The following is a 71,309-nucleotide window of genomic DNA, read 5'->3' on the forward strand; positions in this document are numbered from 1 at the left end:
TATCCATAATCGGACACTTCCCTTAACCTATATAGCTCAACAGAACCTACCGATCACATCCCCCAATAGAAAACTAAGAAACGAAAGCTTCCCTTACACCTACATACATCGGCACTTATGCAGTTTAGCAGGTACGGAAAAAATTTTTCATTTTTTTTCAAAATTTGATCATCATGTGTCGTTATGCGGTGGGGGGAGTCTGCAGTGCCCCCCCCCATCCCCCCACAGGCTTCATTAGTGTCAAATCAATATTTTCGAATCATAGGCGGCCGCTGCCGCGGCCGCATTCCAAAAAAAAACTCCCAACCTAACCTCAAGTGGGCTACGCTACAGATCAATATGTTCATCAAATTGCTTCATATTACGTATACATGTTCATTAGTGTCAAATCAATATTTTCGAATCATAGGCGGCCGCTGCCGCGGCCGCATTCCAAAAAAAAAACTCCCAACCTAACCTCAAGTGGGCTACGCTACAGATCAATATGTTCATCAAATTGCTTCATATTACGTATACATGTTCATTAGTGTCAAATCAATATTTTCGAATCATAGGCGGCGGCTGCCGCGGCCGCATTCCAAAAAAAAACTCCCAACCTAACCTCGTATTCAGGGCTACGCTACAGATCAATGTGTAGGTCCCTTACGTCACGGGTCAAAGCCGACGCGTGAGATTGGATGTTTCCAACCTATACCCAATACACAAAACATACATAAATAACCAAAAAAAAAACGGAACTTACCTCAAAAAAGTTCCAGCTCCACAAACTAGATTGGCCACCACAATCACACACAAATTCACACACGCACGCACGCACACACACACACACACACACACACACACATACAAAAACACACACACACCAACGAAAAAATACTGAACTAAAATAAAAACCCAACCCACCCAAACGTCAACCCCCTCCCCCACAACTCCAAAATACAACACACAAACACTATACAACAAAATAAACCAGCCACCCACCTACCCAGCCCACCCTAACTAACCACTTTCGGTCTATACATTTTACCCACAGCCCTTAAAAAAACCCGAAGAATGCAATAGCCCTCTGGGACACTCTTCCGCCAACAGTACTCATCTAAATGAGACTGAAGGTTGGAAGAGCGCCTCTTCCCCCTCCCAAGAACTGACTTAACCGCTCCCCACATCCCCTCAATTGTGTTAGTGCAAGCCCCAGTATCATAATTCTTAAACTCTAGACTGTGGTTCACTACTAAATGATTAAATCCCCTCTCACCCAACCCCCTATATGAAGAAAACGCATCTGAAACTACTGTGGACCCCGGCTCTACATACTCCTCAATTAACCCCACTAATTCAGGCTTCGACCTCCCCTCCACAACCCTAAAAACACATTCAGTACCCCCACCCCCCTGAACAACAGCCCCCCACACCCAAAGACCAGCCACAGACTTCCCCCTCCCATACTTCCTTTTACCAAACTGCGACTCATCCACCTCCACAAGCACCCCATGCCCACCCAACTTACCCCTGTACTTAATAAATTCGGAACACACCTCACGACAAAAGGAATACCAGTCTAAAACAGTCCTCTCACTCACACCAGTCTCAAACGCGCAAAAACTCTGCCCGCAACTATAACAAAAATAATACGTAATAAGCACAATCTCACGCATGGCCAATCTAGACTTCTCGAACCAGGTACCACGCCTTACAGAACGCCATACGCCATCTTTCCGGCAACACCACATGTATCCGTCCCTGGTCCGAGAGTCCGGAACTTTAACCAATTTCATAGGTTCACGGCACACACCGCACTTCACGACCTCGGCAATTAAGCCAAATAGCTGAAGAAATTTAATCAGCTCTAAAGCTGTCTCCCCCATCATCGCCCTCAACCGAACACTGTTAAGGCGGTCTTTCATATCCATTCCTGAACAAAAAACCACAACCAAATACACTCAATAACAAACTCACCCGACGTACAGCAATGAGCATTAAATTAACCATTAACTCACTAATAGAAATTCCGCTTCAAATCCAACACCTGAGCAACAGAAAACTGACCCCACCACACGAAACAAACGAAACAAACGAAAACCATGAACACACCACCAGAGAGCACGACAAACAAAAACAAGACATCTACAAACACGCCACAATCGCAAATCAAACTCCGCGCCGTAATGACGTCACACACCACAACACGCTTACGTCACGGGTCAAAGCCGACGGGTAAGATCGGACGCTTCTGTTGACCCGATTTGTCATATCCGGTTTTCATTACATATTCTTAGTTCTAGATAGAGCAATAGTTAAAGAGCAGTTTTGAGAGATATAAAGGATAGTAGAAGAGAAGGCAGCAGTGCAGAAAACTAAAGATGAAACAGCACTACTACAGCTCGGGGCCCCATGCACACTACGGCACATATTCATTAAAGCGTAATGAATCCCCTGAGGTCATTTACGCACTGCAAATAAATTTTAGCTTTTGCGTTGCAAGCAATAGCGGTAAAATTCCCAAAGTAAATCGCTGTATCCGTGCTAATTCAAATTTCTGCATTATAGGCAATGCTGATGAAAATACAATAGCAAATTGTCACATCAGGTTCAAAGCTCGTTTCTGCATTACAGGTGATAGCGGTGAAAGTACAAAAATAAATTGTCGTATACAGTGCAAATCGTGTATCTGTGTTCTGCCATTATTAAATTCCTTACATTTTCTGGCGGATAAAAATTGCTCGTAATCTACGTTCTCGTCATTGAATTTGAGAACACGTTCGGGTTTGTGTGAGAATTTGTTTGTCTGTGTCATTTCGTACTTCAAGTTACGTAGCTTTTCAGATTTTAAGTCGCGTGGCTTTTCGCACTTTAATTCGCGTAGTCTCTGTAAATTGTTCACATTATACACGCTGCGTGACCCTGACAAATGCTCGCAACGTGGCGGTTTCTGTGACGTATTGGTGACTGAAATAATTTTCAATTCTGTTGCTGTAATACTTCCGTCAATTTGGTTGTTGTGTCGTTCACTTTTATTAACAACTTCCGTATTCACAGTGTGTGAAACTTCCAGTGGCTTTAAATTAAACTCGTCGCGTATCTGTACTGTGTTTTTAGGGCATTGTTCAGTGACTGCATTAATTTCGTGTTTCTGTGTTTCGTTTGCTGAACATTGTTCAGTGACTGCATTAATCTCGTCTTTATGTGATTCTGTTGTGCCAACACGTGTGCTACTTAATTCTTGTGCAACAGTGCCAACTTCTTCATTACTGTTATTAGCACAAGCCTTAGTATCCTCACGTAATTGTTCTTTACTGTCCTGACATTGCACGGTAACAGCTGTAATCTGTTCCCTAACTTGTTTGTTCTGTTCGTTAAAGTTGTCGTGTTTTTCTTTCGGCTGTTTAATACTTTCACAAAATTGTTTGTTATCTTCACTCTGTTGTTTGAAAATTTCACTAAAATATTGTTTGAAATCTTCCCTCTGTTGTTTGAAATTGTTATCTAGTTTTTCATTAAATTGTTTAAAAAATCGCATAATTTGATCCAACCCAAAATTAGCATTTCTATTCTCTGTGCTGTTTGATGGTGGATCTGGAATTGTCTCGCTTTCTGTAACCATTTGGTTATTCTGTAATTTACAAAAACGTTTATCAGTCGGATGTACACTGTCAGACACTATTACGGAATTAAATAAATCCGTCGTACTTTGTGTATCCTGTTCATTTTCATTAGACAAATTTGTCTGTACGTTACTTGAATTTTCCAAACCGGGTGTGTTATGCTGGCCAGCGCTCATTACAACAGAACGCATCAATTGTCGTCAAATTAACAGAGGAGACAACTGAGTTCGTTTGTTCATCAGTAGGATAATAATCATCATTAGTGGTTGGAATGCACTGATTGTTATTGAACGCAGGATTGTCATCATTGCACTGCGTGTCACAAGTCCTATCGGTAAAGTTGTTTGAGTCGGTAATTTCATTCATAATACCTCGCGATACACTATTCACAGTCTTTCGCGGCATTTTTGCAATAGTCACAAAACAAATAAGCACAATGCAAAAACAACACACAAATACAACAGAGCAACGAATTGCCGTTGACCTGTAGAAAGAGAGACACAAGATTAGTAAAAGCGTTGCGCCAAATCCTAGTTATATCTAAGCAAATAAGAGCAGATATCTGACTGTTTTTCAAAAGATTCACAACGAAATACGATCCTGGACTGGGTGTCGCCAAGTGTAACCTCCCCACAATAATTTAAAAAGATATTATATTAATAGAAATGGGAGCCAAACGTAACCTCCCTGCAATGAAATGTACTGACAGAGGCAATAAAAATGTGAAATTCGCAATCTGACTCTGGTGTAAGCTCCCACAAAAAATATAATAAAAGATAATTCAGTGCTAATGAAACTTCAGTGACAATGAAAATTCAATTAAACCGAAATATCGGTCTATGACCCTGTGCAAAAAAAATCAGAATTAATTTCTTACCTCAGTATAACTGCATGTCAAATTTCTGCTCTTATTGTTGGCCACGGCTTGGAGGAAATGCATTGCAAATAATATTTTTTTTTTTTTTTTTTTGAAATTTAACTGAAACTTTTCTTTAAGGGAAATGGAAGGAAATCGTTGGTTCAATTAAAAGGTTTTTTTTTATATATAAAATTGGTTTGAAATCAAAATTATTATTGGGGCGATTATTGCACAAAATAGTTACAGTTAATTTACATTATTAGCTGAGCGCATTTAAAAATAATATACCTCGTCCTGTATCTTGACCAGAATGCCATGTCGACGCTCGCCGACTCCTCACACACAACTGCACTCGACTGCTACTACCGACATACTGCACTGCTCACAGACTGCCCACTGACAGACTGCTCGCAACTGTACTGCACGACTACTACCGACCGACTACTGGACGCAACTGAACTGAGCTACTGCTACCGACAGAGTGCTGCTCGCAACTCTCGCGCGGTCAAGCGCAGACTAACCACGATAAAAGGCTCTCTGGTCAAAGATTTTATCATGCCTCACCATCGCTGCTACGTTACATACGTGTTTCAACTTCCACTGCACTCACTGAACATTTCAGTGACCTGCTGCAAAATCACTGCACCAATGACACTGTCTGCTTACTCATAATTTAAGGTCCATAGACCTGACAGACAATAGTGAATTTCAATCAGCACTGTGCATTCAAAAGCTAATACCAACCACACTTGACACAGGGTGAGCTGGAATATGAGCCTCCATTTTCAACCACTGTTATGAAGCTACTCTGGGACCCCAGGAAGTACTATTAGCACATATATGACATCACACCATTACTCTATCATGTACATGCAATCACTTCATACAACATTTGTTTTACTAGCTGGAGAGGGAAGCTTACTCTACGGTCATACCTCATGTTGGTTCTCCACAATCAATTCATTGCCCGTTAAATTCCTGTGTACAGTGTTTGCAGACGTTTTGGAGAAAATGTGTTGGTGCTTCATCATGAATGAAACACACCTTCAAGTCATAATTGGAATTGTACCTCCAGGAAGACAGGCAAGTTGTTTTGTTGGAACTGAAGATATCTTGTTTGCACTAGTAAATTATTCATGCACAATAAACCAAACCTGATCCTCCTTGTATTGCAGTCAAAACTACAGGAGCACTAGCGCAAATGGATTAGAGTCTGTCAGCCCTCAAAATGCACATTAATACAAGTCTATTATTTCATTATTACCCCACATTTTTATATTCTTTCAACTATCTTACATTATCAAAATGTGTCTTGGTGTGTTTTCACCATATACCAATGACTTGAATTTAAATGGACTAAACATCTTGGTTATCTGTGCCCTGCTGCACTGAAGGTTCGCTTAAAACCTTGTGAAACCATGAAAGAGAAGTGGCAGTTCCAGGGTCTGTTATCTTGTCATCACGGTTGAAAATCTAAGTGACAGTAGCTTAGGTTTATGGCCAAAAGTGAGATAAAACCTAGTGAACTAAAAACTACAGGCAGTGAAGGATACTCCAATAAAGTTCATCAGTCAGTACTGCTAAAATGGGGTGAGAAAAAGAAGATTGTACAGATTAGACATTAAGTTATATTAAACTGTTAGATAATTAAAAATGTACATAAAAGTTTGAAAATGCATGCAGAGCAAGTAGAGAAAATAGATGGAGGCCACTTGAAGAAACACTGCATCAAGCATGCTCTGTAAGCAGCTCTTATAGTCACTAAGAGCTAAGAAATCTTTGGCAGAGAGGGGCTCACCCACCACCACCCACCACTGAACATTAAAGTACAGTAAATTTTATTATAAAATCAACCCCCCCTGCAGAAACCAATGACTGCCAGTTGCTATCCCATTGTCTTCAAGTATTTGGAGTAGGGTGCTCAACAGGCCGATGGCTGTCTTAGCCAGCAGGGCACACACTGTCAGAATATAGGCGATTGTGAGATATCTAACACAGCTGTATCGGGAAGGGGTGAGGTGGGGAAGAGATCCCTTATCGTTTCCTGAGAGGAAGTAAGTGTGACGTGTTAATTAAAAGGGCTTACCTTGATCAATAGTGTTGAAGGGGGACTTTCGTGTGAGCAGATGGTAAACTCCACCCTCTAAAGAATCTGCAAGTTAAGAGGGTGTTCAGAGACACAAAACTCGATGTAAATCACAAGGAAACTAGGGCTGAATTAAACTCTGAATAGTAAAGTTCAATGCCAGTTCACTTCTGACACTACTGACTAACTCATCTGTTCAATGAATGATACTACTGTATGCTGCTCATTCAGCTCTGACAACCAGATGCTTCCTACCTCGAAGTCCTGAGACTGTCTTCTCAGTACTGTCAGGTTGCTGAAATGGCTCTAAATAATCTCATCCTGGCAATGACTGGCATAAGTGTAGCATCCCAGATGATGCCCTGCTACGATCTCCTTTGGTTCGGGATGAGTCCTGTCTATATAGCGCTTGAAAAGTTGGTGGAACATTCCCTCTGATGAACATCGATGGAAAAGGAGTGTACTGTACCATATCTGGACCCACTCCTCATGCACTTGGGTCACTGTGACATGTTGCTGTATGGGATCTGGGTCATGCGCTGACTGACTGTAGTCCACGCCCATACGTGTATAGTGTATGAAACGTCCACCACCAGCCTGTCACTGTGTGAATAACTGACTGCGCCAACACTTCTGCCACCTTTGCTGGACAGCTCCTAGCTTCAGTTTCAATGTAACACTATATTTCCTCACTTAATATTGGAATCCACGATACCCTCTTGATGGAAAACAAGCTCCTGGGTAAATTTAGTGTGGGCAACAGTTGGCGTAGTGTGGTGTTATCTTTCCAAAAATCATGGAGTGAAGTACACCACACCCTCATGTCCCTTTGCTTGCTCTCAACTTGTTGAGGGCCAGTTAGTCTGCCATTCCATGTCACAAATCTTCAAAATTTGATGTAGTTGCAATCGTAGGTCTGTGACCAGTATTCTGAGTTTCGAGTTTGTCTTGTGTAATGACTTCTTTAGCTAACTTGTCAGAGTTCATTCCCTGGAAGACACACATGGCTTGTCCAGATAAATAATGTAGAGGCTCCAGAACTGCAGGTCTTGGATCTTAGCAACCAAAAGGTTTCTGGGATAGCACTGAGGCATGCCTTGTAAGTTGCTCATGAAGTCGCTTCAAACTAAGAAGTCCTTTGTGCAGAAAGTTTTTATGTACTGCAGAGCCCATGGTATGGCAAATCAACTACTGCAGCATATACACAGCATGCATCCAGCAGAGAATACTTATCTGCTTTGCTTGTGCAAAAGCATAAGCTACCCCTGTTGTTGACTTTCAATCCGTCTGTGTAGATGCATGTTGAGTTTTAACAGGCGTGGAGATTGAACCAAATAGTCATTTGAGAATGGTGGATCATCATGTTTCTTAGGACCACAGAACAGGTCCATCCAAATCAGGAGAGTGGGTACACACCACAGAAAGGGGGAAGACAGAGAGGGGGGGGGGGTTGGAGGGAACTCCATGTGCAGACATGAGGGGGCATTTGAAAGTCCTTGCACAGAGCCTCCAGTTGTATCCCACTCTTTGGCAACTGATCAAGTCTGAACTGCCACTTGTGAAGCAGAGAGCAGTAATATGGATGGGTACGCACCCGACAGAGTTGCTGTGGGACACGTGCTCCCACTAGAAGACTGTCTACAGGACTCATACAAAAGGTTCCTGTTGCCAGCTGCACACCACTGTGAAGGAAAGGGTTTAACAAGCTCAAAATTGACTGTGCTGCTGATCCTTAGGCAACATACCTGTAATCCAGTGGCAGTCAGGTGTTTGCTTTAGAGAACTCTAAACTATGCAGTCTACATCCCAAGATATGCTGCTGAGAAATAAGTGTATTAAACTTCATTCAATTTGCCTTAACTCGTATAACCACGTTATGAAAGACCTAAAAATTGGAAAGTTTCAGCAACTTCAAGTAACTTATTACCAAAGTGAGGTTCTGGACAGATGCACAGTCCAGAATCAACATTAGTTCACGACATCAGTTTTAATGGGAGGAAATTGACATCCAATACTCAGGACCCAATTATGTATTTTCTATATGGCCCCCTGAAGTTGGCATTCTGTTGTTTGCCACAATGCTGAGCTGCAATACAGGCAAAGATCATCCATATGCAGTGACGAACAATGGATCCTACTGCAATCATCACACCACTGACTGCAATGGCAAAGAGGGCTTCACTTGGAACCAATCCCTGAAAGATCCCAGTTCCCCATTTGTACTGGTTGCTAAGTGTCCCACTCATGCAGTGTAGACAGAATGTGATGGAACTAGGCCATATAATGTGCCTTCTGTAGATCAAAGAACAAAGTGGTCAAGTGTTGGCAATGTGAGAAAGTACTGTGCACTGCAAATTCCAGACAAATCAGTTGGTCTGTGGGACCAGAATGCCCAGCAGGCACTTAGAAATTGTGATGAATGACCTCTGACAGCCAGACATTAAGACAGTCACCAGTTGATCATTCTTTCAAATAATTTACACAGGTCATTCTTTAGAAATTGATTGAAAATGAAGTCGAAATTTGAGGGTCTTTTACCATTTCTCTATAGCAACACCTCATTTCTGCCCTTGACAAGGAAGCTCTCCTTCCCACCAAATATGACTGAAAAACCCAAAAACTGCATTTTGTCATTGCTAAGGTGTTAAATCATTTGACAGTCTTATCTGAATAAATTCAAATCCATGTGTATGGAAGGCATTTCTGGGTCAGGAAAGTAGGATGGTAGTTACTGCATACTTCTGCAAAGTGTACTGCAAAACGTTCAGCAATGACCAAGGGATTAGTACAGATGATGCCATTTATGATGACTCCAGGAATTATTGTGGGTGGTGTCTGAACGCTATTAATTGTTTTGAAGAAGGATAGCACTTGGGTCACTGAAGTACTCTCCAATAGCTGCAGCTACCTGTATTTCTTCAGAACAAGACTAGGGTGTCACTTCTGCAGCATGTATAATCATGTCAGTACTGCCTTGTACCACTTGAATATCTTTCTCTCAACTGGTTTTAAAAGTTGCTTTGGACAATATCATTCTCTTAACTGGTTTTAAAAGTTGCTTTGGACATGAAAGCTTGCCAGTTGGCTTTCTCAAGAGACCAACGTGATGCTCATTCCACTGGTTGATGGTATGAGAAAGACAGTGGTAGGGAAGTGCTCACTGTCACAGAGGTCATCGTAGACCGATCACTTAAGAGTGAGACACACCATGGCTGTAGACTGTTATATCTTTGGCTAAGTATGTTGCATGAGCTATACTGAACTTTGTCATAGCTCGTGTTAAGGAGACTGGGGTAAGCAGGTAGCAGGAAAGGAAATAAGTAAAAAGACTTGGTGTGTTGGTGGAATAGAGGGCTGTGTAGTGCTGGAATAGGAACAGGGAAGAGGCTAGATGGGTAAGGACAATGACTAACAAAGGTTGAGGCCAAGAGGGTCACGGAAGTGTAGGATATATTGCAAGGAGAGTTCCCACCTTCGCAATTCAGAAAAGTTGGTTTTGGTGGGAAGGATCCTGATGGCACAGGCTGTGAAGTAGTCATTGCAATGACGAACATCATGTTGGGTAGCGTGCTCAGTGACAGGATTTTGGCCATGTTTGTCAGTGGCGATTCATGCAGACAGATAGCTTGTTGGTTATCAAGCCCATGTAGAAAGCAACACATTGATTGCAGCTTAGCTTGAAGATCACATGACTTGTTTCACACTTAGCCCTGCCTTTGATGGAACTGGTGATGGTGACTGGACTGGAGTAGGTGGCGATGGGAGAAGTGTAGGACAGGTCTTGCATCTACACTCCTGGAAATTGAAATAAGAACACCGTGAACTCATTGTCCCAGGAAGGGGAAACTTTATTGACACATTCCTGGGGTCAGATACATCACATGATCACACTGACAGAACCACAGGCACATAGACACAGGCAACAGAGCATGCACAATGTCGGCACTAGTACAATGTATATCCACCTTTCGCAGCAATGCAGGCTGCTATTCTCCCATGGAGACGATCGTAGAGATGGTGGATGTAGTCCTGTGGAACGGCTTGCCATGCCATTTCCACCTGGCGCCTCAGTTGGACCAGCGTTCGTGCTGGACGTGCAGACCGCGTGAAACGACGCTTCATCCAGTCCCAAACATGCTCAATGGGGGACAGATCCGGAGATCTTGCTGGCCAGGGTAGTTGACTTACACCTTCTAGAGCACGTTGGGTGGCACGGGATACATGCGGACGTGCATTGTCCTGTTAGAACAGCAAGTTCCCTTGCCGGTCTAGGAATGGTAGAGCGATGGGTTCGATGACGGTTTGGATGTACCGTGCATAATTCAGTGTCCCCTCGACGATCACCAGTGGTGTATGGCCAGTGTAGGAGATCGCTCCCCACACCATGATGCCGGGTGTTGGCCCTGTGTGCCTCGGTCGTATGCAGTCCTGATTGTGGCACTCACCTGCACGGCGCCAAACACGCATACGACCATCATTGGCACCAAGGCAGAAGCGACTCTCATCGCTGAAGACGACACGTCTCCATTCGTCGCTCCATTCACGCCTGTCGCGACAGCACTGGAGGCGGGCTGCACGATGTTGGGGCGTGAGCGGAAGACGGCCTAACGGTGTGCGGGTCCGTAGCCCAGCTTCATGAAGACGGTTGCGAATGGTCCTCGCCGATACCCCAGGAGCAACAGTGTCCCTAATTTGCTGGGAAGTGGCGGTGCGGTCCCCTACGGCACTGCGTAGGATCCTACGGTCTTGGCGTGCATCCGTGCGTCGCTGCGGTCCGGTCCCAGGTCGACGGGCACGTGCACCTTCCGCCGACCACTGGCAACAACATCGATGTACTGTGGAGACCTCACGCCCCATGTGTTGAGCAATTCGGCGGTACGTCCACCCGGCCTCCCGCATGCCCACTATACGCCCTCGCTCAAAGTCCGTCAACTGCACATACGGTTCACGTCCACGCTGTTGCGGCATGCTACCAGTGTTAAAGACTGCGATGGAGCTCCGTATGCCACGGCAAACTGGCTGACACTGACGGCGGCGGCGCACAAATGCTGCGCAGCTAGCGCCATTCGACGGCCAACACCGCAGTTCCTGGTTTGTCCGCTGTGCCGTGCGTGTGATCATTGCTTGTACAGCCCTCTCGCAGTGTCCGGAGCAAGTATGGTGGGTCTGACACACCGGTGTCAATGTGTTCTTTTTTCCATTTCCAGGAGTGTAGGTCTGTTACAAGGATATGAGCCATGAGGCAAGGGGCTGGGAGCAGCAGTTATGTAGGGATGGACAAGGATATTGTGTAGGTTCAGCAGCAGGCACAATATCACTGTGGGAGGGTTGGGGGGCGGAATGGGAAGGATAGTGGGAAGGACATTTTATTTCAGGGCTTGACTGGAGGTAGTTGAAACCCAGGCAGAGAATATAATTCAACTACTCCAGTCGTGGGCGGTTCTGAGTCATCAAGGGAATGCTCCTCTTTGGCTGAAAGGTAGGACATTAGAAGGTGGTGGGTGACTGGAAAGATAAGGTATGGAAGATCTGCTTTTGTACAATGTTGTGGAGGGGGTGGTTACAGTCTGTAAAGCCCTCAGCAAGACCCTCGATGTATTTTGAGAGGGACCAATCGTCATTGCAGATGCGACAGCCATGGGTGGCTAGGCTGTATGGAAGGGACTTCTTGGTATAGAATGGGTGGCAGCTGTCTAAGTGTAGATACTGCTGGTGGTTGGTAGGTTTAATGTGGACTGAGGTAATAAAGTAGCCATCTTTGAGGTGGTGGTCTACATAAAGGAAGATGGCTTGTTGGGTTGAGTAGGACCAGGTAAGCAAATGGGAGAGAAGGTATTGCGGTTCTGGAGGAATGTGGATAATTATCACCACCCTCAATCCAGATCATAAAGATGTCATCGACGAATCTGAACCAGGTGAGGGGCTTAGGATTCTGGGTGTTTAGGAAGGATTCCTCTAGATGGCCCTCGAGTAAGTTGGCATACAATGGTGCCAATAGCCGTACCCTGGATTTGCTTGTAGGTAATGCCTTCAAAGAAGAAGAAATTGTAGGTGAGGTTATAGTTGGTCATGGTGACTATGAAGGAAGCTGTTGGTTTGGAATCGGTTGGGCACTTGTAAAGCCAGTGTTCAGTAGTGGTAAGGCCATGGACATTAGGGATTTTAGAGTAAAGGGAGGTAGCATTAATAGTGACAGGCAGGGCACCATGTGTTAAAGGAACAGGAACTGTGGAGAGTTGGTGGAGGAAATGGTTGGGAGGATAGGTTGCAGGTGATAGGCTGAAGGTGTTTGCCTACAAGAGTAGAGATTCTCTCAGTGGGGGGGACAGTAAACAGCCACAATAGTGCATCCTGGGTGGCTGGGTTTATGGACTTCAAGGAGCATGTAGAAGGAAGGAGTACAGGGAGTGGTAGGGGTGATGAGGGAGATGGACTCTGGATAGAAGTTCCGGAATGGCTCTAAGGATTTGAGGAGACTGAAGATCCTGCTGGATTTCTGGAACAGGATCACTGTGGCAGGGTTTGTAGGTGGATGAATCTGACAGCTGGCAGGGTCCTTCTGCCAGGTAATCCTTGCTGTTCAAGACAACAGAAGTGGTGCCTTTGTCAGCAGGTAGGATTATAAGGTCAGGATCAATTTTTTGTCATATTACAAACTGAAACTGAATTAACAAATGTTTTAGACAAGAAGTCAGAAACCTATCTCATTCGTTTACTTATCTTCTTTCTTATAACAACTCTAGCATGTCTAATGTATTGTATCACTTGCTGCAGTGATGTAGCAGTGCTGATCTGATCTGAAACTAGGTTTCGAGGAAAAATTACATAGCCCAGGTGGTAAATGTGCCTTGTCTGAGGTGTAACATTCTTGTGATCAGAGAGAAGAATCAGGCACAGGCTATGAGAAAACTGAGATCTATAATTTCAATTGTCCTCAGCTGGCCAGAGTTCAGAAGCTGCTTTATTTAAGGTAGTTTGAAGTTGACTGTAATGGGGAACAGCTTATTCTTCAAAGTGAGCTGGTTTTATGACCCTCTTAATTCACAACACTTTTTCTAGTTCATGTTTTTTAGTTTGAGTGTCCTCATTGCTGGTCTCATCTGAATCTCACAGACTGAAGATTTGGTGTCAAAACTGACCACAGTGCTCACAGACCTGGCACAGTATTAGGTACATACCAGTTGCAGGAGGCTCTGTTGAGTCCCACACTTCTGACTGGCATCTCTGCCAGGATGTCTGCTATGGCAACCCAGTGCATAGTGCACATATGAGGAAAACAGGGCTTGCCGTCACACCTGTAAGCCACAACCTATACTTTCTAAAATAAAATGAAGACTAAAGCTCCAGTGTTCACACTATTATCCTTGGGTCCTCTCTGGATATGACAAGCAAATGGACTCACACAGCTCTAGGTTAGCACAGAATTCACCTGCTTGTCGTGTTACATCCCAGTGGAGGATGACACTTTAATTTCTGTTGAATTTATTATGATATAGTAACTGGTCAATCCATACAAAGTGATCCAGCACTGGCTGCTTGACCATCTCATAGAAAAATTGATATTCGCTGGGTGAATCCTCAAATATATGTTGAAAAATTTAGTGTATCATTTAGAAATGATGGCCGTTTTTGTTGTAGGTTGCAAGCATTTTCCTGCATCTGCGGTTTTTTTAATTATTCAATGATGGATGCCCAAGGTCTTTCAAATAGAAAGCAATTAGTTCAGCCCACAATGAAACTATTATAAAGTAGCTGAATGTAATCCTCCACATATTTTTAATTGTTCAAAATAGTTAGTTGCAAATTAAAAAACAGAATTTTTGAACAGTAGTTTCCCCGAAGGAGTTAATTCTCAGTCTTCATATTTTTGTGCTGTAAGACTATATAGAGGGTGTACATAAAGTCTGGGAACACTTTCAATTATTTATTGCAGAAGAACTAAACATTGAAGAGAAACTCTGAAACTTTTTCACAAACATTCGATATGCAAACTGTCCTCATTCAATTGTTGCAATTGTGAACAAAACTCAAGATGTTTGTCTCTGTCACTGAGCTTCTGCACTAGCTCCAATTTGAATGGTATCATAAACAGCTTCTGTCGCAGGACTTTCCACACTGTCACTGGAGCCATTTGCAGTTCACGGGATGCACGACGCAGACTTCTCTGGACTCCTTATGAATGTCTCTTGTACACACTTCACATTAACTTCACTCGCACTGGAATATCCGCTTCTCTTTGCCGGACACAAGCAACCCGTCAGCAAATTTGTTGTACCAGTAGTAAAAGGCCTACCTTGTTGGCGGCTTCTTACTGTACTTTGTTCTAAACATCGGTCGAACAGCTGTAGCACACTTCCTTTTGTCAAACTCCAACGCAAAGAAAGCTCGCTCCGCACTTGAACTCGCCACGTTTGCGAATAGCGCTGACTATCGGCAGATTACCAAACTACACTATGGCAGTATACATGAAAAAAAAACCTTTGTTTTCTCTTCAAAATGAGATATGTACCATATCCGTACAATGTTTGGTTCTTGTGCAACAAATAATTGAAAGTGTATCCAGACTTTATGTACATCCTATATTGTAGTTACTTATTTTGGAGTATCAACAGCGATGAGCTTGCATTTGAGAGATATATATTTTAAAAAGATTTTCTTTTTCCTAATCTTTTGGCCTGCGCACCTTTGTTAAGGAACCAGATAAAAATCTGAAAATTACATAAGTTATAGACATTCACAACATCAAATTTCAGTATAAATTTCAACGTTCACTGAACATCTGAGAAATTTGAAGTTATGGAAAAAAAATCGTAGACTTGAGTCAAAACAACATTTTTTAATATCTGCAGTATCGAGGCTAACGGAATAAAGTATATCTAAACATATCTATGTTTACTAGTTATTTTTTATTGGAAATAGGACAACTAAATGCATTATCTAGTCTAATTTTTTAATGCATAGTTCACTGAACAACTGAGAAATTGCTTCACTCAGTTTGGGTAACCAAAGTTCACCCGTTCACAAATTCCAAGTGATACAACTTCTTCAGTACATTTTTGTGTTCAAACTTGATCCTTCTTTTCTCGAACATCATTTTTCATCCTGATGAGCGGTAAAATGTAACACGCATACCTTGGTTTTGACAATGTTATCAGCTTTAACACTGTTCCTCATAAACAAAAGCCACTGTCTTCATTTTGAAATGTTAGTGGTGCAAGTTTTCCACATCTATGAAGTTCACTATCACAGGATGTTTATGTTAACCTACATTTGAGCAAGTTGTGTGGCTGGAGTTTAAAACAGAGTGCCTTTAATCTTCTGACAAGTGTTGAATCTCCCCATGTCATTGGCAGAGGTCTTATTTCCTCACATTTTGCAAAAAAACAGAGGTGCTGTAATTCATTTTACCTGTTCTTTACCGAATTTAAAGATCTCTTGAGGTGTCAAGATCTGGTTCTCATAGTCCATTGCAGACTAGCTTTTGACAGCTTTCTTTGTGGTTCCAACACCATCATGCATATTCTCCCCAGGGCATGATACAAAAAGTGCTGTTTACGAAATAATCTTTGTGAATACCATATTTACCTGAGTATGAGATGATCTAATATATGACGACCCCTTTTTTTAAGATGACCCTCGAGAAAAATTTATTTTTAACTTTTTCTAATTAAAATTACAAACTTTTATTGACGTAAAATACCTCCTTATAAAGTTAACATATGCCTGTTCCAAACGCATGACCTTTACTGATTGTCTACATTCTGATAACACAAGTAGAAATAAAATAAACAGAAAGAAATTGTTTACCTTAACTTTTATCTTAACTGCCGTTTTTGTTTACGTAGCTTGCAATCTGTATTGCCACTGTTGTTAATCATCATCCTAACAGGACAGGTGTGAAACTTGTATCTTCACTGTCACAAATATTTGTTTGTACCTTCTGAATATGTTGGGATTTCTGAGATTGTGGTTACTGTGTGACTTGAGAACACAGCTCTTTCTTTCATAACACACAGTTGATTTCACTTCTGTACTTCTATGAGAGTGCTACAATGTCCCTTGATTCCAAACTTATCATCTGCCCGCTTCTTTCATTGGCTGTATAGAACCAACAGCTGACACAGCCCCTATCATTCCCATGGAACCTTGTGGTTAGTGTCGACAACATTGCTGTACGACACATGGAAGATTGCCACTGGCCCCAATTTAGACTTAACTCCTTCTGCAGGAATCTATGCTACTGTTCAATATTTGTCCAATTTTAAGGGGACCACACCGTGGTTCGGGTCGAAAAAAATCGATTTTCGGTTTTCCATCATATTTCGATAGATTAAGGTTTTATTGAAGTACTCTGAAAAGGATTTTGCTGAAAAATTTTTTCCGAGCATTTTCCTACCACATGTGTTTATGTGCCACAGCCACTTTTTTGTCATCCACCCACTGTCAACTGTAAGCCATATGGAGATGCCATATTAGCAAAATAGTATGTGTAGGCCATGTTCAAAAACGTTTGGGAACAAGGCTGACAAAACTAACTGTTGATATGAGAGGAAAAAAATTAGAATATGGAAAACTGTTGACCAGACAGGATCGGTTAACTAAAACTGAGATAGAAAACTTGCAGATATACTATGGGCAGGCAATTAGGAGAAATAAAGAAAATCTGGAGGCAATGAAGACAGATGTTTGGGCCATATTCTTCCTTAAGTCCTCTATTGATGATAAGCCATGTCACGGATTGTGTCCAGGGGAAAATTCGTAGTGCAAATACAATAGGGCTCAGGCAACTGGAGAATCTTATTCTCACCAGCATTATCTTCCTGCTGCTGTTATTTCAGCAATTAAACCTATTTTCAGAGACTTGGCTCATCCTGACCTAAGGAAATGTGTATATGGGCAGATACAGAACCCAAATGAATGTTTCAACAGCATAATTTGGAACCGCCTTCCTAAAACTGTATTTGTAGGCATGCATACAATGAAACTAGGAGTTCATGATGCTGTTATTACATTCAATTGTGGTAATATTGGAAGTGTTAGGTACTGAAAAAGCTGGGCTTTAATCCTGGTGAAAGTATGATCACTGGGCTGCAACACTGGGATAAAATGAGGATAGCCGATGCAGACAGGTCTGCATCTAATATGGCCAAGAAAGCAAGACAAATGTTCAGGAAGGTGAAAAAGAAGCTGGAAGACCGGCTAGAGACCAAAGAAGGGCAATCATATGCAGCAGGCAGTTTTAATTAACTGTAAGTAACAAATTTCAAAAGTTTTTTCTTTAGTCAATTTCCCACAAACTAAAATTTTCAGTACATGTGCCCCATTATATCAGAAACTATTATAGATAAATGAATGAAATTTTCAGACTCTGCGTAACATAAAAAGCCACCTCTGGGACTGCATTCATTAATATTCCTCCATTAGAAAGTTCACAAAAAAATATTTTGGGGAAGCAGACCAGACAGTGAGGTCATCGGTCTCATCGGATTAGGGAAGGACTGGGAGGGAAGTCGGCCGTGCCCTTAGACAGGGACCATCGCGGCATTTGCCTGGAGCGATTTAGGGAAATCACGGAAAACCTAAATCAGGATGGCCGGACGCGGGATTGAACCGTCGTCCTCCCGAATGCGAGTCCAGTGTTTAACCACTGAACCATCTCGCTCGGTATTTTTTTGCAGAAAAACAATTTTTTTGGTAATAAATTTAAAAAGTATTTCTTAAAAACTATAAAATGGACAAAGTAAATTTTAGAACAGTCGACTCATAGTATCACATAACATACAGTAAAAATATTAAGGTCCTGCATCAAAAATACTTGCCTAAATTAACATGTGTTACATAGGCAGGGTGTGGTCCCCTTAAATACATTTCAATTTTGAGTACAAACGGATTCAGGAAGACTGCAGTTTAAGACATGGCACATATTAACCCTTTTAGTGCCAAATACAATCTAATCAGATTGTATCTTACGCGTGAAAAGTGCCTTGTACGATCTAATTGTACTGCCATTTTCACACACTTTTCTTTCCAACTAAGGCACAGATCGTGGTATATCAATGTCATGAAGACAAACGAAGGTCAAAAGATAGTTGTCAAGTACTTTGTATCAATTGTCAATGTGTAACGCCGGAAATGCATATTCTCCTATTTCCATCTATTGTACTATAATTTGTTTTCCTTATTTTTGTTACCTGAATATATGACATTTCTGTGTCTTTACATATTGTAATTGTTTTACTATTTGTATATATATATTTATGCATTTATGTCGATGTATAATTGGTTTGTTTCGTAAATATTATTTGTATTTTTACGCTGGGTCTTGCCTAGGGAAAACTGCTATCGAACGATTACATCGATAGGTCGTGTGAAGACTCAAAGTGTGTAGGATCTTTGGTAGTGTTAACTCTGCCGCGTGGAGCGCGGGCAGAGCAAGGGGGAGTGTGGCTGGAGTAGCGAGTGGAGCAGGTGTGTTGTGTGACACTCCCGCGAGTTGCCGCGCTTTCGGGGTTTGGCAGCATGTAATTGCGCTCGACTCGCGATGATAGTTTCTGACATGGTGTCGCGGACGGGAAGCATTAACTGGCGCACATCAAGAGCCCGTTTCGCCTGGTGACCGTGTCAAGAAGAAGGCGCGCCAACATCCAGCTTCTGCAACAGCGACGGCCGACAATGAGTGACTGTCGCCACCTCCTCGATCGACGGCTTCAAACCTTCAATCAACCAACAAGGAAGACTAAAAGCACGTAAAGTTTCGGAACTGTATGGCAGACCTCAGTTTTTCAAATTGTTCCATTTGCCTCGCAAAATTACAGTAACTTAGCATGAACCTTTGTTGCTCATTGTCCCAATTGCATTGCCAAGCAGGGTCCCTTCCTTTTCCGAAATGAACCCGAGTGTCGTTGAAATTCAAACGCCAGCATAATTCCATTTCACTGCTTTAATTTCAAAGTTCAATTTAAGTATTCATAGCTGGCTACAATAGTTAGATTACACAAACACAAATTAAGAGTGCGAGTTTTGTTACCGTATTTTAGCTTACCTGTGACTGCAGCTCAGCTTGGTACGTACTAAATTTTACTATTGTTAATTGTTCAGAATCGTTTAATTCAAGTTCAAAGTTAAATCTCTTCTTTCTAAATTGCGTAGATTCAAGTAGCTTTAGAAATGATTGTTGAGGTAGTCCAAGACTAACTGTATTTCGATATGCTTCAGAAAGAAAGCTCACTATTAACTTCAGTCACTAAATTAACTTTCGATTTTCCGGTTTCATTAATTCTTTTGCTAAATTAAGTGTAGCGAAATTTATTACTTCTGACAAACTTTCAGTTTTCACACTACACTTGTCAACCTTCAGTTGCCACGCTTCTAGTGCTAATTATATGTGTAATAACCTTTCTTTTTCAGTTATTATAGTAATTGTCCATAGGACTGGCGACCGTAATTTCCCCCAAATCTCAAATATCTAATTACCGCTAGTTAATTGTTAACGTAACGGCCGCACATTTACTTTCTTTATTAACTTTATCCCTATTTCAAAATTAATTTCCACCAGTTTCACTTGCATTTTTCCTTTCATTTAGATGTAACCCTTTCCTCCGTCTTTACCGACAGGTTAACTTCGGTGACGATTGCTTTTCCAAAATTCCCATTAGGTACACGCGGTTTCATTTTTCACTGTCATTAACGTCGATAAGTGAGGGGGAGGTTACACGTGGCGACCTAATGACAGGACAATCTTCAGATTTGAGGTTGTTCTGGACACGAATTTTGCATTGTGCAAATCTCGTAACAAAGTACTGGTTACGAAATGGTCGATACATCGGCGAGAATATTAGTGTGAGGAATCCTAATTAGATTTGAGATTTGGCATTTATATTGAAAAATATTAAAATGAGTGAAAGCAACAATTACCAAAATTTGGTAGGCTTGGATAAGGAACAATCGGTCGAACAGTGGGGAACGTGCACCGCGGTACCCATTGTTCAGGGACAGGCGGCTAGCATGAAAGACGCGACCGCCGAAACGCAACAAAGAGCAGAAATGGAATTCCACACTTTAGAAAATGTTTCGGAGTCGGAAGTGAAAATCAAATGCGAATCCCTTGATGACGAATACGGGGGGGACAACTAAAGAGGAAGCCGCTACGGAAGTAAAACCGGTAGTTTCCGGGAATTTAACTGATTTATTGAATGTTTTGATTAACGAAACCAATAGTCAATCGACCAAGCAAGAAGCTCAGTCTGAAAAAATTGAACGAAAGCTAGACAGTCACAACAAAGCTATTAATGTTGTTAACAACAATGTTGGAGTTGTTAACACAAAAGTTGATAAAATCAAAGAAGATATTGTTGTGATTAATAGCGAAATCGGTAATCTTAAACAGGAAATGATAGGCGTTCAGGCGGAAATTGCGAGCATAAATACTCGTTTTTATTCCGAAATTAGCAGAATCGAGAAAAGTGTAGGGGAATCAGTTGCTCCGATCATCGAGAATAAGGTGACGGAACAAATTCAATTAGTGAAAAAAGAGGATCAAAAGAAGGTGGAAACCTTAAAGGCTTTAGTATCCGAAGTAGATACCAAAGTGAGGAAGCAGGCTAATACCTGCGAAGAGAAAAAAAAGGGAAGTAGAAACGCTTGCGACAACCACTTGCCAAGTAATTACGAGAGTGTCAGAATTAGAAAAGAAACTTGACGAAAAACAGAGCTATGTGCCAATCTATGCACATAGTTCGGAATTGTTGACGAAAGAGGAGCGGTCCGACTCCTTGAAAAAAGGCGGTATACACGCGACGGATTTCATTAAGAATTGTGAAAGAGTTTTACCCAGATCATGGACTAATGAGAGAAAAATTAATGCGATTATTGATGTGTTGGCTGGTGATACCAAGCGTTGGGGCTTAAACCTCAACATTACGGACCTGACTTTTGACGAATTTAAAAATTTGTTTCTGGCTGAATACTGGTCAGAGCAAAAACAGCTAAGTGTCTGGCGCGAATTTGTCGTATCGAGGCCTTTCGATGCGAATTCGCGCGGTTCGATGAAGGAGTTTTGTGAGGGCTGGATCCGCAAGTTGGAATACTTGCGTGATCCCCACACGGAATCCGAAATAGTCTGGGAACTCTACAAAAAGCTTCCAGATGATACAAAACGCTACGTAGGAAGCAATTACAGAACAATAAATGATTTCCTGGAAAGAGTGGAGGACGAGGACAATTGGCGCAATAATCGCGACAGTGGTAGAGGCCGTGGTAACAACAACGGGTACCACAGCAACCACAACAACGATAACCATGGGAATAACGCATACCACAACCATGGCAGCAATAACAATAATGGTTCGGATCGTAATAACAATCGGTACAATGCAAATAATAACAGGAATGACGGAAACCAGTATCATACTAACGTGATACGGGCTTCACAGAATAGTAATAACGCCAGAGGGTGTGATCAGCCGCCTCAGCAGCATCCGGGGACCGTATCTGCTGGGACGAGACAGGGAAACCATTAGCCGCGCCGGTGAGGGGCCGACCGGGCGTGGAGAAATTTTGGCGGCCCAATAGCAGGAGAAAACCCAGGTGTCGTCGATATGAAAATTCCGTGTGGAATAATCAACGGCGGGAGAGTGTGCCAGTGTTAGGAGAAAGGAGTGCGCCCACAAGTAGTAGATCAGCTGTATACACGGCAGTAGGAAGTACATTCACTGTCAGTGAGAACAATTTAAGTAGTGTTCCGGAAATCGATTATAAAGTGGCAGCTGTAATACCCACAGCGGAACTGGAGATTCAGTTTAAGAATGATTCGCAAGTGTTGAGAGAAGATCAGAAGTCGGATAAAACGTCCGTCATCGAGCGAGGGGATGCAGAAAGGGATGAGGTCTGGTTAAGGCAGTTCGGTCGCTTATACGACGAACTAAGAGATTATAGGGGCCTGTATGGGAGAAGTGTTTATGGGGAGCGCCTGCAGGATTTTCCGCGTCTCGTCCCGCAGGAAGATAGTGTTTGTGAAATGATAGAAAGTTCTGGCCCTAACCGGCAGACTTTAATAGAAATAGTTGATGTTAATGGGGAGCATGAGCAAGATTGGTCGTGTTTCGTCCCGCAAGAGTTCGATGTTGAAGTAATAATGGAAAGTTCTGGCCCTAACCGGCAGACCTTACCGATAGTTTCAGTGGTAGAAGTAGCCGACCCATCCGACGCAAACCTCCAGTTTAAACATTGCGAAAGTATTAAGGAGAAAGATTGCGAAAATTTTAGTGATAGCCGGACACAATTGGTAGAAAACCACGTAGATTACAGTGTGTATGAGGTTAGAGCTGACGTTATGCGGTCAGACGATAACAGTGTGGGTTGCGCAGATCTAGAGGAAGTAATTGCAGATGCTACTGGGCACATTTCTCCAGGTAGATTGGCAGATGAGATCAATCTGGATAAAGAGGAATCAACGAAGGTGACAATTAGTGAATTGATTGCAAAGCAACACTCGCTAGTTGACGAGTTACAGGAAAAGGTTTCGGTATTGGAGGCGAAGCTACAGACAAAGCCTCAGGACAAACGTGTTGAAATTAAAACTGTATGTGAACAGAGGCTGAAAAAGCCGCCAGATAAGCCGGATTTGGGATCAAAGCCGGATGGTTTTTTGTGGAATGACCTGGATATAGACGAGGATTTACTGTGGGAAAATAAAGAAACAGTCGAGGACAAGTGTAGACGGGTAGTAGTGTCTGTTAATATGCACGACCTCCAACTAAACGTGTTGATTGACACCGGTGCAGAATTGAGTGTTGTATCTGGGAAAATATTTGAGTTACTGAAAGATAGACCTGGCATCGTAGTTATGCCAGTAACAGGAGTGAAAATTATCGGTGCTACTGGGAAGGCCTGTAAACCGGTCACAAAACAGATTTTTGTCCACTTCGAGATATGTGGGGCACGATTTGAACAAGAGTTTGTCGTCGTGCCAGACTTGACTACGGAAGTAATTATCGGGTTAGATTGGCTATTAAAGTACCGTGCAGTGATTAATTGCGAAAGCAAAACTTTGACATGTACGTCACAAGATAAAACAATAGTAGTTAGTTTTGACGAGGCAGGAGACGGTGTGCATAGGCAATACCAGCCTATACACATTGTTAACTGGCCGGATGCTATTGACGTAGGTATGAATTTGAACTACTGTAATGTGAGGAATCTCGGCATTGACAAAAGTGTAGAAAGTGAATTGGAAGAGATAATCAAATTCCCTCCACGGATTGACATTAGTATTTGTGTGAAAAAAGATCGTTTGCGAGAAGTAATGAAGCTAAAAGCCGATGCTCGCATACGTCGTCATGACGCTAAAGTGCGTTTTGCTAAGTTTGCAATCGGAGACTTAGTACTTGTAAAAGCTCATGAGAAATCGAGCGAGATAGACAACGAAATCTCTAAATTTAAGTTTGTTTATAATGGACCATATAAAGTCATTGGTATACCTCACACAAATGCTTATTGCTTAGAGTATCCAAGCTCTGGAAAACTATTAGGTATACGGAACATTGTAGAACTGAAATTGTACCAACCTAGGATTGATTAATACCACAGAATGGATAATTTGTACAGTATGTAAAATAGAGTGTAAGATTTAACGATTTGCTAGATTGCCATGCTTTTGACTGACCAAGGTCATTAAAGAAGTTGTAATTAATAAGTAATTAATTTTGATTAATCAATTTAATCATGATCTAATCAACTGAAAAATCCAAGCTGCTAGTTTAAGTTTTCAGCTGAGTCACAGTAGATTAAGGAATGTAAATATGATTCTGTAAATAGCTGTAAGATTCCATAAATATGTGATTTACTAGTCATTGCCGATGTACTTAGACACTGTTTTAAGTTTCAGGCTAGTACATGCGTGTGATGATGGACAGTGTTGAGTTATCCACTGTGATAGTGTTTATGGACTCCTTGAGATTACTCGGGAGTGAGTTTTACCGAAAGAATTCAGTGAAACGGACGTGCTGGAAATGCCGTTACGAGGGCGAAAGAGATCAAGCGTGCCGCACAGGCGGGCGCAACAATACTGGCGGGGCGGAACCGCTGTCGGCTCTTGTGCCGCTGTCGGCATTCTTTGTACTTACGAGTACGGAAGGCGGAGTTGTTTTTCTTCCCGGACAGCTGATATGAAAGAATTCTGTTGTCAATATTTATGTTTTTGTCGATCTGCTGTATATTATTTTCTTGTTTAGCGTTAAGTGCACACTCATGACGAGAATATTAATTATGAAAAGTTTATATAAAATACGTATTCTATGTAATTAATTATTAATTTGCGTATTTTGATATACCTGTTTTCTATGACCATGTAATCTGATTAATTTTGTAAATAGTATTCCATTTCTTGATACTGCTAGGAATTTAGATTTTTAGAATAGCTAAACCATTTTCTATGTTTTCTATGAATTTTAATATGTTGTCAACCTGTTTTATTTTGATCAAGATGACAGAGTGGAATAAGATTAGGAGTGTCTCCACTCAATTATTATCGTCTAAAAATTGGTTTATGGTTAATTAGGCGAATGCTAAATTTTGTTGATGTTTTGAGCATATGCATTTCCGCTGTTTCTTTTTTTTTGGACATTTTCTGAGTCTGTTTACGTTACACGAACATCCTCAGACAATGTGGGGCACGTGTAACGCCGGAAATGCATATCCCCCTATTTCCATCTATTGTACTATAATTTGTTTTCCTTATTTTTGTTAGCTGAATATATGACATTTCTGTGTCTTTACATATTGTAATTGTTTTACTATTTGTATATATATATATATATATATATATATATATATATATATATATATATATATATATGCATTTATGTCGATGTATAATTGGTTTGTTTCGTAAATATTATTTGTATTTTTACGCTGGGTCTTGCCTAGGTAAAACTGCTATCGAACGATTACATCGATAGGTCGTGTGAAGACTCAAAGTGTGTAGGATCTTTGGTAGTTTTAACTCTGCCGCGTGGAGCGACAGGCGTCTAAAGCTAGCGAAATGAGGGATGCTCAACTACCGAACCTACCGATAGATGGCTCTACCAGCTGATTACTGTCGTCTGTATTGCCCGCCATATTCGAATTTGACAAGAAGTTTCTCTCGGCCTGTACGGTGTATAAGGAATTACGGATTATCGAAATGGTGATTTCTTGTTCCGCTTTCAATTGTACGAAGCGATGGAGTAGGAGAGTGACTTACCATTTCACAGGTAATACGACTACCGATACAATACGATAAAAATACAGACTTAGTGCGTTTGCTAGTTCGATGTTTTTGAACAGGTTTCCTCTAAAGCACCCAGAGCTACTAAAGACGTGGATTACTTCCGTGAAGCGGAAAGATTTTAATCCTACGTCTTGCAGTTTTCTTTGCGGAAACCGTTTCCGACAAGATGATTACGTAGTGAGCCCTGGAACGTGGAAGAAACGTTTCAAACCCGAAGCAGTGCCATCAGTTTCCGACACATTTGATGTACCAAATAAACAGCCACGACGACATGTTGTTAGGATTTTGGGTGACAACGATGATTCTACATTTGAGGTAGCTAATTACTTTCCTTGCTGTGTGTGCGCTTTTTACTTTTGTGAATTTATTTCGTACGCTACATAAGTCTAAGCAATGTTGTAATACAGGTCCATATTTTTGTTTTTAGCGTTCTGTCATGGAATCCGTGCTCGATTTGCCGATTGCAGACGCTACTGATTGCGTGGAGAATGTTGTCAATGAGAATTCTTCCGTGGAAAGCATGTCCCACTTATCCAATGCAGAAGCTGCGAATTGTGTCGAAAACGTTAGTATAAGGATGTTTTCACACCCCCAACGTTTTCTTATAATATTTTTTCATCAAGCCTTGAGTTATTTCAATCGTATATAACGAAATTATTTCCTTATTTAGAGTGCAGTTGGTTCTTCAGTAACTGATTGTGGTATACAGTCGAAAGTAGAAATGGAAGACAAGGCGACCGAAACTTGCATTTTTTTTTTCTCAGACATTGTGCACGAAATAAAACGTAAACTGAAGTGTGTCCGTGAAGAACTTCGAAGAAGAAAGTGTTTTCCGTGGATGACATCATAAGTTCATTGAAGGAGAAGGGGCATCTTCCTGAGAAGTTACATAACTTCTTCCATCATCAGAAAGGAACACAAGTGGAATTAGTGTGCAAATTAGTGAACAACTCTGTCTCACCAAAGGGTAATAGATACATAACAAATGTGAAAATGTTTGCGATGACTGCGTACTTTTATTCACCAGCAGCATATGAATACCTGAAAAAATTAATGCCTCTGCCCCATACATCATTGATTTCAAAATGGGTGGCAAGTGTAGACTGTGAACCTGGCTTCTTAAAAGATGTTTTCAAGTACACTGTAAGGGACCAGTTCAGCGATTCATGTCTAATTGTAGACAGTATGGCAATTAGGAAGCAAGTAGTTTGGTACCAAGGAACTAAGCAGTACACAGGTTTTTTAGACTTTGGTGGGGAAGTGCCTCAGTAAAAGAAGTAATAGAGCCATCTGAGGTTCTGGTTTTCATGCTTGTCTCTATTAAAGGCAAATTTAAATGCCTGATTGCATATTTCTTTATCAACGGTGTACAGGCAAATAATCAGGCCACACTGATAAAATCTGCTTTAGAGAGGCTGCATAGTTCTGGCATTAGGGTTTGGTGTGTTACATGTGATGGCTGTAAGGTAAATATAAGCACTTTACATTCACTTGACTGTACTTTAAATTTTTCCAAGGGTGAATTTAAAAGCTACTTTCCTCATCCTGTGGAAAAATACAATGGTTAGTGTATCTTGGACATGTGTCATATGATTAAGTTTGCCAGAAATGCTCTAGCAGAAGTATCTGCTATTGAGTCTCCAACTGGCATTATTAGATGGCATTTCATTGAGCAATTGAACAAGGTACAACAAGAAGAAGGTATGACATTTGCCAACAAACTCTCAGGACAACATATAAGTAGTGTAAATAGAAAAATGAATGTTTCATTAGCTGCACAGACTGAGTTCTAGCGTGGCAGATAGTATAGAGTTTTTGAGGTTTGGTGATCCGAATTTTAAAGGAAGTGAAGCAACAGTAGAATTTTTGTATTATATTGATAGTATTTTTGATATTCTGAACTCCAGAAATCCATTAGGTAAAGGGTATAAGAGCCCCCTGAGACTTGACAACAAATCTTATTGTCTTGGTATTTTCAGACACTGAAAATTATATCAAAAGCTTAAAAATCATTGGTGTTCCATTGCTGCTCCATGCAAGAAATGTTAAATCTGCATTAGAATGTATTTATCTCTATGCTTTTCCCAATATGGCCAATCAAAATGCATTTGTAAATTTTGTTAACTGGGGAAAACTGTTTAAAACAAGTGACTGCGTGTACTCTGTTGTAGAATACTCAGAAACTGTTTCAGATGTTTGTGATTGCTGGGGATATGCGTCAGAAATATATACAGGCCCAGATTTTGCATTGTGTTAAAATTAAATTTGTAGATTACCCATTTCCTGCTCCTGCTCATGATTACCATTATGAAATTGGGATTGAGGATTTACATCAGACTCAACTTGTTTGTAAGATCGCATCCCTGTACTCCTGCACTTGCTTAAAAACATATGGGAAAAAAAGCCCGCTGAGAAAATTTTAAACAACAAATCAAGTATAAGGCAGAAGTTAAATAAACTCATATTGTTTAACCATGTATAGTGCTCAAATTGGAAAAGATTATGTATTGGGACATTTCATGCAGATGGGTGTGACATTTTGACAGATTTTTTAAAACTATTTTGTCCATAGATTTGTTGTTGTATAATGATGAACTTCAAACGATGAATCACATTGAAGTAAAATTAACTCTTTACATCCTGTGTAGATATTGTAACAAAATTATAATTATTTATTATATAAGCTTATTTTAAGATGTTAGGTGTTACAAAATATGCACTTGCATTAAAAACAGGTGATTTGTGTGAAATTAATGAAAAAAAGTTCTGAGACTTATTTGACAGATAGCTTTCAGTGTGAGAAAATATTTCCCTCAATAACTATGTTAACTTGAATTTTTCACTTTAAGAAAACAGTTTAATCACAGAATGGGTGTGATCTAATGGAGTATGCAGTGGCCCTATGCTTCAAACAGTAATGTTTGTGGATACTCTGAAACATAAGAGCAATAAAATTGTTACTCTCTTAATTCTTGTTTTAATACTTTTTAGAATGAACACAATGTTCCAATTGATCCTAAGCATTCTTATTACTTTAGAACCATTCTAGAATAACGGGACCTGATTCAGGCAAAACCTAATTTTCTTAATTTTGTCTTTATTTTGCTAGGAGGTCTTTCTATTATATTTTCCTGTGTTGAGGGAGGGGGAGAGGGGAAGAGAATGCAAATAATCATTTAGAATTATCTTTCTAGCACTACAAAGTACTGAATACAGTGATTACAGTTACACTTGGAAATCTAGGAAATTTAAAAAAATGGTTCAAATGGCTCTGAGCACTATGGGACTTAACATCTATGGTCATTAGTCCCCTAGAACTTACAACTACTTAAGCCTAACTAACCTAAGGATATCACACAACACCCAGTCATCACGAGGCAGAGAAAATCCCTGACCCCACTGGGAACCGAACCCGGGCGCGGGAAGCGAGAACGCTACCACACGACCACAAGTTGCGGATTAGGAAATTTCAGTATTCATGTTACATGCCTAATTTTCATCAACATTTACCTTAATTATACAGTTACACTTTTTGCTGATTTGAACTGTGTACTACATGTTAAAAAGATTTTGTTTGGTCATAGTAATAAAAGCATTTTTTTTTTTTTTTTTTTTAGGTCATGTCCCATACGGAACTGAAATTATCAAGTTACAATGACAAAGGAAGGAATTAACATTAAGGAATCTTACTTCACAGAAATTATGTAACAATGGTTACACTTTTCGCAAGTTAACTTTAACATAAACCATTTAGTTTTCCATTAAGAGCGAAAGCAGTTACATGAGTCACGTAAACCGATGTAGTTAACACTTAGGCCGGCACACTCACCTCTTCACCACGAGACTTAGGCTAAGGGAAGAATAGCATGTCTTATAACCAAATGAAGACACTTTGACAGACTTGTACATAGGGAATGTCCCAGGGGGTGCTTCCAGTAACAGTAATCCTATCTACCACTTTTATTATATCCTCCTCAGATCACCAAGATTCCTGCCAAGTTCCGTAATCTAAACCACTCAGTAAGCCGACTTTTCAGCCAAGCAAGAGCAGGCAGCACACTAGCAGAAGTTCTCAACGTACCTTGTCAGTGAGTTCCATGCTGCACATTCGTATAGTCCTTCATACTCCCTCTCAGGCCTCTTCAGTGGGATGCGACAGTGGTAAACTTTCCTGGTGCCAGGTCTAGGGTTGATTTTAGTACCATTGGGTGGAGGAATCGGCTAAATAGAGTACAGAAATAGCCAGAGAGGCGTCGCACCTTACCATCGCAGAGCCAGAGGAGCATCGCAAAATGCCACTGCAGCAGCCAAGAGGCTTCACACCGCACCGACTGCGGGCAGAACACCTTACCACCGCCGTGAGCACAGCACTTCACAGTGCAAGAAACAAGGTCAGTAAAGATGGGAAATAATGCTGAAGTAAACTTAAATGAGAACAGGCTGCACTCGAGTTACAGCGAGGCTACTAAACTAGTGCCTCAAATTTGTAGATAACTGTCATAATACCTTTAATTTAGTAGACCCTAATGTTAAGCAAGTATATCTAAGATTTATTATTGGACAGATAATGGGCTCTGCCCCCAGTAAATTATTAGTTAGAGGACCACATAGAAACTTGGTCCGACATGAGGGCAATTTTATTAGGAAACTATGACAGTAAATGCACTATTGATTACTACACATGTACAATGTTCAATAGTAGGCAAGGGAAAGAGGAAAGTGTGGCTCAATGGGACTGTCGTGTGGACACCACACAATTTCATTTCAGAGAAGCGATGAAGAGGGTTATGGAAGCTGAAGAGGTTGTGGGTAGCAATGCTTTGATAGGGAAGTTAGCGCCAGCTGTATTCATTCTGGGGCTATACAATGACAGGATGCAGAGCGTAATACAGGCTCAAGGAGAAAGAATAACACTAACCGAAGCCATTGACTTAGCGGCTCCAGAAGAGTGCTGGCCAGAAAAAAGGGCCACTGTGAAGTGGCTCAGCTGTGGTAAGGAAGAGCACATAGCACAAGAAGGCAGGTGGAAATATACTGTCTGAAAGACAGACACTGTTTGGGAGGTCCCCCAACAAAACAGAATGTATTTGGCCACCCATAAAGGAAACTGATGTCCAAGAATTCAAATTGAATGGGTCACTTGTGCAGTGTCCACTGCCAGTGCGATGTACGCAGTGCAGCTTGATGGGACACACTTCCCCGTGCACTAGAGCAAAACCAGTGACGTGCTTCACGCCATCAGACCGGACACTGCACCTGCGATTGTCACAAGCAAATGGGCTAAGATACGTAAGAAAAACGAGCAGCAGGTGTAATGCCACAGTCCCATTATGGTGAAGCGGGGATAATAAGAGCTGCTGACTGCACAGGAAAATAATGATTATATATGGGTACAGATTAAGGATGTAATGGGCACTGATACAAAACTATTAATAGATAGAGGTGCACATATTAACCTCATTAAGACCAAGGTTCTAAGAGAGAAGGTGGAATGGGATCCCAGAAAGGCGGTTACGATAAGAAGTATCGTGAACAAAGAAATTAGGGCATAAGGTCCTGGGGCAATACATTTGAGGTCTAAGATAGGAACCGACTGGGTTACAATGTTGCAGCTGTCCACAGAACAAGTAACAATAGTAAGAGCTTCTCTGACATGGGTAAATCAAACGCTTCACATAGTAACCAAGAATACTAAGAAAATTGCAGAAAGGATACGAAAACTGAATATGCATGTAGAGGATTATGGGAACAGTACTAGCAAAAAGAAACAGCAGGATCTGATTCTCATAACTATCACTGAATAGTTAATACAGATTACAGGAATCTAATGAACTTGAATGGGAATATGCCTTGTTGATCTCTGCAATTGTGAACACACAGAAAGGTCTGTTAGAGCCACATTTAATCACTCCAGTACAGTCAAGTATTTAGAGCTAATAAAAGAGGACTTGAAAGAAAAAATTTCCCATTGAAGTAACCAAGGACCATGTCATATGTTACTTTGTATATCAGATGTATTTATAGCCAGCAATACGTTACACTATGTGCTAAATGTACCATTAGTGGATAGTAATGTATATACATTATACACAATATGGCCATTACCTGAAGAGTATGATAAGGCAAATAAGTTGTTCACTTACACAGCGTCTGAGAAGAATTATCTAATTATCGATGATGCGAACTGACAGTATGCGCTACTGTTCAGTGACCAATTACACTGTAAAACAGTCATGCTGAGACATCAGATTTGCAAACAAAGGTTTGTTCTATTGTCCACTTATGACAAGTGATATGAACCTCGTATGCTACAACAAATTTCAAAAGATTGCAATCAAAAATATATTATATTAAATGAAAGTATCTGGACACAGATACAAGACAATGAATGGTTGTATGTTGCAACAAAGGATGAGGGCTTAACCATATTGTGTAAAGAATTACCCCTGTTAGCCTTATTATAGAAGGCACTTGGAAGCTAACCTTTACAATCCAATGTGAAGGGTATGGTGTGCAAATCATGCTGCAGGCTGTAATGGTACTTGAATTAAGTCACCATTACGGCAGCTCAACTGAACCTCTCGATACCAGCAATATTCTACTGTGTTTCTGTAAAGTAGTTGACATATTTCTGAGACAACATTCAGATTTGATTTCATTAATGTAGAGGTACTTTGATACATCAATATGTTTGTATTGCAATGATATTATTCTTATGTGTATTCTTACTTTTATCACTATGATCTTTGATGTACTTGTAACTCTGATTTTTGGGCGCGTAACTAATGAGGAGGTATTGAATAGGATTGGGGAGAAGAGAAGTTTGTGGCACAACTTGACTAGAAGAAGGGATCGGTTGGTAGGACATGTTTTGAGGCATCAAGGGATCACAAATTTAGCATTGGAGGGCAGCGTGGAGGGTAAAAATCGTAGAGGGAGACCAAGAGATGAATACACTAAGCAGATTCAGAAGGATGTAGGTTGCAGTAGGTACTGGGAGATGATGAAGCTTGCACAGGATAGAGTAGCATGGAGAGCTGCATCAAACCAGTCTCAGGACTGAAGACCAAAACAACAACAAGCGATTATTAGTTAGAGCCGGACCTTGAGAGAGTCAAGTGTTGGACGTCATGTGGAAAAGACGCATATTGTAGTCATCTTATAATATGTGAACTTTAACAGTGAAGAAGATGTTTTCAAGTATGTTTCGTATTGTGAAGTGATGTTTTGTGTGTTACATGCTATTGCAACAAAAGTAATAAAAAAGAAGTGTAACTTAAATTTGGAGTGCTGACTACTTTTTTACATCACCATTGTCCTGCAAAAGTTTAATCTTCAAGAATGGTTTTTGAAACACATCTATAAAACTTTTGAATATAACAGAATAAAACCTAGGCCTCTTTGCATCCAAGCTTGGAATCACCACCACCTAGATTTTCGACGATTGAGCCGTTCACAACGAGACCAGCGTGGGAAACAAGAAAAGATGAGTGCCTATTTTATTCATTATTTCATGAAATGACTTTGTTAACTGTGCTCTAATGACACCTGCCACATAATAACTTTGTTGTTGCCCGAAAACGCAGTATTTAGCAGCGTGAGCAACACCACAATCATTATTAATTTTTGACCTTTGTTGAGGTAGGGTTGTTAGAAGGCAGCAGACCGTGTTATCTGTGCTAATATCGTTAACAGGAACATCGTACGTAAGTTAAATTTATACATAGATTGTTGTATAATGGATGATAAGAAGTCACCCACATTCCTACAGTGTCACTTTTAGTGCACATTGTAAGACATGTAGATGATTTAAAGATAGCAGGCCATGAAATATTGAGAAGTAATATGACAAGCACATATATGAATGCAAAACGTTGAAAAATAACATATGTCAAATTATTTACTATGTATGAATCTGTCAAAAAGACAGAAATATCTGTGTATATCAATTTTTATCCTTGTTTTAGAGAATACAGGTGAACGTACATGTATGGAATTCTGTAATACGGAAAATAAATTGAAAATAATGGCTGGTAAATCTCACTGTCACCTGATAGTGGAGAATGAAAATTTTGCAACCTTGGAGGTCCGAGCTTACAAAATTATTCAGTTAGCCGGAGCAGCAGAGGTGTGTACACGACCAGATGCAGCCACTATTTACTATTTGTTCTGCCAACAAGAGCAGACTGTAGCATCACAAGGCTCCGAGTAAGCAAGGAAAAGTGACCTTTGAACAGTCAATATGGAAATACCATGCGTGTACACCATACGGGTGTCACACTCACGCGTGATCGGCCCCACCCGTATACATAAGAGCAGTTTCCAGAAGAATGGAGCCGTGCACAAAGATGCGTATAAAAGGGCTACCCACCCTACCGGAAAGGTCATTGTATAGTCGTTGGGAGGAGGTTAGCTAGTGCCACTGTGTTAGAGGGGCTGGACTTAGAAGAATCCGATATAATCGACACAGGCCGGCACACTCACCTCTGCACCAAGAGTTAGGCTCAGGGAAGAATAGGGAAGTCTTATAACCAAATGAATACACTTTGTAGATAGACTTGTACACATGGAATATGCCAGTGGGTGCTTCCAGTAATAGTAATCCTATCTCCCACTTTATGATATCCTCCTCGGACACTGAGATTCCTGTGAAGCTCCGTACTCTAGCCCACTCAATAGCCTACTTTTCAGCCAAGAAAGTAAAGTGCAGGCGGCCCACTAGCAGAAGTAGTTCTTGCCATGCCTTGACGGTGAGTTCCACAACACACATTTGTGCAGTCTTTCCTACTCTCTCTCAGGACTCACTGGTGGGACACGACAGTTTTTTCAGGGTTTATATGAAATCGAAGCCTGCTAAATATGGCATCAAGATTACGTGCCTTTGCGACACAATACAATGCTTTTATCTATACGGACAAAGCAATCACTAATAAAACAAGCCAACTCTCAGTTCCAACACAGAATGTACTGCAGCTTGCAGAAGCTTTATTTGGAACAAACAGAAATATAACTGCTGATAACTGGTTCTCTTCTGTGGAGTTGGTTGACAAACTGACTGAAAATCGTTTGACCTACGTTGGAACGATGCGCAAAAATAAAAGGGAAATACCACCAGAATTTTTAGCCAATAAACAACAGGTAGTAGGATCTACGTTATTTGGTTTTGTGAAGGATAAAACATTGCCATCTTATGTCCCAAAAAAGAATCTAAGTGTAGTGGTAATCTCATCAATGCACCAAGACAATTCAGTCAATGAAAACAGTGGAAAATCTGGGATAATTGAATTTTACAACAGAACAAAAGGTGGTGTTGATACATTAGATCAGAAATGCGCCGATTATTCAGTCTCTGGAAGAACTCAACGATGGCCATGTGTCATTTTTTCAGCAATATTGAATATTGAGAGTGCAAATGGATTCATATTATGGAAGGCATCAAATAGTGGAAAACGTATGAAATGTAATCATTACATAAAAGAAATTGGACTGAATTTGATAAGGCCATTTATCACAGAAATGAAGATGGAGTATTCTTCATTTTCAGTAGATTTGAAGAGTAGAATTGATAATTTTCTAGAGGCAGCTGATGAACCACAAAATGACCTACGACTAGAAAATTCACCTTGCAATCAAAGTGGCTCATGAAAACGAGGAAGATGTTATTTATGTGGTCCTAAAACCAACAGCAAACAATCACAAAAATGTTACAGATGTCTTAAATTCATCTGTGAACGACATGTAGAAAAAAAGTGTTGTGTACTAAGTGCCATTCTTAGTTCAGGTACTGATATAGATAACATTTGGACACTTCCATGTTTCGTTGTCATTAGTTTTGTTTCTGAGTGATGGCATAAAGAATCCCTATTTATGTTAAGGGGAAGTTATGAGAAACCCCATGCCATATCTAGGTTTTTAAATCTAAGCCTTTTTTGTAATCATGTAGCATTCCAAAGTAAGGTACTAAAAATTCTTGTAAAATATGAGACGTAGGATTTAAAGATTAAAAAATAATACTATAAAAAAGTTTTGCTCAATAAAAGTTGATTTATGTTTGAAACAAAACTTATTTTAATACAATCATTACATATTTACATATGAATATCATCTTTTATAGGGATTATGTTGAATTTTTATTCAGGGGTCCATTTGGACCCACGGGATGTTTGTCAAAATATCGATTTTGGTTAAGGTTTAAGATTCCAGTACAAGCAGAAGTTTCTCTCCACTGATTTCTTCCTCTGCCATTTCTTGTAAAAACATCAACAGTTCTTTGGTCATTTTGCTGGAGGAGTGAGAGTGGACAATTAAATTTGGTGTTGGGAACATGGACTGACATGCATGAATACTCAAGGAACGAGACTCTTTAAGTGCAACAAAAGCTTTAGAGCAAGTCTGCCCCCTCTGTGAAAGCGATGCGGTAATTATGTACGTATGAGTTGTCACGTGAACAAACTGTACAACTCCTACAATATCTTTAGCACCTTTGTGTGCTAGAGTGCGGCCCACAGTCATCTCCTTGTTGAGTCCACTTTCATCGGCATTGTGTCTTTATGGGCTATCATGAGTGCATGAGCTGCTTGCTGCCAGTCATCTACCATTTTCTGGATGTCGTTTCTGTTGTAGTACATTTTCAATGTAACAAAAAATTTTACTTTACAGCTTACAATATGGTTTGTCCACCTTTGGCACAGATAACTGCAGTGACACATAGTGCCATGGAAGCAATCAGACACAGGAGGGTTGCTGGAGGGAGTTCGCACATCTGCATACAAGTCACCAGATTCCTGTAAATTTGAGGAAGGGAGATGACTAACTCTGACGCCACGTTCAGTCACATCCCATGTGTCCGATCAGGGTCAGATCTGGTTGGGGGCCAGAACATCAATTGGAACTCACCACTCTGTTCCTCGAACATTCAATTGCACTCCATACCTTGTGATATGGCACAAAGTAAAGCCTCTAGACAACACACAAAGCTGACGTATGGCAGCACTATCATCTGCAATCATTATTATTATTACTACCACTAGCACTATTAATACTTCTGAACATGTGATAGTTGTTTCCTTTTTTCTGTTTTGATTACCGTAAAATGGGGCGACTTTGTGACTGGTGGGGTGACTTTGTGACAAGGGATCGAGTTTTCGTATTTTAAATCTCGCGCCGCGACCGCTCGTCTCAGGAAAGAGCTGAACCACGCATTTCGTTTGTCAGACATGCCACGCCACGTAGCGGCAGCAGGGTGAAGCTTCTGCACACGCATAGTTCCTTCCGACGCCGTTGCTTAGAAACGCTGTTATTTACATTTTCGTAAAACGAGGGAAACTTTATATTGTGAAAACGTTTATGTTAAGGACGCAACTAAAACAGGTATGTACATTTGTTTGTTAATATGTTGGGCAAATTATTGTAGAATATCGATTAAATCAAGCCATGTTTGTTGAACATATGAGAGAAAAACTGAAATGCACGCACTTTGTGACATCCCAACTTGTCACAAAGTCACCCCACCATGGTTTTACGTTATATTTTATCACGTTTTTTTGTCTTTCAAGCACTGAAAAGAAGATGAGGTCTTATAAAAGGAAGTTGGGTGCAAGAGCCTATAGAAATTACTCTCCAGAGACGTTAGATAAAGCCGTTAAATTGGTTTTAACAAAGAAAATGACCCTGCGAGCAGCATCTGAAAGGTTAGTGGCAGTTCTTTAATTTTTCATACACTGTCACACAGGAAGTAAATGTTTCATTGGATACTGTAAGGCTAAAATAGACGTTTAGATGACCATCTGTTTGGCGTTTTAAGCAAATTCTTCTGCTTGAATAGGGAGCAAAATACAGCTATGTACACCAGGAAGTTACCTACATTCCTTTATTTTGTTACAAACTTTACTGTCATAAAACGGGTTTTTACACCAGTTTGCAACTTCTGGCATTTGTAAAGGAAGCATTTATGCAAATTTTAAACCTACCTTCGTAAAATTCTGATATTTTTGGCATTTTTTCTATTAAACATCTTTTAAAAAGTATGGTATTTTTTTCTGAATTATACCATACTGGTATATATGTTTTATACGTTCTTTTTCTCTGCTTTTAGGTTCAATATTCATCGAAACACATTGTGGAACAAAACCAAAGAGATAAAACGTTCGACCACCTCAAACTCAGAGACAGTCAAACCTAAAAGACAGCATGGGGGTCAACCTATTTTTACAAAAGAAGAAGAGGATACATTCGTTGCTCATTCCATTGCAATAGCATCTTACGGTTTCCCAATGACATTACTTGATTTGCGCTGTGTCGTCAAATCATATCTAGATCGAACCGGAAGAAAAGTTCCCGTGTTTGGAAATGGAAACTTTCCTGGGAGAGAGTGGGCCATGTCATTTATGAAGCGGCGTAAGTATGTTCTCTCCGAACGTGTCGCCAAAAATATCACATATGCAAGAGCTGCGACTGATACTGAAGTGATTGACTCATATTTTGAGCATTTAGAGAAGGAGCTAGAGGGTATTCCGCCAGAAAAAATTTGGAATTACGACGAAACGAACGTCCAGGACGATCCGGGAAGCAAAAAAGTGTTGGTCAGAAGAGGAGCAAAATATCCAGAGCGGATACAAAATTGTTCCAAAGCGTGTACTTCGATTATGGTCTGTGGGAACGCCGCAGGACAGTTGGCTCCACTATACGTAAATTACAAGGCCGAGAACATGTGGTCGACCTGGACCGAAAATGGACCTGAAGGAGCCCGCTACAATCGTACTAAATCTGGATGGTTTGATCACCAAGTTTTTGAGGACTGGTTCATCAATCTTATGCTCCCCATACTGAAACAACAAGATGGCCAAAAAGTTCTTATTGGCGATAATTTGAGTTCGCATATTAACCTAGAGGTTATTCGACTCTGCGAAAAGTATGGGATAAAATTTATCGCACTCCCACCAAATGCGACACATCTACTGCAACCGCTAGATGTTGCCATATTCAGAGTTCTAAAACTGATTTGGCGTGAAATTTTGTCAGATTGGAAGCAATCGACATCTGGTAGCCGGTGCACATCAGTTCCAAAAGATGAACTGCCTGGTCTGTTAAAGAAAATGATGGACAAGCTGCAGGAGAACATCATAAAAAATCTCCAGTCAGGATTTAGGAAGACTGGGATTTTTCCGCTTAACAAAATGGAAGTCCTCCAAAGACTCCCGAAGGCCGTCTTGGAAGAGAGCCTACAGTCCTTATCAGGAGTGGTTGGTGAGATCTTCATAGAAGAACAGCAGAAGAAGAGAGAAGAGGTTACAGGATGCCGGGCCCCCAAGAGAAGGACAAGGCTCACTGTTCCAGCAGGCAGAAGTATCTCCAGTGCCAAAATCGAAGCCAGTAGGGCGGAACAGCCGAAAGGGAAGAACACAAAAGCCAGCACTTCCTCCAGACCCAGCGGATCCAAGGAAAAGGCTGTACTGGCAGGTGAGATGTCTGAAGAAAGCTCTTCAGATGAAGACAACAGCAGAGAGAGGAACTGGACGGATGAAGATCCCAGTGACCCCGACGTGCTGGATGAATCTTTCAGCTGTTTGGAGGATTCAGAACCTGAAATGTCTCCCACAAAAGTGATTCCAAATGATAAAGACATCTTGGGAATCGACAGCATGGCTCCTGAAAAAAACGTTTTCAAAGTGGATGATTTTGTAGTGGTGAACATTGAAGCGAAACTTTTTCCAGGAAGGGTGACTGAAGAAAAACAAGAGGGCTACATTGTCAGCGTTATGGAGAGGACCAAGATGTTCTGGAAGTGGCCTACTAAAGAAGATGCTATTCTGTACTCCAAAGAAGAAGTTTTGTACACTATCGACCCCCCAAGACCGGTAGGAAAGCGAGGGTTCTTTGAGGTGAAAAATCTAGATTAGGGAGCTCCTTTTTCATCACTTGTAAAAATGATGTAGCTCTACCAAAGCATCAAACACATGTACATTGATTAAATATACTTTTTGATTGGTCAAAATTGTGACATTTTTTTCCCATACTTTGTGACAGAGTTTTCCCTTTATATAGTCTTTCATAAAAAAGATACAAATTTTTTGAAGACATAATCTTGTAAAGGAAGGTTGTAGCTATCTTATGATGCCATCCGTTTCAGTTTATGTTAAAAATTGATCAGTGTACGAGTGAAAACATGCAAAACTCGTCACAAAGTCACCCCATTTTACGGTATGTATAGTCTGTGAAACTCGAAATGCAGTAGCTGCTTTATCATGAGTATTGTCTGTTCTGTCACATGTCCGACAGAACACCACAACTATCTATACAAATGTCACAACTTGTTTGAGAAGATCCCATGGCACTATTCACTGATACAAGTTTCATAATTCTAGCATATCTCGTTGCTCAGGGTTGGGCAATATGCCTACTTGGCTACAATCATTCATCTTGTTCTGTTTGTCCATTGTATTCCCAGAAAACAATCTGCAAATATAAAAGGCAATCCGTGAAATTCTAGTTACAATAATAATCACATTAAGATTTCACTACATTATATGAACTTTCAGAAAGACTAATCGAATAATTGCTCATTGTTTCTCACATAATCACAGTCATCATCATTAAGTTCAAGACTGTTCTGTAAATTAAAGTTAAAATTTCCTTACGTGTTTCACATCAAGAACATCAAAAGAAGACATATGATGATACTCATCATCTGTTTACTTACACCCTTTAGCAACAGCAAACTGCCACTAATTCTGCAGCCCATTACAACTTTTACAGGTCATGACATCCTGTATGTTTTCATCTTCCACATGCTGATATCTTTTGAAATTGGATCCCAAGTCGTATGACATGATACTCGAAGCCATCTTGGGACATCAACCACACCAAAAACACACTGCATCAAAAAACTTGTAAGGTGCAGTTCTATTTAATTAATGCTCCATTTCCTACATTTCACCTTAATCCACACTGATACAGTATATCTGGAACAAAAGAATCTCTCAATAACAATTGGCAAATACACTGATTCAGTAATATTTACACAAATATTTAATATTCAGTTCTTCTCAGAGGACATTTAAACAGCATGTAATAATTAGTAAGAAAATTTCATCATTGTTCTACTAAACGACCATAACCTCTCCTTCAGCAACTCTGGCTATATGTTAATGTGTCAGTATTTTACCCATTCAGTGATCATTTAACTGTTTCACACAACCATAAAATAAGCTTCATAAGGCTTCATACACTGCAATTCTTTCCCTGTTCGGCGTGAATATGAAAAGTTACCTAATACTGTCTTAAGCCTACGAATGCTCTCGACATGTTAATGTACCCTGCTGCTACTGTCTGGGTGCTCTGTGTGTGTTATGCTCACCGTCAATCCTTCAGTCAGGTGGTCTACACGTGTATAAGCCTGCCCCTTGCCACTGTGTGCTCTGGAAGCTTTAATGCACGAGGCACTTAATGGCCAGGTAGAGAGGGCAAGTAACCACACTTCCATGTAAGTGTTCAGCGGCTTCCCATCACTCAGTCTTTGTGCATTTGCTGCCGTGACCTTATTTGTGTTGCTGTTTTCATCTTCATTTTTGACTGAGAACATGGCTGGCTGATGTGGCTGTAGACAGGAAGTGATTGTGAAGATGACAGGCACCTACACCTGGTTCTTGGTGTCATACGATAAAAGAAACATGAGCAGAGTGTAAGCCGCCTCCATATAAAGACCACTGCAGTAGTCTTGCTGGAGAAACTAGGTGGCAACCTAATGTCATTACATGTACCTATAATGCATTCTGCATGTTGTAAATAAATGAAAGCTCTTCACGAAAACAGAAATAACTAAACATTTATTTACTTAGCAACTACATTTTGTGGTATAACAACAAACAGGTTTTGATTAAAGCTGAGTATTCCACATAGAATATCACCTATATTGAGCTATGGTGAGTCATTTCTCCTTCCCACTATCGATAGCTCCTAGCTAGAGCTTCGCTAGGTGGCACATATTACTCCCTTGTGTGGGTATCGCTGCCCTGGCTATTCTTCAAAAGCAGCCACTGGAGCAGCATCTTGGGGCCTTCATACAGTGCAGTGCAGGCAGTTTACGTGTAGCCTTCGCACAATGTGGGGCTGGGGTCTGTGACAGTCCTTCGAGCAACAGACACATGCTGTGGATCAGCATGTCTTTTCTGGGTTGCCATTCACGCTTTTTCAGCAGGACTGGGTAGAAGGCAAAAGATTTGGTTCACCTACACCATGCGTATCTAATCGTTCGGCTCTGTGCACAGATTTCCCACTTCGCAAATTGCTTTACAAGATGTTCATGTTTATATTCATTGAGTTATCATGCAAGCCTCTGTTATCTGATTATGTTATTCTAGGACCAATTTATTGCCATGTCTGCTCTGGGTATTTTTTGAAGTGACTTGCATTAATCTGCTGACCAGTATTATCTGTAAAAATCTGAGATGATTAATGCTGTTGTGGCTATCTAATATGTCCTGCTTTCATGCATAACTGTATCACGGTCCCTTGAATTATCTAGTTTTTTAAATTTTGTGTTTGTTTTTAAATGGGTTTATGCAAGAGAACAAACAGTTTCTGAATTTTAATATTTGTTTTCACTGTGTTTAAAAGCTGGTGTGCGCTCTGGTATTACTACGACAAATCCCTGTAAGTTGTGTGTTTTATGACCTCCAGCTAATGGAAAGACCTTAGAGAGTTCTTATTTATATTCCTTCCTGGAAGCATTTACAGCTGCTTTTGAGTAGTTCCCTGTTACATCTTACATTTTTAGTGACACTTATTTCCTTGGGCGTATGACCTTATTGGATAGGTTCGCATCCTGTCTGTGCTCAAGTTGAATATCTTATGTTTTCCGACTTGCACTGTAATTGAAATTTTGCTCTCGGCCAAGAAGCCTATGATTAACTAGCTTTGCACACGGAATTTTCCCTTTACTGTTATTGTTCTGTTTAATATGTATTTTAACTTTGTTCTAAATTTTATTGTAAATTGTTTGATGTAAATCTTTTGGGCAAGCTGTAAGGCAAATGTTATGTCTTAGTATTAATCTTTTCGGCATCTACCTAATGTCTTGGATTTGAGCTCGCTTAAAGAAATTGACCAAGAACTCAGTTTTAATTATTTTATCAGCAGATTTAATAAAAATTTTAAATGCTGATATTGTTAAAGTTTCTGAATTTTAATATTTGTTTTCACTGTGTTTAAAAGCTGGTGTGCGCTCTGGTATTGGAGGGCAGCGTGGAGGGTAAAAATCGTAGAGGGAGACCAAGAGATGAATACACTAAGCAGATTCAGAAGGATGTAGGTTGCAGTAGGTACTGGGAGATGAAAAAGCTTGCACAGGATAGAGTAGCATGGAGAGCTGCATCAAACCAGTCTCAGGACTGAAGACCACAACAACAACAACAACATTGTTAAAGTATTATTTTCTAGCAACTTATTTGAGCCAATTATTGTTGTAATTCTGTGACTGTCATTCACCATTTAGAACACTTCTAGTTCGTAAATTAAACATGGCACATTACACTGAAATTTTCCAACCTGTTTTTCTTAAAGGGATGCTGCTGTCACTTTACAAAAATTTAGTTTTGTTGAAAGGATAAATTATGTTAGTTAAAGGGGTCTAGTCCTTCCATGTCATTTCCCTGATCCTGGTAAATCCTGATTTCAAATATTAATATGTGCAATGCCACATTATTCTTTTTTGACAAGATATTAAATGTTGTTAAAAAAGTACATCTTCCCACTGGGAAAAAAGAAAAAAAATCATTTCGGATATACCTCAACAGAGAAAGTTTCGAGTATTAATCATACAACAATATATGCACCCTCTTTGCTTACTATCATTTGCAAAAAACCTCTTTTACATATCTTGAACCATTTATGAAGTATAATGGGTGTTGCGACCATGAATCAGGTTGCACATGACCACACTGGGCATGGCCAGAACAAAATATGCACAACATTCCCACAGATACAAAAACCAATATCTTGAGAATGATGATAGCAATCGCTCTGCTCTCAGCTTTAAATACAATATTAACACATTAGCTACATTTCGTGCACTGCAATCATTGATGTAAAATGGACCATACACAAAATCTACGAACTGGCTTTTTTTTTTTTAACCTCTACAGAAATCTTAATTTCCTTGAATTTTTTGTTTAACTGGATGCAGCACAGTAACAAACAAATAACAGAAAGAAATTCAGTGTTTTACTGGGCGACGAGATACCGTAATATGTGGGGAAAAAGTTTGAATTTTTCGCCAGTTTTCTTAGAATTTGCTAAGTATTTCATTAGCTGCCGTGCACATCCGCTCACCACATCATTGACAATTAGTAAATGAAATCAACAAATATGGAGGAATGAAGTTATACCTGTGGTTCCCATCTGCTGATGTATAAGAATGGTATCGTATATGAGAGAGTTGTGTTTGCATGAGTGTGTAAAGGTGTATGTTGCGTAATTCTGATGAAGGCCTGTTTAGCCGAAAGCCTTGACTGAAAGTCTTTCTGTTGCGCCTATCTGTGACTTAGTATCTCCATTATATTGTCAGTAGCAACTAACCTTTTCATAATATTGTCATGTCAGAGTGATATTACTGAGATTTATAATTTCTTTGAGTTGTTATAGTTATGAATATGTAGAACAGCAAGTTTATGGAAGAATAACTAACAAAGAACACTACGTTATGTGGACAATCCTAAAGTGATACTTCCCGTTCATCTTAGGCTTCTCACATCCTTAGAAATATGTAATTTATTTGTGATGCAATGTGGACATACCTGAAATTTTGTTTATGGAATGATTCATTTCTAGAGGACTTTTAAAGTAGAAACCGTAAGTTCTTAGAGGACGTGTATTTTGTATCGGGGTTGGTGAAAACCCGAGCAGCATACGAGATTGTCATGCCCAGCCCTCCTTGATATTCAGCACAGGGGAGCAGGGCTGTGTGGCAGCAGTATAGGATAGGGCAACAACTTCAAGTTGCACTCTCCACAGGATGCAAGTAGCATGTTCGTAGTAGTCAAAGAGTTAACTGTTACAATGTTCATTCACATGACATTAAAAAAGACAATGCGATAAAAATACATCTAGTTTACCTTCATCAAAAATGTGTTTGATGCCTTTAATGAGCCACTGCACCGAAAAATCACATTTCTGTTGGCATCAATTTTAAAATCATCAAATCAAACTTCTAACCAAAGAAGAAATCTGCTCTCCATGATTCATCAGCCCATCAATGCACAGGACACTTGACATCATGCAAATGTTTCTGGCAGCAAAGCAGAACACAGGTTTAAATATTTATTCAAAATAACTTTCACTACTTTGCAGAATAAAGTTCAGGATTTTCTTCTATGTACTTAATGTCTTGAGCCGCACGTTGAATCTGTTAGAAGGCTATAAAAAGAAGTGTTTGAAAATAAACAAAAAATAAATAAAATAAACAGAGTATATGATTTAGAAGCTGGGAATTTGGGTGTACTAGTTTGCTGTTCTTTTAATTTCCTTTATGTAACTATATTGCAAATGAAGATCTCAAAATTAAGATTGGACTAGATAAACATATTATTTCACAATGAAACTCAATCCTTTGAAGTAATAAGATCACAAATAAAACAAAGAAGTTATCCACAAAACAACAGTAAAAAGCATATTTACACCTGCATCTTACAAGTGTGGGTAATAAGCTACTAGCCATGGAAATTGGTTACTAGAGCAGTAGTGCTAGCCTCACAACTTTACATCAGAAATGAAGAAAGCAGAAAAACGACTTACATGGAAGAAACATGGTGGAAACTACTGAGAAATAAATTACTACATAACGGACATTTAGAACAAATGGATGATTATAAATGGCCGAAGAAGGTACGAAGATCAACAGCCTAAAAGATGGGACACATATTGAAGTTACAGACTTCACGATTCTCCAAGGCAGCAACTGGGAAGATAAACTACAGAGGTTGGAAGGTGAGAAACAGCACTGGCTGCAAACAACCCACAAAAGTATAAATTTTGTGGTAACAGTTGGATTTGTAGTGTAGCCAAGCTGTAGGTTACATTGAAATGTGGTTGAAAGTTGTAGCTGACAAATAAGAAGGAATCACACATGTTGTGCAGCATGAATTAAATTCCTCCATAATATAACATATATGACAACAGTGACATGTCCCCCATAGTGTGATCAGCTGTTAGAAACAAACCAAGTAAACTGCAGAAATGTGTATGTGTGGAAAAGTTGAGAAGATAAAACAGTGCAATATGCACCAGGAGAAGATTAAAGTGATTTCAAGCTATTTTTTTAGTAACAAAAATCAGAGAATGACCTTGGTCACATCTATCCTGTTCACTGCTGCCACATCACTCTATACCACCTCCAGTGCCAGTTGTCACAATGAGTTGCAGACAACACCTGAACTGGTAATGTTACAATTGTTGTCTGTTTTAATTGTCTGTATAGGTTGAATGTGACAGGATGTTCTATATTAGACACAAATGTGAGCAAAGAAGTGGCAAGATTACTTCCACACTACTAAGCACAACTTAAATCATACAATGGGCACAGATAATGTGTACAGACAACACTGGCAACCTCACTGCTTAACTGTATCATTTTATTAATTTGACAGAGGTATAGAAATTAATGAAGCACTACGAAGAATGAGTAAAGAGTTACAGACCAACATAAAAATGAAGAAAACTGCTCTGGGCTTATCCTAAAATAAAATGGCATTATAAAACAGTTCTTGAAGGATATGTAGAAGGAAAGAGTAAGTTAAGAAGAAAGGTCTGAGACCCTGTATATGATGGGAGGTTACATATACAAATAACTGAAAAAGGGATAAATGTAAGACACCACAGATGACTTGTTATATTTTGTCATGGTTTGCAAAGGACAAACGACTGGCTACACACTTCCATTGTCAGATTCCAGCAATTCACTACCTTCAAACTCAAATCTCATTTATGCTGCATCGAGAAGCATGTGCAGATAGTTTAATAAGAAAAGAATTGCCCAAAAACTGTTGAAATACAAACAGAGGAATACTGTCTTTTTAATGTGCACAAAAACTTTACAAAGGACAAAAATACTACACTACAGAACAACAAAAATTTCACTGTTTGGTACATCAGTTCTCCCACCCCTAGTCTTTCCTCAGTTTCTAAGTGCCAATGAAAGGCCACTGGCTAAGCTCACAGTTTGACCACAGTGTCATTCTTCTCAAAGGTGCCATCCTGGTAACATCATAACAAGCAACAACTACCGAATAAACACTTATTGTTAAAGGGTTTATAAGGCAATACCGTGCTTCATTCCCACTGTCACCAGCATGACTCAACTTTGTTGCTACCCATTATTCACTTTTATGTTCCCTGTGTGGAAGTATTGTACATTTGCTAACAGAACAGTAATTTTCATCTACAGTACTGCACTTTTTGTTTGCGAGTTACAAGTGGCAGTTTCACGACACACACAACCAAATAAAGGGAATCGTTAATATAAGGCATCTAACTTTTTTCCATGATCTTTAAGACAATGACAGAAGAGAAAATTTTATTGTCACTGCTGATTGGAACAATAAATGTGTGTGGTGTTTCACTGCCAACTATACAGAGATTATTTGCAGTAGCATGTGGAATTGGTACTTGTGGCGAACACCAAGAACTGGAACCAATTTGTATTGCTTCCAGAAACATCTTCATCAGAAGATGTGTGTTGGAATTCCTATGACTGTGACAAGTGTCCCTGGCAAAAAGTAGCAGATGTTTTACCCAAGATTTCTTTCACAGGTGGCTGATGTTCAATTAGAACAATTCTGAAACCTTTAGGTTTCAGTTACAGAAGATGCAAGGATGGAAGAGGGTTTCTGATGGAGAGATACAATATTATTGGAGCTAGAAAATTTTTCTGGGAAATAGCCATAAGAAAAAAGAAAATTGGCACCCTATTAATTATCCAAGTAAGATCAGTGGTTGCATCAATGACTACAAGTGTAATAAGAAATGCCAAGAAAGGAAGGAAAATATATTTGCTTAACAAGAGTGATAGGGCACAAATCGCAGAATATCTGAGTGACCACCATCAAACGTTCATTTCTGAGGAAGAGGATGTGGAACAAAAATGGAAAAAATTCAGAAACATCGTCCAGTACGCCTTAGATAAGTTCGTACCGACTAAGGTCCAAAGCGAGGGGAAAGATCCACCGTGGTATAACAATCATGTACGAAAGGTACTACGGAAACAAAGAAAGCTTCATCATAGGTTTAAGAGTAGTCGAATCATAGCTGATAAGGAAAAGCTGAACGAAGCGAAAAAGAGCGTAAAGAGAGCAATGAGAGAAGCATTCAACGAATTCGAACATAAAACATTGGCAAACAATCTAAACAAGAACCCTAAAAAGTTTTGGTCATATGTAAAATCGGTAAGCGGATCTAAATCCCCTATTCAGTCACTCGTTGACCACGATGGAACCGAAACAGAGGACGACCGAAGAAAGGCAGAAATACTGAATTCAGTGTTCCGAAACTGTTTCACTGCGGAAAATCGTAACACGGTCCCTGACTTCAGCCGTCGCACGGACGCCAAAATGGAAAATATTGAAATAAACGATATCGGAATTGAAAAACAACTGCTATCACTTAGTAGCGGAAAAGCATCCGGACCAGACGAGATACCCTTAAGATTCTACAGTGATTATGCTAAAGAACTTGCCCCCTTTCTATCAGCAATTTATCGTAGATCGCTGGAAGAACGTAAAGTACCTAGCGACTGGAAGAAAGCGCAGGTCGTTCCCATTTTCAAGAAGGGTCATAAATCAGATGCGAATAATTATAGGCCTATTTCGCTTACGTCAATCTGTTGTAGAATAATGGAACATGTTTTATGTTCTCGTATTATGACGTTCTTAGATAATACAAATCTCCTTCATCATAACCAACATGGATTCCGCAAACAGAGATCATGTGAAACTCAGCTCGCCCTATTTGCCCAAGAAATTCACAGTGCCGTAGACACTGGCGAGCAGATTGATGCCGTATTCCTGGACTTCAGGAAGGCATTTGATACGGTTCCGCATTTACGTTTAGTGAAAAAAATACGAGCTTACGGAATATCGGACCAGGTTTGTGATTGGATTCAGGATTTCCTAGAAGAAAGAACACAACATGTCATTCTTAACGGTTCAAAATCTGCAGATGTAGAGGTAATTTCGGGAGTACCGCAGGGAAGCGTGATAGGACCTTTATTGTTTACAATATACATAAATGACTTAGTTGACAACATCGGTAGCTCCGTGAGGCTATTTGCAGATGACACGGTTGTCTACAAGAAAGTAGCAACATCAGAAGACTCGTACGTACTCCAGGAGGACCTGCAGAGGATTAATGCATGGTGCGACAGCTGGCAGCTTTCCCTAAACGTAGATAAATGTAATATAATGCGCATACATAGGGGCAGAAATCCATTCCAGTACGATTATGCCATAGGTGGTAAATCATTGGAAGCGGTAACGACCGTAAAATACTTAGGAGTTACTATCCGGAGCGATCTGAAGTGGAATGATCACATAAAACAAATAGTGGGAAAAGCAGGCGCCAGGTTGAGATTCATAGGAAGAATTCTAAGAAAATGTGACTCATCGACGAAAGAAGTAGCTTACAAAACGCTTGTTCGTCCGATTCTTGAGTATTGCTCATCAGTATGGGACCCTTACCAGGTTGGATTAATAGAAGAGATAGACATGATCCAGCGAAAAGCAGCGCGATTCGTCATGGGGACATTTAGTCAGCGCGAGAGCGTTACGGAGATGCTGAACAAGCTCCAGTGGCGGACACTTCAAGAAAGGCGTTACGCAATACGAAGAGGTTTATTATCGAAATTACGAGAGAGCACATTCCGGGAAGAGATGGGCAACATATTACTACCGCCCACATATATCTCGCGTAATGATCACAACGAAAAGATCCGAGAAATTAGAGCAAATACGGAGACTTACAAGCAGTCGTTCTTCCCACGCACAATTCGTGAATGGAACAGGGAAGGGGGGATCAGATAGTGGTACAATAAGTACCCTCCGCCACACACCGTAAGGTGGCTCGCGGAGTATAGATGTAGATGTAGATGTAGATGTAGATTACTACACCAGGAAGCACATCTGGCAGAATAAAAGGAGCAATTGTGGTTTGAATGTATTGACTAACACAGGAAACCGACATTGTCATCCACAATCTTATCAATATAGCTTCATTGAATTTGCAAAGCCAACATTTACATCTTGCAAATTCAGTGATCATCACAAAAAGATGAATAGTGATGTATTTAAACATTGGTTTTTAGATTTATTACAGGGTTCAGAAGAGGATTCTGTTACCACATGCATAATACCAGTTACCATTCAAGAAAAAATTCTAATTCAAATGCATAGGAGGAAGAAATTTTGATAGTAGTTAGAAGATAAAATTATTTCAAATTTGGGCTGCTATACAAAAGCAGAGGTGTTGGAAGTCAGGCATCATTAGCACATTTATGATCAATTTGAACTTGACAGCTGAGCATTAGAAATGAGCTGTAAGCTTGTGAGGCTGCCACTATAACTTGATAAAAAATGTGTGGCCCTTAGTGAAAGAAAGGGTCACATGCATAAACTGCACATTCAGAATGAAATTATGTGCAGAATTTAAGTAAGCGCGTCACTGATGATGTCTCTGAAGACTGGAGAAAGTGCATACACTACAACGAAAATTTGCAAGAAAACCAGTATATGGAAGAACGCATCTAAGAAAAGTTAAGTGAAAGTATCGTTATTGCTTCAAATGACATATCTTTAGGAAAGGGAAACTGCAATAAATTGTGTTAAATGTTAGTTTTCTTATTCCTTTCACTTCCCAAAGCTGTAAATACCGTTGCATCTCTCCACTACCTTTCCTATCAGCTTCCCTTTCCACTCTGACTCAAAATATTCATAAATATGTGGCAGAACAGCTGCCAGAGATACACTGCCTGTGGTGACATGTGTGTCACTTACTTGTGGAGAGCAGATGATCCCCATCTTCTGCATCGCCTAAGGCTAAAACAACACATACAAGCTACAAAATTATCCATTTCCAGCTACACAATTTTTATTGCCAAAGCTATCAGCCATTTTCAGATTTCACTTTCAAATGAGCTCCTTGTAAAGCACCATGGATGTTTGTGCCAGTCACAGGCCAGAGGCTTCCAATTTGTGATGGCTGATGTGTACGGCAAAACCATCTGCGCGGGGAGGGGGGGGGGGGGGCACAAGTGTACTAAAAAGGCTGATGGGGACCTTCAACATTTGCTTCTCAATCTACTGTTTTCACTGCTCCTTAGTATAATAAGATTAATGTATCAGTATTCTTAATCATAGAGGTGAAGAATCTTTGGGAAATGACTCACCAGATGCAAAACATTGTCACATAATGAGCTTTTTGTAGGAGTAGACAATCTTTCTCATAAACAGCTTAATTTATCCATGCTCCTCTCCCATCACCTCCATGCTATCACCTGCTTATCCTGGACCTTCCTGATGCAGGCTATGTTCTCAACATACCTGCAAAAATATAACAGCATCACTATACACACAATACATTACAGCATTCAAAATTAAATTTTGTCACAAATTTTCAGAAAGACTAATCAAACTGATCACAAAGTCACAAAGTCGCTGTCATCATCAAAGTTCATCTCTCTTCAATACTCTATAAATTTGTAAATAAACTACATTCTATAAAAATTTCAATTTCCTACTGATCCATAAATTGTAAACACACCAAGAAATTGAGAAAAATGTTAAAATCAGTAATCATAGCAAAACATTAAATTTATTCTTTAAAATTCATTTTCATATAATCAGTTAATTTTATTTGTTTATATGATTTTGAAATGCAGTAAACATTGTCCATATACAATCCAGCGCTTCACATCTACATGCCAATGACACTGCTTACACCTCAAATTTTATAGCATAGCTACTCTAGTTTAGTATAAGTCCTCACTTTTCAAAAGAGGAAAGCCTGCAGTTTTGACATTTTTAAAAACAACCACCACCAGAAATTTTACACTCACTCAATGGAAAGAACTTCCACTTGCTCCAAATTTGATGTTGGCATGGCACAAGTAGCCTGTAAATAAGGAATCCAAGCATTAAAAACTTTATTATAATGTACTGATAATCAATATTAAATACATAAACTGTCAGTTCTTCTTAGAGAACAGCATCAGGCACTCAGTGATATATTACATCATTTCTGATCTAAATACAATGTTTCCCATCTCACATCTGCACAGTGAGTTGTTACATTTACTCTTTTAATCTTTTATTCCACCTATGAATTAAGTTTTGAAGTGCAAACTATGATTTATATAACATTAAAGTTACTGGATGTACTAAGGTGGTGAATTTTTGATAATCTACAGCTTAGGGATAAGGGGTGAATCAAAAAGGCATTTGTAGAAAGTGACATCACAGGAAATGATCATGCAAATGGAAGAATTTCTGCTCCTGCACCAGATGCTCCAGGATACTTCATTACTCAATGCCATTAAATTCACAACTTTCAATAAACAAGCTACAGTAACAGCAATTTCATAACATTTCGATCAGCATTTTAACGAAACTTGATATAATACAAACTTAAATAAATAATTGGCACACACCACAAAAGAATTTCTTTTCAACTTGAGACATCTATTATAAACTTGGTGGTGGTGTGTGTGTGTGGGGGGGGGGGGGGGACAAGACGACTCAAATTGGGTCTTCACAGATCACCAAACAAAAAGTCCAATCATCCATGGATTAATGCACAATAACCCCTGCCAATGTATATTAGAGAAGAAAAAATACACAAAATCATTATTTAAGGGGGATCCCATTATCAAGGGTGCTAAAATTGCAGTGTTTTTCAACAATTAGAAGCTAATATAGGAAAACGTACAAATATAAATAAATTGAAGACTGAATGACGATTGTATGAACAGTTGTTTTACCTTCACTTTAAATCTGTATATCAGAATCATATGAAGTGAGCTGTTAATCATATTTTAAACCTTGTCATAGGTGGGTTAGAAATTTGACATAATTTTACAAGAAATCTGTGAATTATGAAATTATTTTAAATTTTAACTATTTAAACAATTGTCTATACGATGAAATATCAACCCCAGTAATTAACATATTTAGATGTCACTTCCTAATTTAAATAATCTGGTTGGAATTTTTGTCACCTATAAATAAGAAATTTCAGTGCAGAATTATTTTACAGTGCAAATGCATTGAGGTTGACGGACATCATTTTGAGCATTTATTGCATTAATGTGGTATTTACAGGTAATCACGCTGTAACAGCATGCGTTCTCAGAACTGATAAGTTCATAAAGGTATATGTATCACACTGGAAGGTCCGAAATAAAATGTTTAAATGTACCTATGTTCTGAATTTCAATTTAAAAAAACCTACTTGTTACCAACTGTTCGTCTAAAATTGTGAGCAATATGTTTGTGACTATTACAGCACCATCTATCAAAGTGAAAAAAGGGGTCCAACTAACACATTCATATTTCTTTACGTACTGCACGAATATGTAATAAAAAATGGGAGTTCCTATTTAAAAAAACACAGCGGGCCAATCACAGCACCATCTGGTTTCCCCCTTCAAGCTAGATGAATTTCATTTGATGCTTATTTCGTGAGATATTTGGCCCATTCACTATCAAATGGACCACCCTGTATACTGAAAGAAAACATTGAGAAATTCACTGATTGAGAAACAAGGTTTGCCATAGTAAAACATAGTGAATGCCTTCACAGCACATTAAGAAATTCAAGTAACCTCAATTGCTAGTTTACAACAAGGACAGTATGTTGCATGCATGTATGGCAATTTTTGGTGGGTTGAAAACATGTGTGAAGTTTCACATAAACAACAAAATGTCCTTATCAGCTTCATGTGCCCACACAGTTCTGCTTGTTCCTTCCACTGGCGGACTGCTAAATACATTTGCTGGATTCCTGAGCAACATATTTTCATGTGTTTAGAAGCACCATCAACATCACCATTAAGATTGTACAGTTATCCACACACTGTCCTTGACAAAATTGTAGAAGTGTTTAACCAAAAATGGAACTAACTCTAGTATTATTGTTATGCAATCCACGTGGGAAAAATATATCTAAAAACAAAGATGATGTGATTTACCAAACGAAAGCGCTGGCACGTTGATAAGACACACAAACAAACACACAAAATTCTAGCTTTCGCAACCAACGGTTGCTTCGTCAGGAAAGAGGGAAGGAGAGGGAAAGACGAAAGGATGTGGGTTTTAAGGGAGAGGGTAAGGAGTCATTCCAATCCCGGGAGCGGAAAGACTTACCTTAGGGGGAAAAAAAGGACGGGTATATATACACACACACACACACACACACACACACACACAAACACACACACACACACACACACACACAGAGGCCTGTACGCAAGGCGTCTAAATTTGTTTATATTTAGTTTGCCCCCCACCCAAAACACCCCATTTCCCGCGCTTGTCCCGTTAGTGTCATTAGGCTTCTTGTGGAAAGTGTGTGTGTGTTAGCGGAAATATTTGCGTGCAGTTACAAAGTTAAAACTTGCATCATATGAAACTACATCGCAGTGCAGCCGCATTTAAGATGACCAAACGCGTCTTTTTGATAGTATTAATTGTATAATAATGTTGGAGAACAAATAGGGCAGTGAAACTGACGACATACAAGCGTATAAGTTTCCGAAACCAGAGCGAACGCGAAAAGAAGTTTCGCGAGTTGCCCTTGTTATAAAATAAACGAAATATTTGGGCGGAAAATATTAATCTACACAATTTGCTTTCAATGACGGTGAGTCAGTTTCAAGTACTTGCAAGTGATAGAAGTCCTCGTGAGAACACTATAATATAAAAAACTACTGCAATTCCCAACAGCGCGTATGTATGAATTATGAGTCGCACTTACACTGACATATTTGGAGTTACAAAAACACTGAGATAACGCATCTAGTTCACATGACAACGAAATTCACTACCAAACAACAGTATCTTACCGATCTCAAGTTCCCCGCATAGCCGTTCTAGTGATACACATAACACACGTGTTCGACCAACAACAACCGGAAGCTGAGAGCCGTGAGAGGTGTCTGAGCTGCGCAAAGATCTCAACTGGTGCCACAACGTTGCAAATGAAATACCGGCCGCACTGATAACTTGCACATTCATGTCCCGCTACTGTTCATGCCAGACAACATTCTTAAAGATGCACCCTACTCAAGGATCCCAACGTGTATGCCTAGAACCGAGAGTTTTGTCCGTTCTGGGCACTAAATAACTCTCGAAAAGATCTGCTCAGTTCACGAGTTAATGAATATATTTCTTGCTATTGTTCTTTATTTGTTGGTTCTGTTGAGTCGATTGCTTCTGTTTATAATTAACAATGCCCTATTTTGCTATTACTGTGACTCGAACTGCAAGCCAAAAACTGAAGGTAGTAACAGTATTTATCACAATTTTCCCAACATTCCAAAAAAGTATAGCCCGGTCCACACGCAAGGATCTGTCTGCGCAGACAACGGCGCAGATGTTTGTGCATGCAAATGATCGCTGCAAATATGTGTGTTACAGGTGCCAAAAAATAACGTAACTGATAGAAATAACCGGTTACTTAGAAGTAGTGGTTACTGCGATAACCGTTCCTCTGATATAGGCCGTTATTTCAATAACTGTCTAATGTCAACAGTGCCTTGCACCATCTGTTGACCGAAGATTGTACTACGCTTTCCCGTCAACTCATCGGAGATCTGACTAGGAACTAGGGAGAGGGTAGACCATTTGGAGGGCGTTCTATAGGCCATGGGAATAACTGTGAGACTGCGCGCCATCTGTTGATAAGAACTGTGTACTATATAGTGCGTCTTCGTTACTTTTAGCACAAACAGTTAAATAAAGTTAATGTCCGAGCGGTGGCTGATAGGAGCTGCAGTACAAGCATTAACAAGTACGGTCGTTCCCTTAAGCCACCGCCTCATATGTCAATTTAGCTTGGACGGGTAGTATAAAGAGAGGTACGATAAGGAATTCGAGCGACTATGGAAATAACTGTCAGAGATCGGTATTTTCCTCTGGCAGTTATCTTTATTGCATGCTTTATTGGCTCACAGTTCTCGCTCTCTGGCAGTTATCGGGCTACCATTGCAGGTAACCTGGAAGTTGGTAACGGAATAACTGTGTGGTTGTGTTCCTGACACAGTGACTCCAGTCTTAGACCCCGGTGATATTTCAGAGACGATAGTTACTGGAGCGAACAAATATTTACGTACTTCTTCGGAAATAGCCGCTGGCCATCGCGAATGACAAATAACATGTCAGGAAGAATAACATAATACAGTTGAATATAATAATTATTATCCTCATCATTTGTCAGGAGATTGTCAAAATATGTGAATATATTACAGTAACTGCTAATATTTACAGAATTGATACATTGTCAGAATAAAACATAGTTACGTACCTTTAATAAATTTATCATACACAGAATACCCGATCTTGACTGTTGCAACCAAGTGCTGTCAAAAGTGAAATATAGCAGAATTTTTACCTAAGCTGGTCTATCAGTCTGTTACGATATTCATCTACAGAGTAGAAGGAGGGGTCAGTGGAAGCGTCCGATTCCAACCGTCTGCTTCCACGTAAAAACGTGTTGTGGTGTATGAATGTCATTACAGCACTGTGTTTATTAGTTGGTTTTTGTGTGTGTGTGTGTGTGTGTGTGTGTGTGTGTGTAGGGGGGGGGGGGGGGCTGGCCGATCTAGAATGCATAGTGTGCACTGCCGGAATTTGCTGGTGGTAATTAATTTTTTTTTCTAGCTTTGATGTTTTGTGTATTTATGGAGTATTGAATGTGATTTAATTTATATAGGGATGATTGATTTGTGGACTTTTGGGATTGTGGATTTATTTTTCGCAGTTGTAGGTGTTGGTTTTTTGGCATCAGTAACTGTGGTGGACCTATATAGGTCACCGGAAATGACCGATTCCCATTTTCATAGTTGTACGTGTTGATGTTTTGCTATCGTCATCTGGGGTTTACCTATGTAGGTCAAGGGAAATGTTCGATTCCAATTTTCGTGCTTTTAGTTGTGGGTATTGGTGTTTTGGTATGGTCACCTATGGTTGACCTATAGTGTTCAAGGGAAGTGTCTGATTCCTGCAGATTTTTGTTGGTGTAGCAGAATGCTGTATTTTTTTCTTTTTGTTCTTCATTTTGTGTTTTTGGGATCATGGTGTGTTTTTTTTACTAGCTTGTCCTCACCCTAAAACCCCCAACTTTCCGCAGTTGTCCCGTTGGTTCGATTGTATTTTTGGTGGTTGATGTTATTGTATTATTTATATGTATATTCGTGTTTGTTGCCATGTGTGTGTGTGTGTGTGTGTGTGTGTGTGTGTGTGTGTGTGTGTGTGTGTGTGTGTGTGTGTGTGTAGTGACGTCATGGACACATTTAAAATAGCCATTTCCGGCATATTGATGACGGGTGGAATCAGACACTTCTGTATCAAAAAGTCTTTCAAACACACTGTAAACCGTGCTTTATCTGAAACCAAGATTTTAATGGTTGCTGACTCTGGCAGTTTATTGAAAATGCATGTTCCTGAATATTGGACCCCTTTTGGACCAAGGTAAGTGATTTTAGGCCTTTATGTAGATTGCTGTTCCTATTTCTAGTACTGATATTATGTATTGAGCTATTGGTTGGAAATACTTGCAACAAATTTCATTAAGGAATAAATATACTAGGAAGCAGTGGTTAGAATACAAAGTTCCTTGAACAGGTTCCTACATGATGTTCTTGAATTTATACCACAAACGATTTTTATTACACGCTTTTACATGCAAACAACTTTTGCTACGTTTGATGAGTTACCACAGAATATGCTGCATTATGAAATAATAGAGTGAAAAAATGTGGTATGCCCTTTCCAACTGAATTTATTATCGAGTTGTAGTCCCAGGAATGTAACACTGTCAACCTTTTCGATCTGCATGTCTTCATATGTTATAAACGTGCTGTAGCTGGAGAAATCGAGCAGTATCCAAATCTCACATAAAACTTGTATTAGCTTACTCACACTTTCCCCAATAGGACTACCTTTTACATCACAGGAGTAGACGAATCTGTCACATTACATAGATTTTTTGTTGTATTACAAGGCTGTACACTTTATTCTGTTATGTGAGCAGCACAAGAAATTAAGCTTCGAATTTAACCTACAGTACTCAGTTTACATATTACTTCATACTTAAAAACGCACGTTGTTAACATCTTGCTTAAACAGTGCTGTGGCGAAGTTCCGCGTACTTTCTGATGCAGCTGCGAAGATAATATTTCTAATAGCGACCGATAACCTACAAACATATAATATGAAACACTAGACTTGGCCACTGTTTCTATGTTTCGATACAGTGTATCGATACCTGGAACTGTTTCAGTGTTTCGGAACGGCTATGGTTCACTGTTTCGAAACAGTGGTGTTTCATTCCACCCATGTCTCGGATCTCGAGCCAGACACAGAAACTGTATCGTTGTTTCAAAATAAGACTGTTTCAGTCCACCTGCGCCTGGAACGGACTAATTGTATCGAAACAGTGATGTTTCATTCCGCTCTGTGTCGGACAAGATTCGGGCTCGGCACAGGTACTGAAACACAACATACCACTTCATGAAACACTTTCAAGAGTGTCGAAATCTTTTGATAAGCAATAGCATGAAGCTTAAGATATCCGAAAATAAAGCTTCGTTTCTAGCTGACTGTCCTATTCCGAAATGGCGTAACATCTACTTTATAAACACTAACCAAACAATAAAACAACGCATACTATTCGCATTCAAAATAATGAATATGTGAAAATCATTCAGTTAAATTACACTTTTTTTTATAACATACGCTTCGCTGTTCATGTACAGTAATCATATTAAGAAACGCAAGTAAGACTACAACATTTTAAATAAAAAAAGGCGTAGAGTGACAGTTATTAGACATGTACATAAATTTGATGTAGGTATAATTGCAAGCAATCTGTTTGACATATCACTGATAGTGTAATGGTGAACGGGAAGCATCGTAAATTTATAGTAACGGTTCGAAACACAAAATTTTTTTCTGTTATATTTGTTATTTATTCGAATTATTTGGCGTTATTTGTAAGTCTATAGTCACTGTGTCTATTATCCACAATGATTCCCTTTGTGTGCATGGAAATTAACAGGATGGGTATATTAGCCATACTAATGGAATGTGGGAATCCCAGTAGCATATCTGTTGTTTCTGCAGTTTGCTCCCACCTCCAGTTCCGTTCGTGGTGGTTCTTCTGTCTTCAGCTAAGGCTTTCCTCAGCCAATTGAAAAGTATGAAAGTCACATAACACAAAAGCAGCGCATTTGCTGCAGGCAATACGAAACTGCCAAGACGCCTAAGTGATAGTTTCATACTTTCTGCGTTATGATTAGCGCTCTCGCACCTCATTTGTGTTTATATGGACATACTTATACAGTAGACATTCAAGATGAGAAAATGTGTAGGTTTATTAGGTTACAAAACACAAACTGTTTCACTGTTTCGAAACACTGTATCGAAACATTACATTGTACTGTTTCATTTGTTTCGAAACAGTTACGTGTTTCAGGTTGCCCATCTCTATGAAACACTAATAATCGTTCTAACGCCAACTAAAATATACCCGGAGTTAATAAGCCAACGTTATGATACGATTCATACGACATTCCTGCCATTTCACACTACTCGCAGTTATACTGATAACTAAACTGATGGATTCCAACTATGTCGTTATTTAACTCTCGGAGTATTCGGTATTCACTAGCGGAAAATAACTTGGCAGTTATTAATAACCGTTAACAATAACGGTTAACAGAGAATAACTGCAACTGTGATAACGGTTACTCCAGAATAACCTTTTGGCCCACCTCTAATGTGTGTTCACACGACACAAACCCCAATCTACTACTCGCCCACCATCTGTCGGTGTAGAAAAGAAATATCAGTGGCATACGACTACGCTCCCCGTAAACGTCAAAAATTTAATTCAGTTATTTTGAAATATAGAAATAGAGGAAGTTCTGTTGTGGTCTGTTTTCGCAACTTGTGTTGCAAAAAACATTCAGACCAACCGCAGGAAACAGAGAAAGTGGTCAAAATGGTGTAGACAGTGGCTGCTAAAGCGAAAACAGTTTTCTCACGTAAATTTACTGCGAGAGTTGCAGGGCGAACCTGTTTTGTTTTGCATTAAAAAAATGGTTCAAATGGCTCTGAGCACTATGGGACTTAACTACTGAGGTCATCAGTCCCCTAGAACTTAGAACTACTTAAACCTAACTAACCTAAGGACATCACACACATCCAAGCCCGAGGCAGGATTCGAACCTGCGACCGTAGCGGTCACGCGGTTCCAACCTGACGCGCTTAGAACCGCACGGCCACACCGGCTGGCTGTTTTACATTACCTCGTGTTCCATTTCCTCGCACATTCACACTCCAATTTCATCTTCAATTGTGCTCCTGCTTGGTCTTGGTGTTTCTTGATCCCTAAGAAAGTCAATCAGATCAAAATACCATAACGTTGGCTGGTATACTTGATCTACTCCTACACCAGATCTTCTAGATTTCTGAACTTTGGATAACTCTTTTCGGAAAACAGTTCGCTGACAGACTTAATTTACTTGACTTTCCTTCATGAACTCATCCTTCAGGACAGTGTAAATAGCTTCACATATGTTGGTTATTACTTCACTCAACGCTTGTTTCGATATTACAGTTGAAAATTCCAAATCCTTGTAGCTCCTTCCTGTTGCTAGGAATCTTAATGTTACCTCCAGCTGTTCATGAGGAGAAATTGCCCTTCTCAGACAAGTATTTTTTCTCATAATATGAGGGGTTTCAAGCTTTAAGAGATAATTATAAGTTTCGACATCCATCCGCAAATAATTTCGCCAGTTCGCAACGAATTTATATTTTTTATTACTGTTTCTCTGTTTGCCGAGGCGTCAACTGCCCGCAATTTTTCAATTAGAGCATTGTATGCTGCTGTCTTTTTGTCTCGGTCACTATATTCTTTACTTTTAATCTTCCACAAACATGGGTGGTTTCTATATACTTCAATGAATTCACTTACAAACTCTCGAGAACACTGACGAGTATCAGCCATTTTAATGCCCTGTGCGCACAAATACAAACACTAGACTGAGCAAACAGCTGTTTCGCGCCAGATTTGCGGCGATCTCCTGTCCACACGCTCCAACTTGTCTGCGCAGATGTGGTCTGAACCCACAGATTTGAGAGGTTTCGCTCAAACTTCCAACTCCAACTTCCAGGTTTGCACACACCTCAGGTTGGTGCAAATCTTCTGTCCACACGCAACGATCTGTCTGCACAGATGTGATGTGCGCAGACATTTGCGCAGACAGATCGTTGCATGTGGATGGGCCTTATGATAGGTGGATTCATCTCTGCTGAAGAATTGGTGGCATTACCATGGAGGTAAGAATAGAGGGAGACGCCGTGACGTCACAGCTGTGAAGCTATGTGAAGCCGAGGGTAGCCATCTCAATCCGACCAAAACATTTCTGCTGTAAGCTTGTGTGCATAGGCTTGTCGCTCGCTTTTGGAAGGATTTTGCGCTATTATGGTGACTTGTGTGGTGTTCGGATGTACGAATCGTTCTGATTGTGATGCGAAATCGAAGGGAATAACATTTCATGTGTAAGTTGTCTCGTTAAGTGTGATTTTACAACTTCATTGTGAATGAACGTGTGCTACATCGGTACTTGTACTATAGCGTGTTTTTCTCCTATATGATTTTAGATTTCCTAAAAATGAAAGTCGGAAAGCTCTGTGGGAGAATTCCGTGAGGAGGAAGAATTGGCGTGCGTCTAAATGGAGCACTATATGTTCTCAGCATTTCCGAGAAGAGGACATAGACCGAGCTTCCCTTTCAACAGTAAGGCTCCAAGAAAATGCTGTACCATCAGTTTTCCCTACACACCCAAAACATTTGCAAAAGGTATGTTAATTCAAAGAATGAAATTCTTAGTTTTCAAGTTCACGTTTCAGTATAATACGTACGTATCGTCGATAAGCGAAGTGTTGAGTAACTCACTTTGTCTTCATCATGTACCAAATTAAAAGCTAACACTACATTAACTGGCGTTAAGTATAGGCCCAAAACAGGACACTGTGTAGATTTGCCATTCTATGTACCGTATTTCAGTAAATATTGGTGGTAATGAACAGTGTTTCCCAGTAGTGTAATGTAACTGAAATGCCCCAGTACGTATTACAAACAAGATGTATTTATGGGGCTTTGGAGGGAGGGTATAGCTAACTTAGTTTTCAGTTTCTATTACTTAGTTTGTGATACACGTTTATTACTGAATTAACAAAATTGTATCGTTTACATTGAAGGCTAGCCATTCATAATATTACATTAAAAACTATTTTTAATCAGAAGAAACGCGGAATTTGGCCTTTACGAGATTTTATTTTAAACAAAAACTTTGAAACAACCAATCTGATGACGTTACATGCATATATGGTGCAATTAGCGACTGTAATACACGCAGCGCTATAGCACACTGGCCATGTTTTGTTCAGAGTGTAATGGCAGCGAGCCACGCCCCCATGGCTTCAAAACGTAGTAAGGCTGGGATACGTAGCGCCATCTCCCCTTATTCTTACCTCCATGGGCATTACAATTAAAAATGCTACAATCGGTGGAATACATTTTAAAAAGAAAGATTATTTACGAAGTCTCCAGACTGAATTATTGAACTTTCATCCAATGAGTTTGTAAATCTGGTAGCTCTACTTACATTACACCTTCTTAAAGCCACTTCTGTCTAATGGGCACCGAAAAGAAAAGTTATGAAATTCGTAAAGGTGCACATAACACTCTAGATTCACGATTGCGAAAAAGAGAAAATGTGGATCAAGAGACAGAAACATAGTAATTCTGCACCGAGAAATAAATGAAGGAAACAGAAATAGCAGAACAAAAACAAACCACATGCTTAACACACACAGAGGCAGCGCCTTTCAGTATTGATACTCCTCAGTAGAAATCAAAGTAACTAATGACCCAGAACAAATGTTTTTAAAAATAGTTCACAAAAGATAACCTGGAATAAATTTAAAGTGAACTAAATGCCGATATTAAATTTAACCTATTTGACGATCAATTCATATCATTATTTTGTGCAGAAGCTATACAGAAGGGACATCGAACAGCCATGTAAAATACCATGGATTATTAAATTGATGAAAGTATCTTGTGAAAGCAAAAGGGAAATGTAGAAGGTGTACAACTTTGCTCCCGCGCCGTTTGCCGATAGATGGCGACAACTGTAAGTAGCGGACTAAAGAAGCAGATCGCAGACGTCAGGAAGTTAGCTTGGACGTTGGTCAACATAACCTTGTTCAAACATTAGTCGATCTGTGCCTCCATCATAAACTTGTTGTTGATTGAAAATGTCAGTGTACGAGCCTAATCACGTCCTTTGCGGGAGATGTTATTGTTTTGTTTCAATATGAAGAAAACAGCGGCTGAGTCTCATCAAATGCTCTCAAGTACCTATGGTACGGACGCTATTAGTGAAAGAACGTTTCGCGAGTGGGTTTAGCGCTTCAAGAACTGTGATTTTAACGTCGTAGACCGGCATAGTGGTGGAGGAGAGAAAGTTTTCGAATGCAGAATTGGAGACATTACTGAGTGAAGACTCGCGTCAAACTCAAGAAGAATTGGCACAATTAGTGGGAATGACACAGCAACCATGATTCAGAAAAAGGAACTTGGGTCCCATGTGAGCTGAAACCAAGAGACATTGAACGGCGTTTATGTGTTTGTGAACAGTTGCTTCAGAGGCAAAAACGGAAGGGTTTTCTGCATCGCATTGTGACCGGGGACGAAAAATGGGTTCAATACGATAACCCTAAACGCAGTCATGGGGGTATACCGGCCATGCTTCCATGTCGACGGCCAAATGGAATATTCACAACTCCAAGATCATGCTCTCCATTTGGTGGGACCAGCTCGGCATCGTGTACTATGGGGTGTTAAAACCAAGTGAAACAATCATAGGTGCTCGTTATCGAACGCAATTAATGCGTTTGAGCAGAGCATTAAAAGACAAACGGCCGCAATACAGCGAGAGCCACGATAAAGTAGTTTTGCAGCACGAAACGCTCGACGCCACGATGCAAAAGAGATCAAAACGTACTTGGAAACGTTAAAATGGGAAGTCCTACCCTACCCACCGTATTCTCCAGACGTTGCTTCCTCTGACTATCACCTGTTTAGATCAATGGAGCATGCCCTGGCTGACCAACACGTCCGATCTCATGAAGAAATCACAAATTGGATCGATTCGTGGAGCGTTTCAAAAGATGAACAATTTTTTCGACGCTGGATTCGTACACTGCCCGAAAGATGGGAGAAAATAGTGGCCAGCGATAGAAAATACTTTGAATGATACATGTCTAACCAATTTGTTTCATTAAAGCCTCAAATGTTGGGTAAAAAGCGGCGGGTCTAAGTTGTACACCCTGTATTTGTTGCAAAGAACATGTAAGGATCCTGCATTAAGTGTACACTACAAAAAGTATTCAAAATTACTGAGAAAATAAATTAAAACATCATGAAACATGCACATTATGTCAGTGGTCAGTAATTCCAACAACTGACTTAATGTTATTTGGAACGTAGAGAAATAGGGGCAGTAGAATCAACAAAAAAAGAACAGCATAACACCGCCACTGAACTAAATGGTAGGGCTAAAAATTATAAGTCACAGGTAGAAACTGTGTTTCTTAAGCATGTCTTAAATATAGTAGAAAACGTAGGGACAAACAGTTCAGAGAGAATCAGCAGTATATTGTAAAAGCAGCACTCATAAAATTCCTCTGAAATTAAGAAAATTATTTATATTCTCTCAAAAGTAAAAGCTGACTTGGATTTTATGGTGTTTCCAACTGAGTAGTAAACGTCTATTCCCCCATAATAAGCCCTGTATTATCCGAAATACGTAATGCATTACTAACTCATGGCATTTTTCCAGAGAGATTGAAATATGTCATTGTTAAACCCCTCCATTTAACTACATCAGCAACTACTGACCTGTTTCTCTACTGACATTACTTCAGTAAATATATGGCAAGGTGATGTATTCCAGAGTAGCATCCCATCTAAGCAATAATAATATCATCAACAAATAACAGTTTGGTTTTCAGACAAATCACTGTTCAGAAAATGCCATTTACGCTTTCCACCACGAAATTTCACAGGCTAACAAAGAAGGTCTGGTTCGTATTTTCTGTTGCCTATCTAAAGCATTTCACTGTGTGAATCACAATATTGTCCTAAATAAATGAAGTTTTTATGGAACTGATGATAACTGGATAATGTCGTGTTTAACCAGAAGAATGCTTAGAAATAATTTAACCAATGTAATCAGCGGAAATTCTTCTTGCTGAAATTCTTCTGGCTTGAGAGAAATCACATGTGAAGTTCCGAAGGGGCAGTCTTAGGTCTGCCATTGTTCCACATTTATGTTAACAGTATCCTGCCTAATAGACAACAATCAGAATTAGTTCTTTTTGTGGATGACACTAATATTGTAGTCATTCCAGGAAAGTGTTCCGCAATTAGAAAAAGAGAATCACAGCTTAAAGAATGAGGTGAGCAGTGTAGTGCCAACATTTTTGACAACAGTCATGTCACAAAAGCAGATGTCAACATCTACTGTTAAGATCCAACAAGCTCTGAACAAACAAGCAAACACCATATTCATTACATCTGTGGACAATAACGGCGCCAAAGAAGTAAAAATGAAATTAACAGGTGCTATAAAACTCAGGAAAGACATAGTCAGATTTAAATCGATCAGGACAGCCAGCAGTTGCACCATTGTTGAAACAGAAGATGAGGAAGACTGCAAAACGTTACAGCAAAAGACCAAACAAATAGGAGACATCAGGTGTGAGCCTACGAAAAAGCACCTCCCAAGAGACACCGATAGTGAAGTTAGATGAGATTTATGAACTGAATCTTGCAAAGCATCTTACAAGATGTGAATTCAAAGGTGAGGTTAAGCTGAGATTTAAAATGGGTCAAAATGGGAAGAACTCAGTATCCCATGTGCTACAAGTGTCTCCCAAAATCCGAAGCATACTGCTTGTCACAGCTAACATCTATGTTCGGCTTCAAGGCACTGTAATGTTGAGGAATATCATCAGTGTCCAAATGTTTTAATGTTGCGATCTAGGACATAAGACTAAATCATGTTCAAGGATGCAGGTCTGCGCCCATTATGGCGTAGCAGGGCACCTAAGGACCGACTTTCCAATGAGAAACGGAAAACCTGCGTGCATTCCATGCTCACACACATGCAAGCCTCGTAATAGAGGTGCAAAACAATGTGCAACATACGGATTTCGAACGAGAAATTCAAAGAACCGACTATGGCCATGGCTAATGACAATATTAATTTATTAGTTTTTCGTGTACAACATGGTGTAATTTGCGATATTCATAGTTATAAAGGTGACAGTACGTTGCAACACAAGAGCAAAACCACAAATCTCGGTTAGCAGATAAAAGGCTATTCATATCTGATGATGGAGCACGACGAGATGACAAAATAAGTTTCCGAAGTGCAAGAGTCAAAAATTCCCTTCTAGGAGAAAGCGAGATGCGGACGGAGCACGAAAATTCTGATCGAAAGTAAAAAAAAACAAAAGTTGTACGAGATATGTAGTTATTCAGAAAAAGGAGACTCATTTGCAACTTAAATGTGTAAAACATTTAACAGACCAGGAAAAGAACGTACCAATATTCAGTACAACGAGGTGCTGCGCACAACTAGTGAAAACGGAAAGAACCAAAAGGCATAATCACCCTCAAAGAGAATTATCAAATTCAACAGAAGAGAACTCGATGCACATTATAAGTTGTGAATCAGCTCAGTCAAGAGTTCATAACACAACCATTGAGACAGGATACACAGCAATGCACAACCTTAATGGAGAGAAAAATGGGCATAAAAGCAAAACAAATCTGTGAAGTATTTGAAGATATGTTCCACTTTTCCAGGATGGAAGAATATTCACACCTGCTAACAGGGCTGAGGCACATAGTAAGAGCCGAACACACGATGGGAACGTCGATAACAGTACCTGTACTCGATGTTGTAGACTGCATTTAACTGCCATCAAAGACCCTACCAACTTACCCTGAGCTGCTGGAGAACTTAGTGCTTAAAATTTTTGGCAGAGAAAATGTAGAATACAGTATTGAGGATCTGTATAATCAGTTCGTTATATCATATGGCACCGTATGATTTGCCTTCCAGCAACTATGGCTACACTGCTATTTTCATGTGTACTACCCATAAATGGACGCAAGTTGTCTAAAATAGCACAATTAAACTGTATAAGAAGCTACGACATCATGCATGAAATTCGCAAAGTAGCTGAGGAAGTGAAGTTCGATTTTCTATGCATTACAGAAACCATACATGAGAAATGGAAAAATTCGTGGAGTCCTGGTTGCAGCTCAATTCACCACACACGGTCAGAAACTGATGGCAGCCATTGTATTATTCAACAAGGAAACCTCAGCAGTAAAAATAGCACAATACTATAATGAATGCATGACTTTTGTGGAGGTTCTGACAGTCATGGGAAGCTTTATTCTTGTCTCAATGCACTTCCAGTTAATTGAGTTCTTTGAGAAATTCAAAGAAGTAAGTCACCTTGGCCAAAGAAAACCACTGGTCTACATCTCAGATGCGAACGCCAAGTCTTCATTATGGTTCAGCTCAGTGCAGGACGAAAGAGGCATAATAGAATTAAATATAAAAGTGGCGAACAGAAGTGGAAATCCAGCAGCATATGAAGGGAGGGCTTCTCTGCAGTCCAACATAGACATCAGAACAGTTAACAAACATGTCGTCAGAAAGATCAGAACCTGGAAAGTTGAAAGAAGCCTCGCCACAAGTGTCCACAACGATAATTTTCACTGTTGACTTCTGCAAAAATGTACTCAGTAACGACGACGCATTATACACTTTAAAGACACATTACAACACAAGGAAACCCGATTGGAACCACCTGAGGATTATTTTCCACTGACAGGGCCCAGAGGAAGTAGATGACAACGTAGGCACAAAAGTCCAAGAACTCGTCACTGCAGCACAAGATGCCATGAAAAGTGGAATACCAGTGACAAGACAAGTGGACTGCAGTTCACAAGTACCATGGGATGAGAGTCTCCAAAGAGTGAGAACACAAATCGGAAGGGCAAGGCGATTTACCAGAAGGGCCACACTGCAGAAGAAAGAGTACACAGACTAGAGAGATTCAAAGAACTTATGTAGCAATTTAAAAACCTCCTATTGCAGGCAATCAGAGAGAGAGCTGGAACCAATTCATGGCACAGAACGTCCGTCTTGATCCATGGGATATGTCATATGAAATCGTCTGTAAAAAGGTAAAATCTCTAACAATGTCATAAAATCTAAAACGAGAAGATAGTAGCATGACACAAAATTGACGACAATCTGCACAGTTACTGATATTTACGGTTTTTTCAGATGATTCTGCAGAGGATTAATTTGATGAACACAGAGACCTGCAGAACAAAAGTAGGGAAGCGTACTTTGGAAATGGGATAGTTTGTCCAATTCTGACAGAGGAAGTGAGAAAAGAAATGCTGAAACTGAATAGGAATAAATCACCTGGTCCTGACGGCATCCCCACAGAAGTTCTACAAGCCCTTCATTTGAACATTATTTTAAATTTATGCTAACTCTACACTGCATGTTTATTGCAGGATAGAATACCAGATACGTGAAAGAAAGAAAATGTGATGATCTTGAAAAAGAAGAGAACAAGTATCCCTTAGCTCCTAAGTCCTACAGACCGATTTGCCTTCTCAATACCTTAGGGAAAGTTCTGAAGAAGATGCTGTTCAACAGACTACTGGAGAAGTCATGATATGAATTCGCAACAGCTTGATTTCAGAAGATGGAGGTCAACAGATGACGCTGTAAATGAGGCACATAAGGTTCGTGATGAAAGATTTGTATAAATATGTCACAGCCTTCACGGGGATGTCGCTGTGGCTTTGATTACTTTTGGTGGCCGACACTTTTTGACCACATGAGAAACTTGGACTGCCCATGAGTGTTACACAACTGCTTAAGAACTATTGTAAAAACAGAGAAAGAACACTGCCATGCCCAGGAGAGACCCTAATAAAGGAAATTTCATAAGGATGCCCATAGCGATTCACAAGTGGTCCTGTTTTCTGGGATCTAGTACTCGACCCAGTAATAGGAAAGCTAGAGGATAATTAATGCCGACGACCTGATGACCCTTGTGAGGGTAAGCTGCAGAATCAACCTGAAAGATGGATGTAATATAGCCCTTCAATAATTACATCGGTGGTGCCAGGGAATCAAACTGTCTGTAGTGCCTGAAAAGACCACATACATGCTGTTAAATGGGAATCTTCTAAGAGAACTGATCATGAAATTAAATGACAGGTCCATAAGGAAAAAGTCCATCACCAGATACTAAGGTGTCTTCTTGGATGAACGACAAAATTATGGGGCACATATTAAAGAAATGAGCAAGAAAACCAGGAACCAGATCAACAAAATAATTAGTCTCGCCGTTTCCGATTTCAAAGTGCACCAAAACAATCAATAAGAACATATCACAACGCTATTTTGGGTTAGCCCTATTGGTGGTTTGTTCTTTTCGTCGCCTTTAATGACTGGCAGAACATACCGGAGGCCTATTCTTTTCCCGGGCCTCCATGGGGTTTATTATTATTATTATATTTATTTATTATATTTATTATTATTATTATTATTATTATTATTATTATTATTATTATTATTATTTCTTTCCTTTCTCAGATGTTATGTCTGGTTAATAATGGAAAGTGACACAGACCTTGATCAACTATTCAGTTCTGCACCTCTAGATGCACTACACTAATGATTAACACATGGTAAGGAAATAATAAATAGCATTAAATATATAAAAATTTTAGATGTCCATACTGATGAGAATTTAAACTGGAATTTACACATTTTATTATTATTATTATTATTATTATTATTAGTAGTAGTAGTAGTAGTAGTAGTAGTTATGATAATGTGAAGTAGTACTGTGTAGAATCAAGTAAAGGATTAATTTATATTGCATAATTTCTGTGAGAATCAATACAGCCTGTGTTTAAATTATTCATGATAGGCTACAGTGGTATGAAATAAATAATCAGTCCAAGCACACAGACAGCAGCAGAAGAAATGGTAAATAATGTTCTTAAAATTGTCATTTACTGATTTTTGCGAATGGTCTCATTCTGCATTTTAGAAAGATGTAACTATTCAGTTCTGCACATCTAGATGTACTACACTAATGATTAACGAATGATGAGGAAATAATAAATAGCATTAAATATATAAAAATTTTAGATGTCCATACTGATGAGAATTTAAACTGGAATACACACATTTTGGTATTCCTAAAATAACTTAATTCGGTCACATTTGCATTTAAAATGGCTGCAAACCTTGGGGAGAGACGCATCATGTAGCTGAAGTATTTTGCAAATTTTCATCCAATGATGTCACATGGAATAATGTTCTGAGGTAACTCATATTTAAGAATGAACGTTTTCATTGTTCAAAAACATGCTGCAACAATAATATGTGGTTACCACCCATGGTCATATTAGCCTATTTAACGAATTGGGCATTTTGACTGCTACTTCACAGTACATTTATTTCTTACCAAGTTTGTTGCTAATAAACCATGGCAGTTAAAAAGTAACAATAGTGGACATAATTACAATACCATAAGGATCTGTGACTAAAAGGGGTACACAATGCTGAAAATAAAATTTTTGATCAGTTACTCAGTGACATAAACAGATAACAAACTAAAAATTAGGAGATGAACTAAGGACGTTTCTCTTTGACAGCTCCTCCTATTCTGTAGAAGTATTTTCTTTTTGTAATGAGTATGTGACATACCTCCATATAGTAATGCAATACTGTCTTCCAAAATAGTGCATTCAATTAACGTTTTAACAACTGAAAATTTTAGGGAAAGCTTGCAACAATTAGATTGAGATGAGGTGTACAAGGAACCCGTTGATAATTTTAAAATTTAACATATTTCACGATACCTTTGTGAGTGTAATTGAAAACAGTTTCCTTAAGAAAACAATGAAATATAATTGTAAGAAACCATCTAAACACCCATAGCTTACTAAGGGATAAAAATATCTTGTAAACAGGAAAGGGAAATATATCTTATAGCTAGAAGGAGCAATGATCGAGAAACAGTGAACCATTATAAAGGCTAC

General features: G+C 39.7%; 1 long non-coding RNA gene across 1 annotated transcript; it reads right to left on the reverse strand.

The window, feature by feature from the left end:
• Positions 1-44,932: 44,932 nt before the first annotated feature.
• LOC126474004 (uncharacterized) lies at positions 44,933-55,007 on the reverse strand. The gene is made up of 4 exons (XR_007586553.1): positions 54,913-55,007; positions 51,910-51,965; positions 51,241-51,394; positions 44,933-45,224 (listed from the first exon to the last, which is right to left on the reverse strand). It is a non-coding gene; the product is annotated as an uncharacterized LOC126474004 (long non-coding RNA).
• Between the last annotated feature and the right edge of the window lie 16,302 nt (positions 55,008-71,309).

The sequence above is a fragment of the Schistocerca serialis genome, chromosome 4, assembly GCF_023864345.2.
Source record: "Schistocerca serialis cubense isolate TAMUIC-IGC-003099 chromosome 4, iqSchSeri2.2, whole genome shotgun sequence".
Classification (NCBI taxonomy): Eukaryota; Metazoa; Arthropoda; class Insecta; order Orthoptera; family Acrididae; genus Schistocerca; species Schistocerca serialis.